General features: G+C 39.2%; 2 protein-coding genes and 1 pseudogene across 4 annotated transcripts; 1 reads left to right on the top strand and 2 right to left on the bottom strand.

Annotated features, from left to right (window-relative positions):
- Positions 1-15,176: 15,176 nt before the first annotated feature.
- MRPS22 (mitochondrial ribosomal protein S22) lies at positions 15,177-29,747 on the top strand. Of its 2 annotated transcripts, none has more exons than XM_081302574.1 (8): positions 15,177-15,382; positions 17,833-17,999; positions 19,086-19,250; positions 21,086-21,229; positions 23,253-23,336; positions 24,638-24,783; positions 28,399-28,507; positions 29,615-29,747. In XM_081302574.1, exons 1-8 carry the CDS (start codon positions 15,211-15,213, stop codon positions 29,711-29,713), a joined length of 1,086 nt encoding a protein of 361 aa, XP_081158700.1. In that variant the 5' UTR covers positions 15,177-15,210; the 3' UTR covers positions 29,714-29,747. The 2 variants fall into 2 exon arrangements, with proteins under 2 accessions (XP_081158700.1, XP_081158701.1); XM_081302575.1 differs by having other exon boundaries at positions 17,836-17,999.
- Positions 21,252-22,940, bottom strand: LOC308653840 (poly(rC)-binding protein 2-like; annotated as a pseudogene). Its single transcript has one exon. The product of its transcript is annotated as a poly(rC)-binding protein 2-like (transcript).
- Positions 29,748-30,377: 630 nt separating the features above from the next.
- On the bottom strand, positions 30,378-56,566 carry COPB2 (COPI coat complex subunit beta 2). The gene is made up of 22 exons (XM_081302573.1): positions 56,451-56,566; positions 51,441-51,578; positions 48,192-48,278; positions 47,862-47,988; positions 46,875-47,023; positions 45,432-45,578; positions 44,181-44,280; positions 43,142-43,284; positions 42,692-42,891; positions 41,199-41,309; positions 39,792-39,880; positions 39,446-39,552; positions 38,300-38,443; positions 36,681-36,811; positions 36,216-36,423; positions 34,453-34,563; positions 33,303-33,517; positions 31,665-31,757; positions 31,394-31,574; positions 31,130-31,198; positions 30,899-30,973; positions 30,378-30,696 (listed from the first exon to the last, which is right to left on the bottom strand). Exons 1-22 carry the CDS (start codon positions 56,451-56,453, stop codon positions 30,601-30,603), a joined length of 2,724 nt encoding a protein of 907 aa, XP_081158699.1. The 5' UTR covers positions 56,454-56,566; the 3' UTR covers positions 30,378-30,600.
- Between the last annotated feature and the right edge of the window lie 15,523 nt (positions 56,567-72,089).

The raw sequence follows: 72,089 nt of genomic DNA on the forward strand, positions 1-72,089 counted from the left end.
GCACTAAGCAACTCAGTTGAGACCCCGCCTCTAAATAAGATACAAAATAGGGCTGGTGATGTGGCTCAGTGGTCAAGTGCCCCTGAGTTCAATCCCCAGTACAAAAACAAAAATAAAGGCAAAAAAGAATTTATCTCAGATAAACAAAAGCTGAAAAGAAATTCCACATGAGCGCGCGCGGGCGCGCGGGCGCACACACACACACACACAAATGTCAAAGTTTTTCAGGCAGAAGGAAAATGATACTAGATGAAAAAATCTGTTGAAGAGCACCTGGAAATAATATCTACATGGGAAAGTATATAATTTTTATTACTTAAATCTCTTTAATAACAGAAATAAATTTTTTTTTGAGAATGAAAAAGTGGAGCAGGATATAGCTCAGTGGTAGAGCACTTGCCTAGTAGGCAAAGGTCATAAGTTCAATCCCCAGAACCACCCAAACCAAAACAAAAACAGAATGAAAAGAATGGTGTAGCCATTCTAACAGCTTCTTACAAAGTTAAACAGCTTTATATGACTCAACAATTGTGCTCCTGAGTATTTACTCAAATGAATTGAAAACATATGTCCCCACAAAAATCTGTACATGAATGTTTATAGCAAATTTATTTATAATTGCAAAAAATTGGAAGCAATGAAGATGTCCTTCAGTAGGTGAATGGATAAACAAACTAGTGCATTCAGACAAGAATAGAATTTTTTGATTGACAGGAGCGAGCTGTATGACTTGAATTGCATGATAATGTGGAAAGGGCAAAGCCAAAGAGATATTAATAAGTTCAGAAGTTGCCTGGAGTTCAAGGGAAGGAGGAAGGAACCAATAGGTGAAACACAGGAACTTTGGGGGCATTAAGAATACTTCTGTGACATTATGCATTTCTTTTTTTATTTGTTTTAATTAGTTACACCTGACAGTACAATGATCTTGACATATCATACATTTGAATCAAATGGGGTATAATTTCTCATTGACATTATGCATTTCTTAAGACCCACAGAACTATATAACACAAAATGTAAACATTAACATAAACTGTGGACATTAATAAAACTAACACATTAACATTAGTTCTTCAATGTAACAAATGGACCACAGCAACACAAGATGTTAATAATAGGGGAAACAATGTGTTGTGTTGGGGTGAGAGGAGGTAAAGGGGAATTCTTTGTACCTTCTGCTCAGTTTTCCTATAAATCTAAGCCTGCTCTAAAAAACAAGTGAAAAAGATAATTTACTTTTTCGGTATTGGGGATTGAACTCAGGGGCACTCAGCCACTGAGCCACATCCCCAGCCCTATTTTGTATTTTATTTAGAGACAGGGTCTCACTGAGTTGCTAAGCACCTTGCTTTTGCTGAGGCTGGCTTTGAACTCTAGATCCTCCTGTCTCAGCCTCCTGAGCCACTGGGATTACAGGCATGTGCCACCACACATGACTTTTTAAAAATTATAAAACAAAAAGGATAATTTTAAAAATATAACAACTCATTGTTGGAGATATCTATCTCTGAGATATATGTGAGCTAAAATGGCATAAAGGCTAAGAACAGAAAAATGGAAGTAGACTATTATGTGGTGTTTCATGAAAAGTGGTATAATATCATTTGGATGTAGACTATGTTATAGATGCATAGTATAAATTCTTAAGCAATTGCCAAAATAAAAATAGAACAAATCAACAAAGGATATAAAAAATAATCAAAAAAATACTTAACTAATTTGGGAAAAAACAGGCAAAGAGGAAAAATAAAACAATAACACATTGGAAAAAGAAAAACCAAAGAGCTAGATGATAGTTTATTTGTTTTTAATTATCTCACAAAGAGAGCTCCAGGCCAAGGTCCATTGTAGATATTTAAGAAGGAAATGATACCAATTCTACACAAACACAACCTAGAAAATTGAAGAGGTTGAAAGACTTTCCAATTTATTCTGAGGCCAGCATTATCCAGATTTCAAAACCAAAAAACATCATAAGAAAAGATAGCCATAGATCAATATCTTTCATGAATATAGAGTAAAAATTCTAGGAAAAAATGTCAAAGCAATTTGACAATTAATGAAAAATTATAATACATCCTTATTATGTGGGGTTTCCCCCAAGAGTATAGAGTTGGTTTAATAAGCAAAAAATGATAAATTTAATTCATCATATTAACAAACTATAAAAGTAAAACCTAGCTCCATAGTTGCTGAAAAAGCATTTGATAAAATTTAACATCTCTTTCCAATTTAAAAAAAAAATCCTCAGCAGACTAGGAGTAAAAGACAATTTCTGCAAACTGGCAACGGCATCTATGAAAAATCTACAGAGGATATGCTTCATGTGAAAGACTGGTGCTTTCTATGCTCAGAGACGAGGATGTGTGTTCCCACCACTGCTACTAACCCTGGATTAGAGGTTCTACCAGTGCAACCAGCTTCCCTCCTGCCAGAAAACAAAAAGAAGAGCGCTTAGAATGAAGATTCAAGTTGACTTTATTCACAGACATGATTGTCTACATAAAACATCTGATGGATTCTATAAAGAAACTACTAGATTTGTCCAGAGGTGGTGGCACAGGCCTATAATCCCAGCAGTTTAGGGGAGGCTGAGACAGGAGAATCACAAGTTCAAAGCCAGCCTCAGCAACGGTGAGGCACTAAGCAACTCAGTGAGACCCTGTCTCTAAATAAAATACAAAATAGGGCTAGGGATGTGGCTCAGTGGTCAAGTGCTCCTGAATTCAATCTCTGGTACCAAAAAAAAAAAAAAAAAAAAAAAATCCAAGAAACAACAACAAGAAGAAACTACTAGATCTGAAAAATGAGTTAGCAAATATGAAAGATAGAGGCTCACTTCACAGAAAGCAATTGCATCTCGATAGATTGACAACAATCATAAATTGAAATTAAAATAACAATAACAATTACAACTGCACCAAAATCATGAAACAATTTGGGGATAAATCTGTACATTGAAGGCTACAAAACACTGTTGAAAACCGAATAAATGGAGTGAAAAGCTTTGTTCATAAGCTGGAGAGCCAAATATTGTTGATATATCAACTTTCCCCAAATCTATACATTTGCTATATGAACAATAAAAATTTTGAAGGATTTTTTTAGAAATTGAAAACTTGATTCTAAAATTCGCAATCAAGTGTAAAGGACATAAATAGCTGAAACAGTTTTGGGGGGAAAGGGATTGAACTCAGGAATGATACCATCTGAGTTCAAGAATTGTTTTAAAGCTGCAGTAATCAGTGGTACAGAACAGAGACTCCAGAAAGATCCATACAGGTAGGACTTTTGAATAAGGTGCAACGGTAAATTAACAGAGAGGATAGTCCTTTCAACAAATCATTCTAGAAAAATCAGTATTCCTATGTCTATTTCAATCCATACTTCACATGTAAATGTAAAATAGGCCTAAATGTAAAACTGTGAGCCTCTAGAAGAAAACATAGGAAAAGGTCTTTGTGACTTTAAGTTAAACAAAGCATGACCCATGAAAGAACACATTGATAGATTGAAACCCATCAAAAAGTTCACTTCAAAAGATGCTCTCCTAAGAGTACAAAGAGAAACTAGAAACTGGGAGAAAATATTGGGGAAACCTTTTCAATATAAGACGTATGTCCTGAAGATGTAACAATTCCCCAGATCCAATAGTAGGAAAACAACCAACTCAAATTTTAAAATAGGCAAAAGATTTAAATAGACAAACTGCTGGAAAAGGTAAGTGTCAAACAAGCACTTGAGAAGATGCTCGACATCATTGGTCATCAGGTGAATGCAAATTAAATAAAATACCATACCATATTTATCAGAAGAGCTACAATTAAAAAACATGACTGGAAGCCAGGTGCAGCGGTGCATGCCTGCAATCCTAGTGGCCCTGGAGGTTAAGACAGGAGGATCAGGAGTTCAAAGCCAGCCTCAGCAATTGCAAGGCCCTAAGCAACTCAGTGATACCTGTCTCTAAATAAAATACAAGAAAGGACTGGGGATGTGGTTCAATGGTTAAGTGCCTCTGAGTTCAATTCCTGGTACCCCACCCCCCCAAAAAGAATGACTGTGTCAAGTGTTGGTGGGGATATTGAGAAAACAAAATGCATTACACTGGAGGTATAAAATGGGATAACTATTTCAGAGGGTAGAAGTTAAGCATCATTAACCACATACTCCTATAAATTTATTCCAAAGAAACGCAAACATATGTCCAGAGATTTGTACACAAATGTTCATGGGAGCTTTATTTGTAATTGCCAAAGACGGGAAATAACCCCAAAGTCCCTCAATAAAGGTAACAATTGGTGGAATATCCACAGAATGAAATATTACTCAGCAATAAAAAGGGGGAAAGACGGTTAATACATGTGACAACCGGGAAAATCTTAAAATAACTATGTTGTGTGAAAGAAGCCAAACAAAAAAAATGAATGCAAGTTTGTGATGCCTTTTTTGGGGGGGGGGGGAGTGCTGGGGATTGAACTCAGGGGCCTTCAACCACTGAGCCACATCTCCAGCCCTATTTTGTATTTATTTAGAGACAGGGTCTCATTAAGTGGCTTAGCACCTCAGTTTTGCTGAGGCTGGCTTTGAACTCATGATCCTCCTGTCTTAGCCTCCAGAGCCACTGAGATTACAGGCATGTGCCTCTGTGCCTGTATATATAAAACATTTGTCAAAGGATTTGTACACAAATTTGTGATGCCTTTTATATAAAAATCTAAACAATGCAAAGTGATCCAGAGTAAAAGAAAGCAGTGGGTGCTGGGGGAGAGAGGAGTTAAGTGGAGAGAGCAAGAGGAAGAGAGTCCCAAGAGGCCTATGCTTGCATGGTGTGTATAAGGTAAAAACTTACCCAATTATGTGCTGTAAGTGTGTGTAGTTTATTGTGTGTCAATCATCCCTGAATATGTCTCTCTGCTTGTTTGTGTTGGATTTACAAAGAATCAATTCCACTGGGAAACCATCGAGGTCAGGGATCTGTGTTCCCATATTACCCACAAAGCTTATCTCAGGGCTGAGCATGCTGAGAGGATCCAAAGAGGTTAGAGTACTTTCAATTCTACAGACTGTCCAGAAAGAAGCTCACTGAGCAAAGATGTTCTCTGGTGCCATTTAACTGATAGGGAATTGTGATTGACTGAAGCAGCCAGAGACACAGTGGGTGAGGGGACTAGGTCTGCACACTTATTTCTCTGGACTGTTCAGATTAATTCATTTTAATCTGAAATGTTTGTAGACAGACAGTTTCTAAAGGAGGCAGCATTAATGCCACCCAGCTAGGGAATGAGGTAAAATGGGACAAGGACAGTGACAGCTATGGTGATACTCTGGACTGTGTGCCAGAGTACAGAGAATGCTTTTTTTTTTTTTTCAGTACTGTGAACTGAATTCAGAATGCTCTATCTCTGAGTTCCATCTCCAGCCCTTTTAATTTTATTTTAAGATGGGGTCTTGCTAAGTTGCCTAGGCTGGACTTGAACTTGAAATCCTCCTGCCTCAGCCTCCCAAGTTGCTGAGTTTGCAGGTGTGTGCCACTGTGCCTGGCTTGTTTTATCTTTAATCCTCACCCCAGTCTGTATTGAAGCTGTTATCACCCCATCTTAGAGAAGAAGAACCAGGAAGTAGTGACTAATATGGCTTCACACAGCTGATGAATTGTGGAGTTACAGTTTGAATCCATGTTCATCTGATTCTAAAACCTGTGCTCCTACCATTAAACTGCCTTCATTCCCAGGCAATCATGCATGTGTAGATGCATGCATGTCCTCTTGGATACACATGCAAGAACCCACAAACATACATGCATACATCATGTACTCAACTAAACATACACAAGTATGTGTGCACACACGTGAGTACACATATATGCACACACTCATTGGAGGAATGCAGATTTACATGCATGCAAAAATGCTCCACATGCATACAAAAATGTATGCTTACAAATGTCTCCTGAACATGCGCACACATGCAATACACATTTACACAAAGTATACAGCCCAATACCCACACATATGCGCACAGACTTTTACACAAAGCCTACAGCCAAACAGCCTCGTGTGTGTGTGTGTGTGTGTGTGTGTGTGTGTGTGTGTGTACATGCACTGGCACACATTTGGGGCACCTAAGAACATAATTCGGCCCTTCTTGTTCTGGATTCCCACAAGCAATAACCAAGGCAGTCTCCTGCCACCTTCTCCCAGTCTTGACCCCAGAAATCTTCAGAGCACTGAAGTCTTAAATCTAAAGTGAAATTATGCTCAGGCTCTTGATCTGGGGTGGGAGTCTTTATGCAAGTCTGGCCAATCAGATGCATCACATTTTCCCATGAAAGAAATTTTTGATGGGCTTATTAACCTTTGAAAATACCAGCTCTCAGTCCGAAGGACTTCCTGAGTCCAGATTGAATTGAAAAATAACCTCCTGACAGGCCACCCGGTTCTGAAATGAGGGAATTACTTTCAACCCAGGCCAACGTGTCTCTCAGACAAAATGTTCCACATACCAAACCTGACAGCAGCCAGCTATTGGGAGCTGGGAGCCAAGTGCCATCTATTACAAATTATATCCACAATGGCCATAGCATGGGGGCAGTTACTTTGGGCTCAAGTCACTGTGGGGGCTGCTGGGGTGGCAGCAAAGAGCCAGCCTCAGTGGCTTTGACATTTATGTCCCTGTGCTATAGGATGGAAGGTCAATCTGTCATCCCAGACCCATGTGGCCTTGGCTTCTGGCAATGATTTTTCATTTTGAGTGTTCACTTTGGGGTAGAGCTGTAGTTCAGTGGCTACTCTCAGAAGAAAAGAGATAGTGTCGTGTGGAAAATTGGAGATAGACAGATAACTCCGGGAGTGGAAGAACTGACTCATCTATCCCCACACTCCTTCCCTCTTTTGGGTCACATTCTAGCCCAGAAGACCATCTATATGATTTCTGGAAGTTTCAGTGTTTTTCTCTACCCCATATGACACATGCAAAACAGATTTTTCTATCATAACAGTTGCTGGGGACCCCAGAGTTTTGCCTCATCTCTGTATTGAATAAATCGGATGGTCCTAGGCAAAGTCCTTAAGCTAAGAGCCTTGGCTCAGGCACACAGAGGATGGTGACTGCTTTGTCTGTCTCATCAATTTGCCATGAAGACCCACAAGGCTAATGAGAAGATGGTGTGCTCTGAGAGGGAAGGGTGTGTGGTTTGTCATGTCTTTTTCCCTCCCCGTCCAAATTTTATCTGTCAGACACAGCCTTGCAGTCTTCCAAGCACATCTTCAGATGGTCTCCCTCTTTCTCTAGAGTTATCAGAAATAATTTCTTGGCCATTAGATCCTAGCTCCACATCTGCACAGCTGCAACCTGTCCCACCTCTTGGTGGGCTGCATCTCAGCTATGTGCCCAGCTCCCAGCGGATACTCCAGGCTTCTTAGCTTCCAACACAACCCTACTTCTTCTCAACCAATGACCTTTTGTTTTCCATGGCTCAGAAAAACAGAGGCAGAGAAGTAAGAAGTCCCTCTGATTCCCTCTTCAAAACCTATCTGCATTCTGGCCACCTTAAACTCCTTGCTTCTTAGCACAAAGCCCCCTTCCCATCAACTAACACTTAGTTTCCAGAAGCTTCTTATATCAACTCTGTTTCTTATCACAACTGGATATTTACTTTTCCATCGCCCTTTTGCAGAACAGTGAACCTCACTTGGGAACGTCCCTCACCCCCAATAAAACTCCTTTTGGTGCCTTATTCTTGTTCCGTGGTTCCTGGCCTTGGGTGCCCTTTTCTACTTTGCATTTGATGCCGAAACCCCAGAGGAGTTCCAGCCTCTCTGCCCCTGCCCCCTACTCTTAGGGGCTGAGTCTGCTTCTCTCTGCTGAAGGAACAAGCCAAAGGAACCAGTCTGGGGATCTCTAGACCACCCACCCTCATCTGATCTGATCCAGCAGACATGGGGTAAGTCCCTTTCTCTGATCTTTCAACTCCCTCCCATTTGTGGGGACTCTGTCCATAAATCACGGCCGTGTGGACTCTCCCCTCCGACCGGTACGGCCCCCCAGTGGACTGTAGAGACGTCTCTCTCAGTCCCTGGCCAGGCCACTCCATTCTCCAGTGAGCAGAGTAGGTAATTGGGATGCCTTTTTCCTCCCTGCTCATCCCCGGGTTTCAAAAGATCATGGGAAACACAGAGTCCACTCTGGACCCCAAAACTCCCGTGGGGTGTCTATACATGATTTTTTCCAAATTGGGACTCGCTCAGGACTTATGCCATAAATGGCTCCTTTTCTATTCCACCGTGGCCTGGCCACAATACACTTTAGATAATGACTCTAAATGGCCTCCTGAGGGGACTTTTGATTTTAAAATCCTCACTGATTTGGACAATTTCTGCCAACGGATGGAAAAGTGGTTAGAGGTTCCTTATGTTCAGGCCTTTTGGGATTTACACTCCTATCCCTCATTCTGCTCCACTTGTTCCACTTTCCAAGTCCTTCTTGCTAAAGAAACTCCTCCTTCCAAGTCCCCCTCTGCTCCTGACCCTGACCCCTCTCCGCTTACTGAACCTCCTGAGACACTCTCCTCACCGCCCCCCAGACCCTCCCATCCTGATCCTCCTCCTTATCTGGAATCGGCTCCACCCTCCCTCCCCTGTCTCTTCCCCAGTCAGTGCCCATACCAGGTCTCACCAAATGACCCAAGACCCTAAACTTCTCTGTCGTCTCTGTGAGGTGGCAGGATCTCAGGGCATCGTTCAAGTTCATGTCCCTTTTTCTTTACAAGACCTCTCCCAAATCGAAAAACGCTTAGGCTCCTTTTCTGCTGACCCCACTACCTACATCAAATAATTTAAATACCTTTCTCAAGCCCATGACCTTACTTGGCATGATGTCCATGTCATCCTTACCTCCACTCTTACTCCAGATGAACACACTTAAGTCCAGGTAGCTGCACGGAACCATGCAGACCAGGTTTGTTTGACCAATGACACCATGCCTACAGGAGCTGCCACAGTCCCCGACACTAATCCTGATTGGGATTCTCAAAATGGACAGGGCCGATGCCACTGTGCCCAGATTGATACAGTGTCTGCTGGCAGGCACGCAGGCAGTTTCTAATAAGGTTGTTAAACCTTAAACTGAGAGAAGTCCCTCAGGGGCCTGATGAGAATCCTGCAATGTTCTTTAATGGCTTAACGGAGGCCCTTGCTCTCTATAATAGAATAGACCCTGAATCTCCCTCTGGGGTGACTGTTCTGGCCACTATTTTATCACTCAGCCAGCCTTCAATATTAGAAAAAAGTTAAAGCAGGCTGAGGATGGTCCCCAAGCCCCCATCAGAAATCTGGTGAAAATGGCCTTTAAAGTTTACAGTGCCTTTGAGGAAATAGCTGAACTCAGCTGGCAGGCCCGCTCACAGAAAAAGGTGGCGCTCCAGACACAAGTCCTGGTAGCAACTCTGCGGCCAGCCCCAGCCCCTGCTGGGGCTCCCAGGGGTGCTCAGGAGTCTTCCTCACCTGGGGCCTGCTTCAAATGAGGACAAGAAGGCCACTAGGCCTGCCAGTGCCCAATCCATGGTCCCCCTTTTGGCTGGGCCCCAGCTGCAAGCAGCTGGGACATTGGAAGAGCGACTGTCCCCTGGCTGGTCCCTCCCTGGTGCCTCATCATGGGGGTATGGCCAGGCAGGTAGTTCCTTCTCTTGAGCTTCTGGGACTGGCTGAATACTGAAGAAGCCGTGACTCAGGACCCCCATAATCCTCGCCAAGCCCAGGGTAACACACTAGGTAGTGGGTAACTCCATTACACTCCTTGTGGACATGGGGACTACCAATTCTGTCTTGCCTGCCCACTCTGGGCCTTTATATCCCTCCCAGATCTCGGTCATGGGGATAGATGGAACACCCTCCTTCCCAAAGAAAATGGCCAGTCTGATCTGCTCCTTAGAGGGACATCCCTTTACCACTCCTTTTTAGTTATCCCTTCCTGTTCAGTTACCCTCCTAGGATGAGATGTCTCTAGCTCTTGGGGGTTACCCTCCAGCTCTCACCCCATCCCCCTACTACGGAACTCCTCCTCCCCTTGATTCAATCCATTATAGACACCCTCGCCCACCAGCACTCATCTCCTCCCACCAGGCCTCCTAATCCCCCAAGTCTGGGACACCTCCAAACCAGTAATAGCAACACACCATCAACCTGTGCAGATTCAGCTAAAGCCTGACTCTAAGTTCCCCTCTAGACCTCAATTTCCCATTTCTCTCCCTCACCTCAAGGGACTCAAACCCATCATCAAGGGACTTCTAGATCAACCTATTCCCATTGACTCTCCCTGCAACACTCTGATCCTACCTGACTGCAAACCATCAGGAGCTCCTGACCAAGAGTGGTCCGTAACCCTTATGCCCTCCTCTCACATACCACCCTCAACCTCTCATTTCACAGTTCTAGATCTCAAAGACGCCCTCTTAACAGTCCCGCTTCATCCAGATTCTTACTTCCTCTTTGCTTTCACCTGGGAGGACCCTGACACCCTCACCTCACATCAACTAACCTGGACTGTCCTCCCTCGAGGCTTCTGGGATAGTCCCCACCTGTTTGGACAGGCGCTGGCCCAGGATTTAGCTTCCTGTGATCTCAGAGTCAGTACCCTCCTACAATATGTAGATGACCTCCTCTTATGCAGCCCATCTTTAGAGACTTCTTGGGAACACTCTGCCCTCCTACTCACCTTTTTAGGTTCCCAAGGATACCAAGTTTCCCCAGCTAAAGCGCGACTCTCAGTTCCCTTGGCTACCTACCTGGGCATTCTTCTAACCCCTATCTCCAAAAGCCTCCCTGTAGACAGAATCCAAGCTCTTAGGAGACTGCAGCCTCCTGAGTCAGCAGACCAGATCCTCTCACTTTTGGGGCTCGCTGGATTCTTCCAACTGGGTTTCCAATTTTGCTCTTCTTGCCAAGCGCCTATTCCAGGCAGCTAAAGACACTCCATTTGGACCATTGATATCACCGGCCCAGGTCTCTTGATCTTTCCTCAAACTCAGAGATGCTTCGATCTCCTCACCTCCACTCTCTCTACCCAATCCCAATCATCCCTTCCACCTCTTACAGATGAAAAACAAGAGATTGCCGCTGGTCTTCTGGCCCAGCCCCTTGGACCCTCCTGCACCATATCTCTCTAAACATCTCGACTCTACAGTACAGGGATGGCTGCTCTGATTGGGATGCCCTCACAGTGGCAGCTGAACTTACCAAAGAATCTCTAAAGTTGACCCTCTTTCAACCTTTGACTGTCTTTTCTACCCATAGGCTCCAGGACCTCCTCAGATATAAATCTCTCTCCCACCTGGGCCCCTCCCGGATTCAGGAGTTTCATTTACTTTTCATTGAAAACCCCACTATTTCCCTCTGTGCCTCTCTACCCCCTTAACCCAGCTTCTCTTCTCCCAGTATCTGGCTCTAGGCACCCACCTATCCACTCTGGTCCTCAAGTACTTGAGGCCCTATGCATGCCCTCAGGAAGGCCTCTTCGACCACCCCTCACTGGTACAAGACCTGACAATTTTTGTAGATGGAAGCTCAACTGTTGGGCCAATCGCCACAGAGCAGCCTATAAGTGGCCCCCTTCAAACTGCTCTATGGCTGCTCCTCCTTGATTGATCACAACCTTCCCATCCAACCCCAACTTCTGGCCTCATATCTATCTTATCTCACCTTGCTCTGCAACCTCCTCCAGGAACAAGCAGACCACCACCTTCCTGCTCCAGCAGGAGTAGTGCTTTCTGATGGTCGACTTCAACCAGGAGACTCTGTCCTTTTAAAGGAACTTCATCCTCGATCACTCCAACTGTGCTGGATATAACCCCATATGATGATTCTCACCACCCCTACATCAGTCAAACTGTTAGGCCACCCCTCTTGGTATCATGTTTCTCGGCTCAAGCTTGCCCCAGAACCTAAGTCCCCGTCATCCCAACTGGTGGGACCCACTCAACTCCAGATCATCTGTGGGCCTCCTGCTTCTTTTCCTCTTGAGTCTGTTCCTATAGGTGCCCTGACCCGAACAGTGATGCCTAATCTGACGCTGCCTAATCCCTACCACTGGCATTTCCAGGCACAGGGGACCTGGGATGGTAAGACCTGGATATTAGGAACCGGTGATTGCCAACCTTCTGATTGCCAAACAACTGTTTCTATTCTATTAACCGGCCTCAGTCTTTCTGGCCATTCCCCTCCTTTAAACCAAGCGGTATTGCAAGTCCCAACCAGATATATATGGAGGATGCTCTCACACCTCCTGCAACATGCACAAGCTCAGAGAGAACACCCAAACCCAATTCCTATATACCTATTCTGGAGGTAGGACTTACCCGAACATCAGAGATCCCTGGGACAATCGCTGGGCAGCAGGAGTCGAGGGAAAGTTGTACATCTGGCCCTGGGACAGTTCTTCCTCTGGAACTGTTAAGATTTTCCACACCTACACCTGAGTATTTCCTTAGCTCCACTAAGAAATCCTCCAGAAAGAAACTGCCCTCTGTCACCAGCCAGGGGCACATGAGGCAGAGAAGGGGGACCCATTTTCATGGCTGGCCCTTGTACATCAGGGGTTACAACTCCTGAACTACTCTAGGGTCAATAATATTTCTGATTGTTTTCTGTGTGCTTCTCTGGATAGCCCCCCCCCCCACTTAACGGCAGTCCCTCTGACCTTTCCCCTTAACATCTCCGAAGGGGGTGATGCCTCTCTGCCTCTGATGGGGATCCCCCCTTTGACAATCCCCTGCAGCAGCAGCAAAATTTTTCCATCTGCTATGTCTCCCAAACCATCTCCAGATAAACGTGTCCTCCCAATAATAAGAGGTTGACGAAAGTCATCCACTCCTCTGCTGCCACTCCTTTCTGCACCCCTGTCACCCTAGTTCCTCAACTAACACTCTATGGACAGTCTAGTTTCCCTCTTTGAGCCTTCACCCACTAGATCTAAATGGGCTGCCTTTCTTCCAGTGATCATAGGCATTTCCCTTGCCTTGTCCCTGGCCGCCTCAGGCATTGGGGGCTGGGCATCAGGCTATAATTTAACCACAACTAAAGAGCTTGAAGAAAAATTACAGCTAGCGGTTGAAGCCTCTGCCAACTCCCTGGCATCTCTCCAAAGACAAATAACATCACTTGCACAGGTCACTCTCCAAAACAGGCGGTCCCTAGACCTACTCAACACTGACAATAGTGGTACCTGTTTATTCCTTAGGGAAGAATGTTGTATTACATCAACGAGACTGGCCATCGATGTGCTACATTGGCTGAGTGAAGAACTGAAGCGAAGGCAGCAGCAGTCCACCTCACTCCTCCCAGGATGATGGAACTCAGCCCTTGCTGCTTGGTTGGGTTCAATTGTTGGTCTCATCCTCATGATCTGTGTCTTGCTAATGGTTGCTCCTTGACTCCTCAGCTTTATCCGAAACTGCATCAGCAAAGTCTCACGGTGGTGGTAAATCAGATGCTCCTCCACCCCTATAGCCATCTTCCCAATGAGCCTCCAACATGTCTGTTTCCCTAGACAACCACCCCCTCCCCAGCAGGAAGTAGCCAGATGAAACCAGTGCCCTGCAACATCAAAGAGGTGGGGATGTCCGCCCACAGCTTTCCCTTCTTCTCCCCCTCCCCATCCCTTGGTGGCCATGGGTGGGGACTTTTCACCTGGCTGAAGACACCAGGCCCTTAAACTCAGCCCCTAAATTCCACTCGGCCAACCCACTAAGGTTGTAACCCACTAAGGGTAGTAACAATTTAGTTGGCCTGGGCCTTCCTACCTCTAGTGACCTATAAAGGTATTGTTCTCGCCTGGAGCATGTGTGACTTCCCTGGCCCTTGTGAACCTTGCCCGGGAGCGCCCCCCCCCCCTTCCCAGTAAAACTCCTTTTGGTGCCTTATTCTTGTTCCATAGTTCCTGGTCTTGCGTGCCCTTTTCTGCTTTACACTAAGCACAGACTATAACCTAGGGAAGGATAAGACCTGCACAGCCTGACAGTTGGGAAGGAACATTACAGATTCATTAATTCATTCAACAAACATTTGCTGTGCACATAGATGGCCTAGGTTAGGGGATATTACAATAAAATATGTACAGTCACTGTCTTCATGGCCATACTGCTGGTTATCGGTGAGGAGTTCTATTTGTGTTGAACTAGTGTTGAAGTTTGAAGTTTGAACATTAGAGAAGCATACCAAGGCAAGCATTTAAAGCAGGGTTTATTTTTAAAAGGGTAATGTAGATTTCTTCCAGGAGGGAGAAGGTGGCCATAGCTGGTATTCTGGTATCCCAGAAGTGAGATGTTCTGCCCTTTTCTTATGTCCTAGGCTTCCTATTGTTCTTCTGCTCTCTTCCCCTTATCTTTCTCCTTCCTGCATAGGTGAGTAGGCCCAGGAATGCTGGGTGGGATGTCCAAAAGCTGGGAAACAGGTAGGCCAAAGGGTAAAGGGCAGGATGGAGCATCCCAGGACACATTAATTAACAACCTATAGCTCCCTTTAGAGAGGGGCAACCTGGGACAGGTCACCTTAGCAATAGGTTGGAGCAGGGGCAGATTCTTGATAAGGATGGAGGAAGGGCTCTGAAGGAATTAACCTTTCAATCACTCAGAGGACAATCTTCAGCTTCCCAGACTCACTCAAAATTGGCCTCCTTGATTCGGCCTGATTGGATTTACCTATCTATACTGACTGCCTATCTAATTCTAGGTTAACTGGGATGAGAAAAATAACCAAGCAGATAAATGAGTAAAATAATCAAGAATTGTGAAAAAGACTCTGAAGGAAAGGAGTAGTTATGGGATAGGAGTAAAGTGTATGAACAGGTTGTTTTTGTAGTAGCTGGTAGTGATAATCAAGGCTCAGGATCGGGTGTTTGCAGAGAGTTCCAATGGAGAAGTCCATCTGGAAGGCAGCTAAAGATGGGAGAAAAGGTTTGGGCAGAAAGCGTAAATTTGTTATTTAGAACCATGGAAATAAATAAAGCACCCAGGAAATCGAGCACATAGCGAAAAAAGTGTAAGTCTGAACTTTGGCTACACGCGTAGGGAGAGTCATAAAATAATCTATAAATGCCCAGAAAGCTTCTGATGCTCTCCGCTTCTAACTAGACTACATTTCCCAGAATGCCTCACCCACTGAGCGCGAACCGGAAGTTTATCACAGTTGCTTCCGGCGCAGGCAGCCTCCAATAATCATGGCGACCTTCAGAACCTCTGTTCCTTTCTGGAGGCTTCTGACAGGTTCTCGGGGAGCCGAACGGGTCTGTTTCCGAGCCCGAACCCAGCCCCAGCCCGATACTCCGCTCCAGCCGCTGCCTCAGCCTTCCGCGGTGAGGCTGTTGTGCCGCCGGCTCAGCTCCGAGGCCGGTAAGTGACCCGCCAGACGTCTGCTAGGGCTTCTCCTGGGAGGCCTAGAACGGCGGCCCCTGCGAGTCTTCCCTCAGTGCATTCTCAGCCGTAGTCGGCTTTCGTAGTTCTTTGCCGGGTTTGTCATCAGCCTCCCAGGCTTATTTACGCAGCCCGCCGTGCCTGAGCCCGGCTCCGTGCAAAGAGCGCTGCTAAGCTTATGGCATAGAGTAAGCTAAGGCTGTCAAGGATGCTCCCCTGAGGATCCCATCCCAGCGGGGAATTGGCAGTGAGTGCTCTGTGACCCGGGCTGTGATAAGGACGCCCACAGTGAGGCATTCAAACTAGATGAGAGGGCAGGGATGGGTCCCTGGAGAGCACTACCAAAGCCGACACCTGGCCGGCCAGCCATGCTAAGGAGGAGACAAGCCTTCCCAGCAGAGGGACAGCATAAGCAAAGTCTAGAGAAGGGATTGAACATGTATTTTGGGAACTCACTTTGGAGGTAGGGTTGATAAGACTTGGTTGTGGCTTTAGGATCTAGGTTTAAAATGAAAAGTTGTTTCTCAAGTTTCTGGCTTGAGCAGTTAAATTTATACCAAGATGGGCTGGAGCTGGAGCTCAGTGGCGAAGAACGCTTGCCTAGCATGTGTGAGGCACTGGGTTCGATTCTCAGCACTGCATACAAGTAAGTAAAGTAAAAGTCCATCAACAACTAAAAAAAAAAAGTTTTGAAAAAAAATTTATACCAAGATGGAGAATATTAATTAATTGTAGGATGTTTCTGTTTTGGGCGGGGGGGGGGGCAATGCAGGTATAAATGAGTTGAGGAAATGGGAAGGAAGGTGGGATTAAATTTGTTTTAGACGTATTAAATTTGAGATGCCTTAGAGATTCAAGGGTTAAGTATATAGCTGGGAACATCAAAGTAAAATGGTAACTAAAGTTGGATGAGTGGGTAAGATTGAGGAGAGAGTAGTGCTGAGCGTCTATGTGTGTTAGACATTCTTAAGGGACTGTGCCTGCCAGAGGTGAGCAAAAGACAGCTTTGTTCTTCAGAAAGCTCATCATCTAGAGGGGCACACAGTGAAATAAGCAAACCACCTTAACTTTTTTCCTGAGTGATATTGGAAGCCACAGGTGAATTTTAAACTCGACAGTCATCTTGATTACATTTTTAAGAGATTTCTCTTAAGTAATCTCTGGAGAGAATGTTTTTCAGTGAGGCCAGAAAGGAGGCAGCATATGATAGGGGGAAATGGAGGATTACAGAAAGATTTTGGGATATAGCAGGTCATGTTTGTATCAATGTTCTTTTTTTGTAAAACAAAGATAATTATAATATTTACCTCATAGGATTGTTGTGAGGATTAAATGTGCTAAATATGTAAAATACTTAGCTCAGTAAGTACTGGTACATAGTGAATATTTAATAAATGTTAGTGGTTATTATTACTGTTATTTTTACTGCTGCTCTTGGCTGAATGTGGTACATAAGGGAGAATCCGGGAGTGATTTAGGTTTCTGGCTTGCATGATTTCATGAATGGTGCTGAGACAGGAAAAAGTAGGAAAATCAGGTTTGGAACAAGGAAGTTGCTGAGTTCTGATTTGGCAGTATTGAAGTGCATGTGAGATGTCCATTGAGTAGGTGGGTGGAGATTTCAGATTTTAGAGTGTAAGTGTGATTAAAGTCACAGGAATGTAGGAGATCATTCAGTGAGAATGTGAGAAAGAAGAGGACAGTTCAGAGTTCAGGAAACCAACCCTACTAGGAGTAGCAGAGGAAGAAGTAACTGGGAACAAATGGCTTTCTTTCCTTTTTCTTGTGGAAATGGAAAAAGAAGTGAGGCAAAGGGAAAGGTGAACTGCATGAGGCAGAGTTGAATTTAAATGGGAAGTTACTGGACTCTGGTATCAGACAGATGTTGGTAAATCCTGGTCATGTCACTTAATAGCTAGTTGTCTTTGGGTTAGCATTAGGATACTCATTTATTTTAAAAAAAAAGGATATCAATACCTATTTTGTGGGTTGTAAGCATTCCTAAAAATGTATGTTGTGCCTGGCTTTTAGGAGACAAATTTGAGGGCCAGGAATATAACTCAGCAGTAGAGTCCTTGCCCAGTGTGCATGAGGCCCTAGGTTCCATTCATTGACAAGGAAAAAAGCCCTCGAAAAAGACAAATCTGGATATGGTAGCAACCATTACTACTATTAATATAACATTAATTTTTTTCCTGTTGTTCCCAATATTAGAATGTCTTTTTGGCAGATTTTGTCTATATTTACATCCTTATCATAGTAAATGTTCAGTAAATTTTGAATTAATGAAAGAATCTCAGAGGTATTATGCACTGCTGGGATAGATATTGTACTAATGGGTTTTTTTTTGTTGTTGTTAACTTTTCTATTGAGAGGTCTTGTTGGCCTGTCATTTTTGCTGGCTTCTTATGTACTGAAATCCATTTTAGCAGAATCTCGTAGCTCAGAGATGAAGAAACCTACATTTATGGATGAGGAAGTCCAAAGTATCCTCATCAAGATGACGGGCTTGAATTTGGAGAAGATTTTTAAGCCAGCTGTACAGGAGCTGAAACCACCAACTTATAAGCTAATGACCCAGGCACAGTTGGAAGAGGTATGTGAACATAGGAATGTTAGTAGGATATCTTTCATAAAGGGATTAAACAAGATTTCCAGAGGCCCCCACAAACTCTTATAACTGTTCTTCTTCAGGCACCAGTGAGCGGGTACCAGGCACAAAACTGGGAAAAGAACTATGAGTAGGCAGGTAGAGAGGAGGTGGGAGTGTGGCCAAAAGTGAACAGACTGGGGCATATGGGCCAGGTCTGGGTTTCCAAGCAGAGGCTCCTCTCTGCTCCAAACCAGCCTGAGTATCCTTCCTTTTTCCTGCCTGCTCCAGCTTCCTTCCTGGAGAAACATCTGCTGTGAGCTGCCTTGGGGCTGAAGCTTTGGTGAAATTATGAGATCCTGCTGAGCAGCATCCTACTCCAGGCACCAGTGTCCTCCTGGAGCCATGGGTACTGAGACCTTTGTGAAATACACTTTGATGTATGACTATGTGAAGCAGTAAAGCTTTTCTTTCTCATTTAAAAGTAGCTTATAGTCGCAAGAAATTAAAATATCCAGTAGTAGTATATTTTGTGTACGGTGAAAGTCCCCTGTTTTTCTCTCTGAGGTATCCACTTTAATAATGTGGCAAAAAGCGGTGTTGTCAGGGGTTAAGAGTGTGGGCTCTGAAGTTGAATTTCCTGGGTTCAAATCCCAGTGCCACAACTTTTTAACAGTTTACTTAACATCTGTTTTCTTTTCCATGAAATGGAGATAACAGTAGCACTTAGATAACAGGAAAGTGTGGGCATTAAGTGAGCCAAATATATTAAGCCTGTTTGAACAATCTGACACATAGTAAGCACCCGGTAAATGCCTCCTCTGAATCAAGAAGGTTTTATAGCCTGGTGTTGTCTCACCACTCTTTTGCTGGTGTGATAATGGCTAAGCCTATGGACGCGCCTGTCTGGTCACACCACAGGAAAAGGCAGGGCCCATGAATCCAAGTTTGGCTTTTTACTCACTATGTCATTGCTATAGCTTTTTTTCTTTGCAGTCTTTAGTCTTTTTCTTTATTAGTTTCTACTTTTGTCAGATCATCCTTTGGTCTGTAATCTTGTGTCTTTCCTTAAGAAATATTTTATTTCATTAGGCTACCAGAAAGGCAGTTGAAGCAGCCAAAGTGCGATTAAAAATGCCACCAGTTTTGGAAGAACGAACACCAATAAATGACGTGTTAGCTGAAGATAAGATCTTGGAAGGAATAGAAACAGCCAAATATGTGTTTACTGATATATCATATAACATACCACACCGGGTGAGTATATGTCTAATTGCAAATTGATCTTTGAAATACTATGTGGTGATGGGTTTGAGGAATGATGTGACCTGGTTCTGTCTGATGCTTTAAAACTAGAATTCTTGTGACTAGGTGAGACCTTTTGGAAGAAATAACATAAGGAGGAAAGAAATGCAGACCAACCCATGTTACCATTTCCCTACCAATTATGGGCTGAGTATATTTCAGATTGACTGCAAAGAATCAGGTATGCTGAGACAGAACAAGTTGTAAATAGACAGAAACCCACCACACACCACAAGTGGGCAAAACCTACAGGACAGTGAGAAAAGGAAGTGCATTTGGCCTAAGATGTATTGCTCTCCTTTGCTGAAGCCTTTTAAGAGAAGGCCTTTTTCCACCCTGCGTATTCCATGGTGCCAAGAAACTCAGACTTCCCAGTGGATTTTTACTTTACAGCATTTTCAGTAAGGGCGACAGATGTTTCTTAGGTAATTTTCAGACATCACTGCTTCTGTTTTTATTTTCTGGTTTCTCTTCCCTTGATTGCCAATTTAAAAGAACACTCTGATTTTTAAAAAATATATCAATTTTGTATCTGGGCCTTATAAGTAAAGAACTAAAAAAAAAAAAAAAAAAACCTTTCAGTTCAGCCCACAAAATACACTAGAGTACTTCAGAATGCTGAGTTTGAAAGATGACCTCATATTACTCATTCTTTGATCATATATGATTATGGCTTGAAGACAAGATTTCAGCTGTGTGCATGTCTCTTCACCAGCCATCTGCAACTGACATGAATGGGAATCACAGAATTTCATTTGAATTAATGTCCTTGTGTTGTGGTGTTTTAATTTATGTTTGCAATTTAATTTTGCTGGTTGTGGGAACATTTTAATAACTTGAAAAAAAGAAACTTAATTCTGATTACTCAAATTACCAAAATTCTTTTGAGGAAAAATTATTATATTGACATCTGCTATTTTTTTTTTCTATTTGCAGTATTTGATGAAAGTTTTAATTATTTTATCCTCAGAGATTCTTATACCCCTGGAATTGTAAGAGTCAGTACTATCTGGTTAATTTATACATTGATTGGGTGTGTATCAGTTACCAGCAATGTGCAAAGTTCTGTGTATGTCTTTGTAACTCATCACACATCTTCCTGCCCTTGTCCAGTTATGTAATATCTGAGAAGTGCCAAGAATCTTGTACACATAAATTGCTAGTTGAATGGTACAAACAATGGGTGGAATTCAGAGGAAGTGATCCCGTGGCTTGGGATTTGGCTCTTGGCAGAGTAAAGAGACCAGAAGCAGATGGACCAGTCAGTCTTTCTGATATATATATACATCTAATGCCAATATGAGGAGTCACAGAAGTGTAGAATTAACAATTAACATTCTTGGGTTTGTTCCTTTTACCTCAGAGACTTTTAACATAGATCATAAAGTGTTAAAATCTATTTAGATGAAACTTTGGAATGGGGAAATGAAATAATTTGAAAAGGTTTTTTAGCATTTTTTTATCTCTAAAATTGATTTAGATGAATCTTGAATCAGTTTTAGTTTGAACCATTTTATATATTGAATCCATGTTACCACTGTAGTTGGTATTCATAAATTTTAAATTTCTAATAGACGCACAGCAATGATTAGCAAAGGAAGTATCAAACCTTGCCAAAGTCTTTGCAATTTAAATGATCATGAACTCCTATGTACCTATTGTGTTTTATGTTTCCAACTTGCATTTTATATTGCTGATTGCAAACTGTTTTTATAATGGACTTAGTGGGACACAGGAACTAAATATAAGCCTAAACAATTCATCCTTGATCATGTTTTCTAATTCAGGAGCGTTTTATTGTTGTCAGAGAACCAAGTGGCACACTACGAAAAGCCTCTTGGGAAGAACGGGACCGGATGATACAAGTTTATTTTCCAAAAGAAGGTCGCAGAATTTTGCCACCAGTAATTTTCAAGGAAGAAAACCTTAAGGTAAGGTAAATTGTGTTTTATATTGTAGACTCAGTGGTGATGATTTGTTGAACCAGTTGGCTCTAGTTCTATTTGGTATCTTAGTGTTGATAAACAAAGGTAAATGTCTAATGATAACTTGACTAGGGTTTTTTTCTCTCTTTCTCTTATAATTGGTGCAGCTGGGATTTGAATCTAGGTGTGTGACAATTAGCCCCATTATTTTTTTATGACTCTTTTTTTTTCCAGTCCATCTTTTAATTTTTTGAAAAATTCCTGACATTACAGAACTAAACTGAAATGTATTAATAGTCCACTCTTACATTTCCATGACAAACAGAAAAAATTATGAGCCAAAAACAAACAAACAAACAAACAAAAAACAACAAAAAAAGGAGAAGCTTATAAAACTAAATATGGATCTCAGCATTAACAGCTGAATAGAGAAAGGAATTAAAACACTTTAAAAAATCATGAGTGGATGATAAAGTGTGTAGAAACTGAAAATTTACAAACTGTTTAAAACCTGGAATTGCTGACTGTTCAGAAACTACCCAGATGGATCATGGGTGGTGGTGAACAGCAGAAAGGGATTATGGATGAATCTGTTCTAGCTGCTCCCCATGCCACCCGTCTCCGAGGAAAGCCTGATGTTGATTAGATACTGAGCCAGGCTAATGCTGGCAGCAGATCCAGTGATGGTAACCTGCCTATCAGTAGATCCTTCCACTGGGTTCGAAATTTTGAACTGCACCCCAGATATCTGACGGATCTCATTGATTTTGGCTCCTTGATGCCCAGTTATGCAGCCAATCAAATCATTTGGAATGGTGAGTTCATGAGAAGTAGTCTGAGCAGATGCATCCAAACCTGCACTGAATCCGGCGTTGCCATGTGTCATAGGAAAATGAAACTGTTGCATTGCCAACTGGTGCAGCTTGGTCACATCTGGCTGTGAATGGCATACTATCCTTGAATAGTATAGGCCTCTAGAGGTGGTCCCTCCAGGTCAGGGTTGAGAAACATTGACGGGGTGGTTTGGGGAAAACTCGCACTGTCGCTGCCTGTGCTGTACCTGTCCTGACCACCTGCAAAGATGACTGGAGAACTTGACGGCTTGGGCCAGTACGGGATGGTCACGTCCTTCCAGGGGAACTGGGAGAGTCTCCAACATGACCAAGCAGATCTGTTTGACACACTCAATGATGGATTGTGTTGGCCCACTCAGTTGAATTGGGGAGCATATCCCCTGCCACCTGGACTTGAGCCTCTGCTTTCTCGTATTTCCTTAATCTTGCAACTACCTTTTCCAATGAGAGAGCCACACTGACTAGCAGGGACCACCAGCCTCAGAGTGACCAGGGGTCTACTGGCAGCTGTGCTATTGGTCATAGAGCTGCTGATGTCCTCTTCCAGTTTGTCAATGATCATAGCAAAGGCTTTGAAGATGGCATTAGTAAAGTGATAATTCTCTCAGGACAATTCCCTTCTGAGATATTGATACGTGCACTACTCTCCTCGAACATCTTCTTAACCGATTCTCCTTTCTTTCCAATGATACTGCCAACTTCCTTTCCATGCATAAGTAGCTGAATGGTGAGAGTGACATTTAATCCACCTTCAATCACACCGGTGTCCATGTCGAGCAGTGTTATGGGGAGCTGGACTTTGGTCAAGTCTTTGGTCACTGGTGGGGGTGAAGCCAAAAACTGCAGGCGCAAAACGAGGGGAAAAGGGGAGCGGGCAGGAAGGGGGGGAGGCTGGAAAGGCAAGGCGCCCCCCCTCCCCCGCCCCATGGTGGAGGAGGAAGGGGGGAGTAGAGGAGGAGGAGGAGGAAGGGGGAAAGAGACCCCAGGGTGGGTGGAGGGCGGGAGAGGGCGCAGATTGCTGCTGCATCTGGCTGCTGCCGCTGCTGGTCTGGGCTCTTTATGACTCTTAATGGCACATTTTGTGTTATCTTGGATGGGCAGGCCTGTGATGGCACCAGGACAAGTGCTCAACTTTGGTGTTCACATCTAATTCCAATTCTGCTGTGTGGTTTTAGACAATGTACAGCAGGGACCGGCATGTTGATGTCCTCAATCTCTGTGTTGCCCAGTTTGAGCCAGATTCTACTGAGTATATCAAAGTGAGTATATTTAATAGCTTCTGAAATACAGGTGTAAGTATGGTTATGAACAAGATTTTTAATCTAGCACAGTGAGTTTTGTATTTGATACAGGTGAATGAGAAAGTAAATACCTGAAGATCTATTATGAACAGATGTGTGCCAGATCCATATTTTATTCATAGAACCATCCTTGATTAAAGATGAGGGAATTTCACCTTGGGGAGTAAAGTAGCTTGCTGAAAGTTGCATTGCAAGTAAGAGATAGGATTAGAACCCCAAAAATAACAAAGCCTATTTTCTTTTTAATTTATTGTACAGAAGTAAAGTTACTTACTAAAATTTTCCCAAGTGTGTCTTATAACTCAGTATGTGACCATTAGTACCTTTTGTGTGTGAGGTATTATTGTGGGTAGTTTATGTGATGCCATGAGCTAGGAGAGAGTTTGCTATGGCAAAGCCTATAGCCCAGTACTGGTTGTATGGAAGGCTGCTAGGTAAGTATGCAGGTACTTATCACTGGAGTCTACAGAGTATGCTCAGGAAAGCTTCATAGGGGTCTTAAAGAGTGTTCTAGGAGGGCATGGAACTCTGTGGCAGGGGGAGGTGGGTGAGAAGAGGGGCTTCAGGTGGAGAGAAAAGGATGAGCAACAGCTAGAAAATAACCAAGTATACTTGAGAATCGCAGTCATCTGGTGCTTGAACATGCAATGCATATATATATGAATGAGTGGTTCAAGATCAAGCTGGAAAGGTACTTGGGTCCACAGCACAGGTACCCTTGATTCTAGGCTAGACTTCAGTCAGCAGGCTCTGAAAGCCTTTTGAATAGAAGAAGCCCTCACCAGAGGAACCTTAGTAAGAAGGAATGGGCGAGCTGAATGGAAGGTGAACTGATCAGCTTAGGGAGAAAAGGAGGAGTGAAAAAAATATTCTTGATTTATGTTTTTCCCAGTGACAAGAGAGAGTGCTCAATTATTTGCAGCAGTCTGTGTATCTGAGATCCGTGCTTGGCTGCTGGACGGAACTAAACAGGGTGTAAAGGTCTGGTGTTACTTGTTCTAGGCTGCCATACACTCCTGTAGTGGAAAAGACACAGATTTGCTGTTTTCTAGGCAAACTCTTATTAATAAAACCCTGAGTTGGGTTCTAGCAGGAATGTCCAAATTATACAAATTGGCTAATGAGAGTGGAGGCAGTAAGTAGACCTGGATTTACTGGTGCTCTCCTAGCAGCACTCAAGCTGGTCAGTGTAAACTGAGTAATGCTGCTTAGATCTTTTTATTTTCCTGTTTCTGAAGAGTTGCATTTTATGTGGATAGGTTCACCACCAGACCTATGAAGATATAGATAAACATGGAAAGTATGACCTTTTACGTTCAACAAGACACTTTGGTGGAATGGCTTGGTATTTTGTAAATAAGAAGAAGATTGACGGTTTGCTGATTGACCAGATTCAGAGAGATTTGTAAGTATGATCTTAGAAGACTCATTCTTATTGCCCTAACAGTGTATCTGTGTTAAAGCTGTGTATTTTCCCATTGATCACAGTAGCTTGTGCAGTGATAAACAGAAGATTTCACTTACCTCAGCTTGTGTGGGTTTATTCTAGCATGACTTAGTTTTTCCAGTCCTTGCTTTTGTGTTGCATAACAAGACAGGATTCTTTTGAGAGGAAGTGACTTTGGATCTGCATGGTAGGCTGTGAGCATTGACTTATCCTGGGCTCACCAGTGCTTCTGGGTATCAGTGAACTTTCCAGATACTCAAAGGATGATGAAATAGCAAATGTAAAGAAGTAGACTTGACCCTTTATGGGTGCTTGTTTTCTTTAAGAACTATTTCTAGGGCTCTTAAGTAAGTCATCATTTAACTTAAAAATACTTTTGCTTTTCCTAAAAAGCTTGCTTTCTCAGGATTTAAAAACATCAAAAAGGTTAGTTTTTTCAAAACAATGTAGAACAAAGACTTGAATTTTAGCTTCAAACTGGTTTCCTTCCAGGTTCTAGCTGAAAATAATATAAGCATGCATTATTTTGTTGTGCTTTACAGATATTGTGTTTTATTATAAATTGAAGATTGATGACAAACTTGCATTAAGCAAATTCATTAGCACCAGTTTTTAGATAATTATTAGCATTTTGTAGCGATAAAGTGTTTTTTAAGCAAATGTATGCATATTGCCTTTTTAGATATAATGTATTGTACACTTAAGTAGACCACAAAATTGTGTAAACTATATGCACCAGGGAACCAAAAATTTTATGTGACTTACTTTGTCATGGCATTTGCTTTATTGTGTGGAGCTGAAGCTACGGTATCTCCAAGATATGGCTTTAGTGTACTTTACAACTAGTGATAAAACCAGAAAGAATTGTTTTTTTTCCCATTTTTCCCCCCATTTCCCATTCTCAATGCAGGGGACATTGAGCTGACTGCATATTTTTTTATTGGTTGGGTCAGGAAGGCCCAAAATGACAAGGAAAAGAAGCGAGCATGGCTGTCAGAAAGTCAGCTTTCTATAAAAAGCCTTTTCTGGGTTCTAAAGTCTGAAGAAGATGATTTACTGATCATTGGCATCTTCAGGCTGTTGGAGTTTGACTCAGAGTAGCCTATGTGCAATTTGAACCATGCACACAAAGTAAGGCATTTGGAACTGGAAGGTGCCCATGTTTGGAAATAGTATCATTTCTCCTAGAAATAGCAGTCCTAAGGGTGATGATTCCCAGGCCAGCCTGAGTCTGTAGCAAGTATAGTGTGATTCAGTACAGAAGGCAGAAATATGCCTTCATCCTCCATAACAAGGGCTGGAGTGATTGGGATGTGCAAAGAGTGTGCCTTGATGAACTTCAACAGTGACATTTATGAATGAATTTTTTGCTTAAAAGTTCCTCCAACGCAGTCATTCTTAACTTATTAAAATATATTTTTATAAGAAATAAGATCAACAGAGATGTTTAATAAGTTTTAAAATGAAAAGTTCTTTACTGAGGTATACTAACCTGTGATATTGTAGAATTTCTCATGTAAGCTTCACATCTGAAATGTCTCATGCGAGGGACGTCTTAGTACTTAACCCCTCTGTGGTATGCTGCAGGGGACATTGAGCTGACTGCACATCCCCAGATGGGCAGGAGAGGGTGCGCATCCTTAGTGAGTGGAGACCAGGTCAGAATTATGATTCTGTACAAACTTAATGAATATTCAATCCCACTGATGGTTCTGTAGAGATCCTTTAAAAATATTTTTGAAAATAGTAATTTATTTGCTCTTAATATTAAGAATAGGCTAGGGATTAGGCTACATTTAAATATAGAAATCCCATTTTAGCAGAAACTTAATGAGACATGATTATAATATGTAGAAGCCCAGTTAAGCTCTTCATATTTTTATTTTTAATTTTGTTTAAAGAGATATTTTGTTGCTACATTTAATGGATTTTGTTAGGTTCCAGCTAGCAAAATAGATGTGTAATTAATTTTTGTGTTATTCTTTTTTTTTTTGCCCCCAGGAAGATTCAGTGTACCAAGCAGCTTTGACTTCTCAGTTTTTCCAATAGATTGTGTTTAAGGGTTTTTTAGGGTAGGTGGGGCTTGGGATAGCCCAGGACATTTCTCTGAGGTCACCATGGTTTGAGGAATTCTGCACCTATTCCCATGTTCACCCTGTGCTGTATCCCCTAGTTCAAGTGATGGGAAAGTGAGGAAGGTCAGAGTGATGCCCAGGGGGTGGGGTGGGGAATAGCAGTGAAGTAAGGTGTCTTCACCTCTCCAACCCACCTAGGGTCCAGTAGCTCATCGAGTATATACAGCAGATCCTCAAAACTTGAACATATTTTGGTGGAAAAGACAGAAGATTGATGTGGGTGGAACAAGTTAACAAGCAGGGAAGGAAGTGATATGCTCTTGGGCCAGGTGACACAGGGCTAGCAGGCCATGGGTTTTACTGTGAGAGCAATGGGAAGTCACTGGAGAGACTGAAAGTGTTCTGGATCTGTGGTATGTGGGATTTTATATATACAAAGTTGTATGCAGCCATGCACTTAAGGTTTGTGCAATTTATATTTTTTATTGAAATAATATTTTAAAATAAAAAAGTAAACATGAGCACTTGATTATTTTTACTCCTCTCACTTTTGATGTGGTGAATGGTAGGACTATATGAGAAGATATTGGTTTGGGGAAGGCTAGGAAAGTTGTTTTACCAGGAATTGAACCCAGGGGCGCTTATCCACTGAGCCACATCCCCAGCCCTTTTTATTTTTTAGAAATGGTCTCGCTAAGTTGCTTAGGGCCTAAATTGCTGAGGCTGGCTTTGAACTTGTGATCCTCCTGCCTCAGCCTCCCCAGCTGCTGGAATTACAGACATGTGTCACCATTCCCTGTGGGAAGTTTTTGTGTTTATAAAATGTGTGAATTGAATTCTTGTTCTGGTTTCATCATAGGTAGTAGTGACACTAAAATTAGGCAAATTTTTAAATTTCCACTTTAAAAAAATTGCTGGTATAGAACCTTTCCTTTTGTCTATTGTGCATAATTTCATATATGCTTTACAAAGATACTAATTTTTAACTAATAGGTTTCCATGGATATTCATATGGATTGGTAGTCAGGTTCCTCTTATAGAGGCATTTGTCTACTAATTCAGTCTCAGTGAAAATTGGTTGGCAAAAGCTACTAAAGGCGAGTGGCTTTGAGAACCACCAAGCTGTTTATAGGATGAACTGGATGCTGGTGGAGTGGGCTAACCTGGAAGGCATCTACCACTAGGAGTGCAGTTTCTGTGAGACATGATGTTCCATTTCTAAAAAGAATGTAGCCACATTTGAAATATATTCACTTTTAAATTGGGTATTTTCTGTGACTCCTGCCCTACCTGCCTCACAGAGTTGCTCTGAAGACTAAATCAGTCAATTTTCCTAAAAGTGCTTTTGGAATTCTACAACTAAGGGTACACCCTGCCCCCCTACCAGCCTGAGGAATGTCTGAAATATCATGTAGTTTGATGTTGGCACATGCGTGTATAGGCCTGTGAAGTCAATGAACAAAGCCCATCTGTATCATTAAGCTGTTTTTACTCTCAGACTTGATGATGCCACCAGCTTGGTCCAACTGTATCACATGCTCCATCCAGATGGCCAGTCTGCTCAAGAGGCCAAAGAGCAGGCTGCTGAGGGAGTCAATTTAATTAAGGTAAAGGGTCTTTTTTTCACATTGGCTGTTTTGTGATGCTGATTGAGTTGGGAAAAATTTAGAAGTGGGTCATATTTAGCAGTAACTAAACAAATCTGTGAATATGAAACATTTGTGATCTTGAAAACATCAGTGTGATTACAGCTCTCTTGTAGAAGCAGATGGAATGGGGGGGGCTGGGGGGGAGTAGTCAGGTAGGTGGGTGTGCTGACAGCTGGAGTCTAGAGAAGTTCAGATAGTTGGGGGCAGCAAGTCCCTGGTTCTTTGAAATACTGCAAAGGCAAGCTGCATCTGAGGTGCTAAGTCACCAGCAGGACCAGGTGAAGGACTAGAATATGTCCCTAGAGCAGTGTGGTATTAAGTTAAGAATATGTCCTATTCTTCAGTATGGTGACATGCTCACTGGGGAAAACCCATAGGTGTTGAGGGGAGAGGGTGGTGGTGCTTGGCTGGATACTGCCAAGCCTATACACTTCTCACACCATGGGCTACATAGATTTATGTGTAAATGCTGAGAGTTCAGATACTTTTCAGGAAGGGAAAGGGAGGTCACTGTGTAATTTAACTTCTAAATGGACATGGTTTTGTGGAACTGGCTTCTGTGCCAATAACATTGTTTGCATACCGAAAAGCAGTTAGGTTACTAAGGATAAAAATGACCACTCTAAGTGGAATAGAGAGAAACTACAGAACAAATCCTGATTTTTCTGTGATTAGCCAGATAAAGCAAAATGCTTTTGGAGAAAACATTCTTTGAAGTGAAAAATGAGTTTGCTAACTCTCTCATCTCATCTCTTGAACCCAATTGGTTTTCATTTTAATTGTAGCATAAAGTACAATATCAGGTCCTTTTTTCCTGAAAACAAGCTAAAAGAGGTAATAGCCATTCTGGTATTTAGAATCAGTATTGCTTTTTCGGATCTTGTGTATATATTGCTTTCAAGAGAAGTAAAAATCAAGGGGAAAAGCTGTAACACTTGGAAGACAACTGGGACTCTTCTTGACATGTTAATAATGTCTTTAAATTGGGAAATTTTACAAATAGTATACGTTCTATTGTTTTAAATTGTATGTCCTATTGTTTTAAAACCATTTTTTTTTAAACAGGTCTTTGCAAAAACTGAAGCCCAGAAGGGAGCATATATAGAATTAACACTGCAAACTTATCAAGAAGCATTCATGAGTAGTCATTCTGCAGCTTCCTGAAAATATTTTAAAAATACATTTCAATTTACTAAAACCTTCCTTTGTTAATGTTTATCTTAATGTTTAAAAACATCAGGATCAAAAGGTCCTGATACATAGTTTGTTATATATTTTTTTGTTTTTTAAATTCCACATAGTGCATTGACAGAAGTACAAAGAAAAACTTTTTACCTTATTTATTTTTCTAGGCTTCAATCTGATAAATGAAGAATATATTTGACTGCCTGATTATGAATTTCTCTAATTATGGTAGATGAGTACACAGTATTTTAAAAGAGTACCAGGCCTTTGACACCAAATAAGCCAACAGTTAATGCAGGTAGAGCCCAGCTTACTGAGGCCAGAGGAACAGGGATTTTAGACCAATTCCAGAAATGGGTATTACTCGACAAAATCAGGAAGAGCTCGTCAGCCATGTTACACGACATAAGACAGTGTTATAAGGACATCGAGAAAAGTACATAGATGTCCAGTTCTAGAAAACTATGATGATATTTGCAAAATGCAGATTTAGTTATACAAAGAAAAAAGAATGCAGGGCTGACCCTTGGGTGAAGTGTGATTTTGGCTCAGCCTTCTACAACTAGAAGTCTCTTTTTATTATTCAGAAAGGAAATGGAAGTATTCTCATTAATTCAAAGGATTTTAATGACAATGAGAAAAATCAAAGCCCAAGTCTGTTTTAATCAATGAAGAAAACACTGATTTAAACTGCACATGAACTCCTCCTAAGAAAAGGAGGCCATGTGCTCCTGTTGGTCCACAGCATTTACATATAAAAACCTAAGAAATTTTTCATATTTCCTTCCAAGCACTGTGGTCAGGGTGATGATCAATACCTATACATAATAATGATTTGTTTAGTCAAATAAATGGAAAACTATAATTCAGTCGTCCAGGATATCTTCATCCAGATTAATATCCGTAGTGTCAATATCTTCTAATTCCAGATTGTCCAAATCTACTTCTAGTTCGAGTAAGCTCTGAAAACAAAAGGAAGATGATGGAGTTCCAAAGCACTGTGTTAAAGAACTTAATATGTTCCTCCTTAACTGTCCCAAATAACATCTTCCCACTTCAAAGTCCCTACTCTGAAACTTGGGTACATCACCTGCCACAGAGGCCCAGGCAGCCTGCACACAAGGGAGGAAGGGACAGGGGAGGTTTGGATGGTGTTTGACCCACCTTTTCTTTTTCTTTGTTGGCTATTAGGGAGGCCACGATAACTGGAGTCGGAGATGGGGGTTTCTCATCAAGGTCCTGAAAGCCCAAGTAGAAATATATATATATAGAAATAAAGGCATTTTTCCACAAATTTTAAACTTATCCTCTGAGGGAAGAGAGATGAGAATTAGGAAGTGGAAGATGGTACTTAAAATCAACAGTCTCAACGAAGTTATCACAAGTAGTACTCACCTGCTGAGCTACAGATCTTGAGGGGTGAAAGCCTTTTGCCTCTTCCATGACATTTCTTTCTTCATTTGGCTATTAGAGAATAAAGCAATGATGAAATGAAAAATCCTGAAATTATATAACTGCTCTAGAAATTCGCCTAAATCCCAGATATTAGCTCTTATCCAGCAATAATGTATCCAGCACTGTTCACACCCTGAAGTTAATGTGCTCGCACCCTATAGTCACACTAAATCAAGCCTAGCACCTGATCACTCACCCACTCACCGTGACTAGGGGGTACTGTTTGGCTGGCCACAGATCAGCATGTGTTTCCTTCACCCACTCTTCAACAACAAAGGCTTCTTTTAATCCTGGGAAAAGGTTTTCATACTCTGTTGGGTCAGCAAGGGATTCCGCTGCTTTCTGATTGACTTTTGAGAGATTCTCTCTCCAGAGTTTCACTACCCTATTACAGACATGAAATCAAAGAGAAATTACATAAGCATGCCCTGTTTTTATCTGAAATATTTCTTCCTAAAATTAAAAAAGTCTGTACCTTGAAACCTGACTGGGTAGGTAAGTTCGGGCCAGGAAGGCAGCTTCTGGCAGTCGTCCGGTTCTGATCAAGAGCTCAAGGCAAGCATCGAGCCTGAAGATTAAGGAGGAGAATAAACACTACAACAACAGCACTTAACATTTGGAAGAAATGTGGGTTTAATGTTGCAAGGTCAAAATCTTCCCCAGTCCCCTCACACATTCATCTCATTTCTGTTCCTGGCCACTTACTCATCTTAACAGTATATTACAGATTTGGTGGACTTCAAGAGTGTGAGGGATATGACAGCTTTTATGACTACTTAAAGGCCTTTTCAAGAAGAGACAAAGCAGTTTGGATGAGCAAATTTTGAAGGCTTCAGGATATAGGCAAGTAGAAATTCAATTTCAGCATCTCCAATGTGGGCTGGACCAGATTATCCAGAGGTGCCCAGTAGAAAAGAAGGTTACCATTATTAAGGATACCATGTCTATTAGCTTCAGTCCCCCCGCCCCCCCCAGGCAAGTTTTACAAAGCATTTCAGAATTCCGATTTTTTTAGTTTTAGGTAAGAAATGGAGTAATAGAAGCACCTAACAAAAACCCCAAACAATATTTTTGTAATAATATGACTATTAAATGCAATAAAAACATACTGAGTAGCATAAAAACAACTCAGTAGTAGAGTTTAGTCAGATTTTGCCTTCAAATGAGTTCTAAAAAAACTTCATAATTTTTGGATTTTTGAATTATGCATAAAAGATAGTGGACCTATTTTTGCAGAAATATAAATTCACATATATATGTGTATATATGTCATGGTGCACAAAGTTTTAAAATGGGGTGTAGCTCAGGAGAAGAGTGCTTATCTAGTATTTGCATGGCCCTGAGGTTTGTTCCACAGCATCAAAAAAAGAAAGTTTATTTTTTGTTTGTTTTTTTGTGGGACTGGGGACTGAACCCAGGAGCCCTTCACTACTGAACTACACTTTCAGTCCTTTTCTATTTAGAGACAAGTCTCACTAGGTTGACAAGGCTGGCCTTGAACTTGTGATCCTCTTATCAGCCCTTCAAGTAGCTTGGATTAGAGGCATGGACCATCATGCCTCGCCAAAAAATAATTTTTATGACGAAGTATGCAGGGCAAATTTAAAGAACACTTTTGTGTTTTATTTCATAACAGGGCGAACTAATTTCTAAATGATTTGGCACCAAACTTACAAATGTGGTATTTTTATGCTTTTCTGTTGAACTCAAATCTGAAAGTAATTGGCATTTTCATCCTCCTTCCTCCATGCCACAAACAGATCAAAATTGTCCAATTTGGGTAAAGGCACCTGCCACTCAGATACCAACTGGAGCAACACAATAGCCTCCTCCTGTCAAACAACGAAATGCCTCGGCCACTAACTGGCAGGCTGTGGGGAAGGGGTTTAACTTTTATCCCACCCTGAGCACCTCCTTCAGCTCACATTTATATCAAGGTCATGGAGTATCCCTTGCTGAAGCTGAGTGCCACCAAGGTAACACTGTCATCCTATTGCCCACACTGTTCAACACCACCTGGCCAGCCATCAGTTCTCTCCAGCCTCACAATTAATGTGGAAAATTTTAATTACTGTGCTTCCCAAGGTCTTTTAGACCTTAGATTAATACTTACTTTCCCTGTAAAAAGTAGCTCATGAATGCCACATTATTTTTGCCATCTCTCTCTGCACCCTCTGCAAGCTTGTTCACCATACTAGCATTTCCAGAAGCAGTGGCTAAAAGCAGCAGACCTCCGTAATCCTGGGCATGGTGCAGACACTCCTGGGCGAGGCCGAACTGACATTTACTGATGGCAAGTTCAGCAAGTTGTTTCCACTTCTGTTCTGACTAAAAGAAAGAATTTCCAAATTAAAATACCTTTGAAAATAAACATTTCAATCTCCATTATCAACATTATTCTGTTCTCTTGAGCATTCCTGTATAACAATGGAAAATACTTTACACACACACATACAAAGACATACACGGAGCTGTACTTATTAAGTTGGCACTTTCAATCAAAATTAGAATAGCAGGGTAAAATGTACAATAAGGAAATTATTCACATATACAAAATTAATTCAAATAATTTTAATGATGCATGAATAAAACAAGCTAAATTGGAGTTTTAAGGAATTAGATTGCAATTATTCTAACAAGTGAATTTAATACCACTTTTTTGAAAAATTATTCTTAAATATTTAACAATAAATATCTGTCATTTGTAGCTTTTCAGAAACCAAAATGCTACACACATAGATGATCTTAACATAGCTAAAATTTATTTTGCACATCTGAAATTAATTTACCAATAAATGCTAGAGTGAAACCACAATTAGGATATACAATATACAAAGATCTATAAAAATATCATCAACCTGTCTTTCAAAAGACATGCCTCTAATCTAGGTTAGAATCCTGCTTTAAAGTTCAGATCTTTCTTACTAGCTTGGGATATTGGCAAATTATTGATGTCTATATTATTTTAGAATTCCCAGAGTGGTTTATCTACTATCTTAAAATTTTTTCTTCTCTTGCAAAACAGATTTCACTCAAAATAGAAAAAACTTAAGTTATAGTGCTAAGACTGTCTCAAATAAAATGTGTTTGATCTATGCAAATTAACAATGCATCTTTGAAAAAGATCAAAAAGAGAATAATCTCACCAAAATGAGTCACTAATTTTCATCTGGAAACTTTAATAACAGTACTTTATACCAAAGACATAGAAGTACCTGCTGACCTTTCCATCAGTTATAAAAAAATCATGAACTTGAACATACCTCTGCCTCCACTGCTAACTGGTATGCAATTTTCAACTCTCCAAGTTGAAGAGCAAGCTCAAAACGATGTTCAGGATCTGTGGATACTGTAAGAGCTTGCTGTTTGAAGCCCTAAACAAAATTAAAAGCAGAAAACAATATATATGTGTGTGTGATATCTACAAGTACAAAATGTGTTCATGATACAATGTACACACAGAAAAATCATCCATTTCCCTCTTAAACTAAAACTACTTTGCTGACACAGAAACCCCACAACTTAAACAAAAGTAACATAACAAAATAATGAAAAGCAATAACTAAGAAGTCATTGAATTAACTGGTAAGCACAAGCCTGACGGAGTATTCAGACACATACTACCTATGTTTTTTTAAGACAATGGTGGCTGACTAATTCTAGATGAACTCAAGTAAACAATAATTAACAAAATTAGAAATGTGAATATAAATAAATATCAAAAAGAAAGGGATTTTGGAAAATTGGTCAAATAAGAGTCACTTCCAAAAAGAAACCAGGTGCACTGGTATATACATAGTGGTAAATCACTGAACAAATCCAGGTCATCTAGTCCAGGCCTTGTTTTAGAGTGGAAGTTATTGCCAGTAAATGGGCAAAGGAAAGGGAGTCAAAACATAAACCTTTCCAATTTTCCATCATCTGTAAGTCACTTAGCAGACATTTTGTATGCAGGTCCAGATGATAATCAGGTGTCACTACCTATGCCTACAGTGTTGGTCTTGCGTTATTCATCAGCAAGTATCCCAATGGTCAGAAAGCCTATGAATTCCCTTCTATGTTCCAGTTTGCCAACAGAAAAGGGCATTTAAACTAATTTAACCACTAAATTAGCTTCTAACTACTAAATTAGCAGAACAGATGGGATCTGCCCTACAAGCAAGGTTTTTAGCTCTAGGGGTGTGGTGCTAGTTGGATGAAAAGCTCAGAGGTGGTTTGTTCTTCAAAAATTGAGGGAGACTGCTCAGTATGGGTGTTTTTAACTTTTCAGATTATAAGTTCTAACAAGTAAATTTAATACCACTCCCCAAATTCATCCATGAATATAAACGGATATTCTAAATAGTCTTGAGTTACAGGCCAAGGATGTAGCTTGGTGGTAAAGTGCTTGCCTACATCCTCATTTTCCATAGAACAGAAGTCACAAGAAATGCTTAAAGCTGAATGAAGAAAAAATATAGGTTATGCTGTGTTGCATGTTCTTTAGACATGTGAAAATAAATATGAAGGGAATCAGATAGAAGAATTAAAAGTAATTATCTCCAGAGAGTAAGAAGGAGACAGGAAAAAGGGAAGTCACCTTTTTTTTTTAAAGAACTTAATTCATGTGGTGTGCACATATTACTTTGCACAAATACTACAGTAAGAAAAAGACATGTTGGTAATGGAAAATTTTGTTATGTGTATTTTACCAAAATTAAAAAAAAAAAGAAAAAAGATGAGATAGAAAAATGCAATGCAGAAATAAAAATATTAATAAAATGGAAAAGATATATATAGAAGGGGAGGAAAGATAAATCCTTACTGATATTTAAAGACGGAATTAAGGGCACTGAGAGAGAAGAAAGAAGAATGTAGGTTTACCATAGACTGCAATAAACTGACAGGAGAAATCCCACTGGCACAAGCAAATCACACTAACATTCTTTTAAATGGCTGGTTTGAAAAAACACACAAAAAAAGTAAAAAAGGATGAAGAAGAAAGGAAAAGTGGAAGGAAGGAGACAGAAAAGAAGAAAACTCTTACCTGTTTTTCCAAAAAGTGTGCTACTCTGGTCCGCTGTTCTTTTGGAATGGTAGGAAGGACCTTATCCGCCATGCCAAAATCCCTCCTCATGACAGCGGTCTGGTATTCCAGGACTGAAACCAGCAGGGAGTAGCTAACAATATTCAACTCTTTGTCACCCAGATAAAGCCTATTGTCTTTAGGAATATAGCCCAGGAGATACATTGTCCTACCAAAGAAACAGAAACTAAATTAGAAGCCCAACACTACAGTTACACACACACACACATGACCCGCCCCCCTTGATTCTTGCTCAATATCTTTCCATTTGATTAATGCAGTTTTGTTTGATAAGAGGCAATCTACCAAAACCATAACACAGGGAGGTCAGCCTATAATTGCTATAAGCCAGTAATAGGCTCTGTTGAAAGAGCACACTTTTCAATTTAGGATGCTTAAGACAGAAGCAAAACTATACTCCACTACCTGTCCAAGTGGGCAATGGTGACTATTTCTCCTCCAACATAATAATTTAATCTGTTCACAGAACTTGTGTAAATGAAGCAGTCGCCTACCCACAGGCCTGTTTTCACAATTTCCTGAATTTCACCAAGAACCTGTAGAAAGAAAATACTATGATTATATTATTTAACATTGAAAAATGTCAATAACAAAAGGCTGAATATAGTTGAGTTTGATAAGGTAAAAAAGAAGGAATGTGGAATAAAACTCTATTTCAAGAAAGTAAGTCTTTCCTTGAAATTTCTATCATCTTTTTTTAAGAACAAATTTCTACTGTTAATATTTGTCATATTAAATCTCACTGTTAGTTCAAAATAATGATCTAAAAGAGAATTAACTTAACCCCCAATACACATTAAACTGGAAAATGAGAGATTTTGCAACATCTTTTAGGACATCTACATCAAGGATGATTTATCTTTACCACCTGGGAGCTCATTTAAATCACTCTGGCTAAACAGTTTGGGAACAAAACAACTTCAAATTTCCTTAGTGAAAAATATCAGTCTAAACGTTCCCTAAAATCGAAGCATGAATTTCTTTTAACATATTTACTTTCAGATTCTGTTTTATGAGGCAAGATTTTAATTTTCACATTTCACCAGAACCCTTTAAATACTTAGTTTCCTCAATCCAAACTTTAATGAAATGCTAGAATTAGTGCAGTCTTTTAAAAAATGTTTTTTGCTTTTTAAAATCTGTTCTTTTTAGTTATACATTACAGTAGAATGTAGTTTGACATATTATACATACATGGAGTATAACTTCCCATTCTGTGGTTGTACATGATGTTGAGTTACACTGGTTGTGTATTCATATATGAACACAGAAAAGTTATGCCAGATTCATTCTAATATCTTTCCCATTCCCATCCCTTCTCCCATTCCCCCCTGTCCAATCTAGTGAACTTCACTCCTCCCATCCTTGAACAGTTATTTTTCTACTCATGTTCATAGTATGACAAATCTTTCCATCTTCTAAGGTCTTCTTCAATTTCTTTCTTTAGTGTTCTATAGTTTTCATTGTAGAGGTCTTTCACACCTCTTTTGCTAGATTCCAATTTTCTTTGAGGCTATTATTAATGGGACAGTTTTCCTAATTTCTCTTTCAGTTGATTCATCACTGATGTATAGGAATGCAACTAACTTTATACTCTGTTACTTTTCTGAATTCATTAATGAGTTCTAAAAGTTTTCTAGTCTTCTAAATATAGAATCAGAATTAGGGATAGTTTGAATTCTTCTTTTCCTGTTTGTAACCCTTTAATTTATTTCTTCTGTCTAACTGCTCTGGCTAGTTTCCAGGACTATGTTGAGTAGAAGTGGTAAAAAGAGGGCATCACTGTTTTGTTCCAGTTTTTAGACAGAATGCTTCCAATTCTTCTCCATTTAGAATGATATTGGCCTTGGGTTTAGCATATATAGCATCTACAATGCTGAGGTATGTTCCTTCTGTCCCTATATTTTCTAGTGTTTTTGACATGAATGGATATTATATTTTGTCAAATGCTTTTTTTAGTACAGTCTCTTTTTAAGTCTATAAATCATTTAAAAACAAAGCTAAAGTCATACTGATGCAATTACCTCAAAGGCATCTTCAATGCCATCTTCAGTAACTCCCTCATGCGTTTCCTGTGCAGCCAAGACTTTTTCTGACAGATATTTAAGGATAAAAAATGATTCCTCAGTGGCAATACAGACGAGCTCTCCTGAATCAGACCAGAAAATCTATAACACAACAAACACAAACAACTGATTTGGATTTCTGAGTTGGTATGACAAACTGCTTATACCTTGTTTCTTATAAGACTAATCTTATAGTAATAAATAAGCCCTTGATTTTTGCAGTATATTTACATGTGTATGGAGGGTGGACAGGGCAGAGCTATTCTATTTAGCCTAGCAGTGGAAAGAACGATGGGAAAGAGGAAGGAGAGCTATTGGTAAGACTGGAAGTGCTGGAATTTAGAGGAGTGTCAGCCTAGTCTCTATTGCTCTAGAATACTATTTCTTACCCTTAATTTTTAATAATAAAAATCTCACCCCCATGAGCCTTTTTAGACATTTTCCCTAAAATGTCCCCTTAAAATATTTTAATACCATAATTATTCTGTATATTTGTTTACACATATACATAATGAAAATACATATGATACATAGATACATATCTGTTTATACAAAAAAAGGGCAAAGTCCCCCTCCCACCACACCCATTTTCCCACTTGGGGAATCACCATGCTTTAGAAGACAGGGTCAGGACCACAAGGAGGCTATTTTGTCTCCAAAGATACTTTCTGACAATGAAAGTTGTCAGGGTAGTAGGCAGTTAGTTCTAAAAGTACAACATGTTGTCACTAGAGACAGTCACCTGAACCTTAAGCAGCCATCATCAGATAAACCTCAGAAAGCTTTCTGACTGGATGGGGGCTTCTCAGGACCTTCCAAGTCAAGAACTCCCTGACTTCTTGTCTTCAAAGCACTCTTTTCCACAATGTCTAAAGCCATTTGAAATATGAATTGCACTTGGAATTTGCATAACTTTAAAAAATATTTTTCAAAATATCCAATGTTTACTGTTTCATTTAAGTACCACAATTCTGAGGTAAACAGCACTGTGTGTAGCACTACGAGACAAGGATAGCAGGGTACAAGGACACTTCCTGGCATCAGGGACCCAGACCTCATCACAAAGATGAACATTCCCAAAACAGCAATGGAGTGACAACTCACGTGTTTGGGCTGAATTTCAATTCTGCGGATGAGTTCCGTGTTGTCCCAGTCATAGAAAGCCAAGCCATTTACAGACCTGACTCCCAATAAGAAGCCTCCGTAGATACCTTAAGAGAACATAAAAAGATCTGGCTTAGATTTTTTTTTTAATATTTTTTTAGTTGTAGTTGGACAAAATACATTTATTTTATTTATTAATTTTTATGTGGTGCTGAGGATCGAACCCAGCGCCATGCACATGCTAGGCAAGCGTTCCACTGCTGAGCCACAACCCCAGCACCCGGCTTAGATGTTTTTGAGCCATTACAAAGCTTTTAAAATTGTATCATAAGTAAATGGCACTCACTTTCAGCTCCAAAATCTGGTTTAAATGATTTTTTTTCCTTAAAGTTCTTAAATATCTTCACAACACTGTTGCTCTCTCTTATTGCATATCTGGGGTGGGGGTGGGAGAATAGGGAAGACAAAATACAAAATTATAAGCTAAACCATAATTCCATTATACATTAGAAATATCTTCAACTACTGAGTAATTAATTATGCAGATACAAAATGAATATTTGAAGATTCATTGATGTATTTTTTTCCCTAAGAGATCAGTGAACTCTTTATAGTTGGATAAATAAGGAATGGGTTTTATATGATGTATGACACAGATTAGCAGGACTTATAAACCATTTTAGAAACTGGAAATGACTAGGTGTTTATCAACAGGTGAATGACTAGACAAACTACAATATATGTATACAATACTACTCTGCACAAAAGGAACCAATTACTGATACAGGCAATGATGTGGATGAATCTCAAAATATGCTGAGCAAAAGAAGCCAGTACAAGCATGTATACCATATGATCCCATCTATATGAAACTCTAAAGACAATCTACTGTATACAATAACAAAAACATATCAGTATTTGCCTGGGGCTGGGGAATGGGTGGGTAGATGGGGATGAATGGACAGTTAAGGGAAATAAGGGGATTTTGTGGGGATATAAAAATGTTCTATAATTTGTGTTAGTGGTTATGGATTATATACATTTTTCCAAATCCATGAAATATTTATATACTTAAAATGGTGCATTAAACAATATATAATATATAAATTATCTCATTAAAAGTGATTTTAAAAATCTAAGAAAAACTGTGATAAATGGCTCATCAGTCAGCCATGTGTGTTATCAAAAGGAAATACTTACATTTAGGTCTCTGCCTTAAAAACAGAGACCAGGAGGCCGGGTATGATAGTGCATGCCTGTAATCCAGCAACTAGAGAGGCTGTGGCAGGAGAATCACAGGTTTGAGGCCAGCCTTAGCAACTTAGCAAGGCCCTAAGTAACTTAGTGAGACTCTGTCTCAAAGTAAGAAGGGCCTCACCCAGTTAGGTCATGAAAAGGCAGCTGCACCTTAGGACAAATGCCTTCAGGAGGGCCTGCAAGGACTTGAAGTTCTGCCTTAAGTCCATAAGCACCAGGTCCTGCCACAGGCTTCATCAAGGAAATGGTGTTGGGTCCCTAGTTTAATGGCATTATTAAATTAGGTTGACTGAGAGAGCTCAATACCAACTACAGAAAGGACAAAGGGTTTATACTTCCCAGTTGCCACTGACTAATTTTATAACGGGCTGTGCTGGTGGAATGCAACTTTAACAGGGAGCAGTACAGAACACACCAAACCTCAAGAACCCAGAGTGGCACATGACACCTATCAGTAATTACAGCATGCTGACTTAATCATACAGACCAAACTTACTCAGAAGAATCATGAGCCCATGCAAACTCCTGGGCAGAACCAAAGCTCTTGTTTCTCAAGGCCATTGCTGTGTAGATGATATACTCTCCATCACCACACACCACAACAAACCTAGAAATTACAGAAGTCAGGGAGGGATGTACAGAGGGCAAAGAAGTTAAGAAACAGAAATTATATTTATGGCAAAATAATTCTAATAACATGTTATTTCAGCAAATTATTATAACTTAATGTTTTTAAAAGTCATATATTTCTTTGAATATAGAGCTACACAAAAATATTCTAGTCAACAAATCCAAAAGCAAATGATGAAGTTATTGCTGAATATGTTATTGCAACAGCCTTTTCTTATAAACCCAGAAAAATATGGACAAGAAGTTGAGAATGGAGGATTTCAATTATTCAACTAGAATTTGTTGCACACCAAGATGCCTAGCACGTTGTTCATGACACTTACACAATAAGAAGGTACTGTCTTATTATAAGATTATCTCCATTCTAACACCAATCATTCAAATGAAGAAAAATATATTCTAATTTTTAGTGACTTCATAAAATTCTAAATCCTAAATTTATTAAATAAAAATAGATGGTGAAGTAGTCAAGTAAAATTTTCCCAGAAGACACAAAACAACTCCCTTTAAAGTTATCATTTAGAACACTGTAAAATTCCTGCTATCAAAAGATTTATCAAAGGTAAAATGCCAACCTCATGGCAAAGAATGTTTTATGATATCAAGGTAAATATATATAATGCATCATAACCTTCATAAGTCAATTAATTAGGTTACAAATAACTTGATATCATTTACTGACCTTTGGCTGCATACTTTGCCTTTTTTAATATTCAAGACACATACTATAATCTTTTTTAAATGATGAATTGTTAATTTCTTGAATTTTCTTTCTCTCTCTTTTTTCTTTTTTGCACTGTACTGGGGATTGATCCAGGGCTTTATGAATGTTAGGCAAGCACTCTACCAGTGAGCTACATTCCAGACTTATAAAATAATTTGTAAAGCTCTACAGGTTTAAGCTCATTGTTCTTCGAACTTCTCTCTCACAAGATTCAAAAGATGTTTGGTGCTTTATAGCTCTTAAGGAATAACAATCTGATGGTTCAAATTATGAATAAGGGGCAGAATTACCAATTCCAAAACTTTTCAAAAGATACATACCTCAGAATCAGTTTTAAGAAATATGAGGGAGCAAATATTAAGAGCACCTACTAAGTATTAAGGTAAGACACGATTCTTGCCCTCAAAGAAGCACACGGGTACACAAACCCAACATGTGTGAAATAAAAACAAATGCAATTTAATTGCTCCACCTTGCATGCCAACCTGTGTCTGTGTTGGGGATCATGCAGCCAGGGCAAAAGCTCAAAGAAGAATGAGTAGAGATGCCTACCCCAGAGATATGCTGTAGATACGCACACACACCCTGTTCTAACATACACAGAAGCTCAGAAAGAGATTTTGGCCAATACTTACCGCCCATTGGGATTGTGCTGAATAGTCTGAGGGTATATTTCACAACTGCCCATATCCTTTACTGCCAGTGGCAATCTTTCTCCATCTTTAATTTCAGCATCTCCCATTGCTTTTAGATTGGCCTGCTGGACTTCTGAATGCTTGGCCCAAATTATCTTCCCATTGGCATCCATGGACATGGCAGGCTCCTCCCGACCAAGCTGGAAGAATGACAAGTGGCTCTTAGCAATGAAAAGGAAAAAATAAAACCACAACAAAATAGACACTCCTTCCCCTTAACAGAGAGGTCTATTTCCTTTCTTCCACTTTAAAACACTGTTACTTAATCTCTAGTGCAGAAGGAAAGAACTGCCAGTTCAACAAAACTGGTGACTTGGAATGAGACAGTACTGAATTACAAAGGAAAATGACTTTGTCAATGTCCATGTGTTTATTTAGAGAGAGAATTACCTTAACAATGATGCTCCCTTCATCATAGCCCAGAGCCACATTGTTGGACCCTCTCAGACTGGCCACACACCACACCCGCTCCATTCCATAATTCAAAGTGCTCTCAAGCCGATAGGTGCTTGAATGCCAAATTCGGACTGTTCCTAAAGAGAACAATGTGAATATTCCCTTTTGATACAAACATCCAACAATAAACTGTCAGGTGAAGGAGTCACAGGAAAGTCTTTATATCAACAGAAAACACACCTGCCAACTTAATGACCACTTTTTCCCTATCTGTAATTTTTAACTGATTTTATAAAGGAACATAAACATAATAATAGAAAATCCATAAGAAACTAAAACAAGGAAATGCAATTTGAGGTGTGAAACAGTAACAACATTTCCTGGGTAGAGTGCTTACCATGTGCCAGATGCTTTCTACACTAATCTCTTCTCATCCTCGTACACAGTCCTATGGAGTGGATATGTGTTCTCATTTCATCATTTGCCCAAACCACATTCACCAAGTGACAGAGCCTGAATTTGAAACCCAGGGATGACTCTGACATACAGGATCTTTCAGTTTTTCTCTAGAACATTTGGGTGTCCTCTTCTTTAAGTGATAGAATCAAAACACACCAGAATGATGAAGATGATAAAAATATGTCCCTTTTGTTATTTAGTAGCTTAAGTCTAGTATTCTTTTTTTGGGTGGGGTACCAGGGATTAAACTCAGGGGGACTTGACTACTGAGCCACATCCCCAGTCCTATTTTTGTATTTTATTTAGAGACAGAGTCTCACTGAGTTGTTTAGTGCTTTGCTTTTTGCTGAGACTAACTTTGAACTCTTGATCCTCCTGTCTCAGTCTCCCGAGCCTTTGGGACTACAGGTGTGTACCACTGCACCCAGCTTAAAAGTCTAGTGTTCTAATTAAAAAATGTCAGAATCACTGGAAACCTCCTATTACAATACAGCAGTGTGGGTCAAACCACTTGACTGAAACACCTACTGAGTAAATAACAGGAGCTCAGGAATAAACATATACTCCAACTTACCATCTTCTGAACCTGTGATGATGATTGGCAACTCAGGATGAAAACTGGCACAAGACACATTTTGGGCATGTCCCTCCAGTGTCTGCACACATGTTTTATTCTGTAATCAAAACACAGAAACACATTTTATTAGTAAAAAAAGTAAGTAACCATCCTTAATTTTCTCAATGCATAGATGCCTTATAAATGATAAAGGTTAAGACAATCTGAATAAGTCAGATATAGAAATTTTTGAAACAGAATTTTGCATAAATGAATGCTTAATTTCACAGATCAGATAAATGTAAAGGTAATTATCATTTAAAGAAGAAGAAAAAAAGATCTAGATTTTCATTTGAATACTATTTCCCCAAATTCTTAGAATAATGAATTTCCCCTATAATATCCACACCTACCATCTGTGGACTAAGCCAGTCAGTACAGGGCTTTGCTTTTAGGTACTTAGTCTGCTAAGTACTGCTACTTTAGTCTTTTTTTTTTTTTTTTTTAATTTTTTTTTAATATTTATTTTTTAGTTCTCGGCGGACACAACATCTTTGTTGGTATGTGGTGCTGAGGATCGAACCCGGGCCGCACGCATTCCAGGCGAGCGCGCTACCGCTTGAGCCACATCCCCAGCTACTTTAGTCTTTTAACATATTTATTCTGAACTTAGGGACAAATCTGAAAATATTTCAAAGTATAACTGGTTTTCTAAGTCTTACTATATTAACTGCTTTACATGTGAAAAACAAAGCAAAAATTTAAAAATATCTTACAGCTATACAAAGCACGGTACCAGGAACTTATATTTAGGTTTACAAGAGTTCTATGTGGCAAAACGGTTGTACCACAGCTATGTTACGACACTTTTGCTGATCTGTTCTCAAATATAAATGGGAGTCCACCAATGAGGATACTCAAGGATGTATAATTTAAGATTAAAATGTTAAAATTTATAACCTCTATTAAGTAAAAAAAAGAAAAGATGTGAGCATATTTTTGAAATCTTGTGCATTTGTATTGCTTTTTGCAGTGCTAGGGATCAAGGCCAGGACCTTGCACATACTAGGCAAGCACTCTACAAATGAGCTACAACCCCACCCAGTGTTCGTTTCTATGGAGACTTCTGGGACAATGTTGGTGCAAATACTTAGGCCTTACATTATTACATTATGAAAAGAATTCAACAACCCAAGTTTTAACTATATTATAAGAAACAATTTTTAAAAATGTCTAGCATATGGAAATTAGGCCATAAAAAAATTGTACCTGGTAATCCCATATTTTAACAAGACGGTCATCTGCACCTGAGATGAGGTATGGTTTGTCACCACCACTGTAGTAATCAATGCAATTCACGCCTTTCTCATGTCCCTCCAGAGTGAAGTTTGGTGATGAAGAGCCCAGCTGCCACACCTTCAGATAGCAACAACATCTGCCAGTTAGTACAAGGCTTTGCTTTTAGAAGGCAGATCCAGCACAGTTCTGACATACTAAATAAAAGGCCAAAGCCCAGGAGAGAAAAGCTAAGGAACATTCATTTTTTTCACTTATTTTTGTTAAATTTCCAGAGGGCAGAACTGGTATGGTGTTCTCTATAAATGCCAATTTCTAGGCTTTATCCCTATTGAATTCAGTTAAACCACAGTGAAGTCCAGGAATCCAGATGGAACACCTTGAAAGAACACTACTTTAAGATTAGGTAAATAATTTTATGGACTATTTAATACACAGCTAAGGAAAGCGGGTTTAGTTAGATGTATTAAAAGACAAAAACTACTGTTTAATTAAAAAATGTAAAATATAGAAGAGTAATAAAAAATTATAGGATTGAGCTTTATGTTTACAAATATTTACTGGGTGCATAACATGTGGAAGGCCCTATGGGGGGTAAATATGTGTAAAACAAATGTAAACAAATGATTACTATTTACTCTATACCACAGACTTACGCCAAAGGTAATTCTTTTTCTCAAGATAAACCTAATTTAGTGAAGAATTTTAAGACTAATTTCAAAGTTTCCAACGTATGTCAAAGGCAAGCATAATCCAAAGAAGGAAAAAGAAATAAACTCAAAACCCTAAGATAGTCAGACACATAAAAGTTTATTTAAGTTAAAGAAAAACAAATAAAGCATCATGCATATGTAGCAAGTGTGTGCAAGCAAAAATTGATGATTTTAAATCTATGCCTATATGCCTATATTTTAAATATTTTTAAAAAATAATTATTTTTTAGTTGTAGTTGGAAACAATATCTTTAATTAATTAATTTATTTGTATGTGGTGCTGAGGATCGAACCCAGGGCCTCACCCATGCTAGGTGAGTGCTCTACACTGAGCCACAACCCCGGCCCTATATTTTAAATATTATAATGGAAAAAAAGGAATATAAACGCAGTCACTGCAACATGTACTAATCATCGAGTGCACCCTAGGCAGTGTCTGGAGAAAGAAGGAAACAAAGTTCCTGCCCCGATCTTCCAATATATCAGGGGACAAAGATTTCCAAAAATACAATGTGAGAAAGGCCATAATGGAAGCAAAAGCAATGGAAGATATGGGATGATCATAACTGGCTCTGTCCAGAAAGTGGGTGTCTGACAAGAGCTTCTCAGAGTAAAATTTGTACTAAGTCATGAAAGCTGGGTAGTTCTTCAGAGGAAAATAAATCAAAAAAGTGATAACTGACACATACAGCAGACACCCTACCTTGATGGTCCTGTCCAGAGATGCGCTGGCAAACTGATTGTTATCTTTGGGGTTGATCACAATCTGCATAACATAATGTGTGTGTCCTTCAAACACTTGGGAACAAGACCATTTTTTATCCCAGTCCCAGAGCTTAATAAGCATGTCATCTAGGCCAAAAGAAAGTCTCAAATTAGTTGCAAATATTTTTTTTCAATTTAAGAACTAAGACTCTCTGTGTTTTTCAAGGCAACAAACCTAAAATAAATTACACCTTCTGTGATTTTTAAAAATTGAGTCAAAATTGAAGAAGATTTTTCAAAAATCCTTTATTTATCCTCAGGACAAACTTAACTCTTTATAAGAGTGGATATAAAGTAAGTAAAACAGATTACAAACAGAAAATACTAAAAAAATCTTGTGAAAAAAATTTTTTAAGAACTCAGTGGGCTTCAAAGAATGACAAAAGTGCAATACAAGTCTGTCTGAATAATAATAGTAATGACTATTGCAAGAATAAGCATTTGCTCTTATGAGATTGGTTAAAAAAAGTTCTCAATTTTTAATTTAAAAATGTTTCAAAGAGCTATAACCAATTCAGCACTGCTCATTTAATTGCTCTCCCAAAGGTCTGCTGTTTTATACATAATACCAAGGAGTGAAAAAGACTGAATATAAAGATAAAAGTGACTAGGGTCTATGGCAATCTGCCAACTCACTCATCAGTATGTAAACGAGCTTTCTGTTCAGCAGATGTTTAAACATCTAGACCTTCAGGTCTTCCCTGACAGGAATTGGAGCAATTGCTATGCAATCCTAAGTACAGTTGATATTCCATTAAAATACAAAAGCAAGCAGCATCAATAGCACAGTAATAGACTTAAATGGCTTAAAAGATGCTTGAAATTAGAACTCTACTTGTAATAGCATTTAAAGAATAGCATGTCTTACTGAATGAAAATGCATTACCCAAGGAGATACCCATGACCAAAAGAGGTCATCTCTTACCACTGCTAGTCAGAATGAAAGGCTGGGTTGGGTGAACAGCAATACAGCGAATGTAGTCTGAGTGTGCTTCAAACATATGAACTCTCTCCAGAGTATTGTAATTGAACACTCTAATCTGCATGTCATCCTAGCAATGGAAATTTAAAAACCACTGTTACTATTAGGAAGTAAATTGCATGAAAAACTCTATTATAAGCTCAAAGTATGAAGTCCATGCTTCAAAACACTGCACTAATGAACAAAACAAATCAGGAATCAAAATTTTGCAATTAATTTACATGATCATTGGCCAGTTAAGAAAACAGTATTACAAATTATATAATTACTTACTGCTCCCGTCACAACCCAATTCTTTCTTGCAACAAACTTTGCAGCTCGAACGGGAAGATCACACACTTCAAATGTCTTCACCAGTGTCTTTAAAATTTAACAATACACATATTAAGTCATGAGAAAATAACTGAAAAATCTATTCTAATGTATTTAAAACATATGACTATTAAAATGACTTTTAATTAAAAATACTCCCAGACTAAAATATGAATGATCAACATTAAAATTAAAAAAGGACTGATTATCTTTTTAATAGATTTGAAATCAAAGAGTTTTAAAAGACAAGAGAGAACAAGTTTCCAAAAGAAGGTATTTCAGATCTTCTGTGCTCTGGCCCTTCCCGCACTTTCCAGACTTACCTTCACTACTCCCAGCCCCATTTCTGCTCCTGTTCCCTCTGCCTGGAGAATCCATGCATGCTAACTGTACTCTCCTTTCCTAACACAGCACTGCATAATTCATGCTTAATTTCAATATTCCCTATTATGCTCTCTAAGGGCAGGAATCATCTTTACCACTGTATACCCAGAACCCAAAATAGCAGTTGGTACACAACTAGTGGGTAACAAGTATTTGTTGAATAAATTAGATCTTAGTTTCTTCTTTTTAAAACTGAACCCATAGAAGTAACTCAAACAAGATGTTTCTTTTATACACCTTAGTAACATACTTCCATATGAATATTTATATGCTGTCAGTAAGTATCACAACATAGTGATTTAGATGCCCCTTCAAAGTAGGATATATACATAAGACAAAGGTAGAAAACTAGAAGACCTCCTGGAAAGTGCAGAGGCATCCCTCCTTGATACCTGTTCTTTAAGATTCTAAAAAACCAAACTTCATTTTGAAATTACTTTATGTTCCAGAAAGCAAGAATGAAATAAATAAGGAACATAATATAATCTTACTAGTTAAAAACCATGTACATTAAAGAAAAAGTAATAGAAACTGGTTCACTGTTGAGCTTACTCTGGCTTCCCAGGCCAGACTTTGCCTTAGACAAAGCTTGAACAAATTGGGCTTCATAGCTCACCTACACATCTGCTACTATTGACTATGATATACACATTGAGAACAGAGAACATGTAATCTATAAGATAGCAGGAAAATCCATCAATACTCATAAGGAGCCAACAAATCCTGGGATATGAGAAACAGTGAAAATAAATTAGCTGTAGAACAAACTATCACGGTTCAGCATCATGATAGGTACTGTGGCTGGTACAGCTACATGAGAAATGGTCTCCACACTCTGGAGCTAAATGATCCACAGAAGAGGAAAAGCTACACTTAGTACATACAAATGCCCGATGTAAATTAGGAAAGCAATGACTAATATTTACATAGCCCTTTACAGGTCTCAAACAATTTTACCTAATGTTATTTAATTCTATTAACAATTATGTGATATAAGATTTTTAAGAACATCATCTTTAGTATAGATAAAATAAAGTGATACTCAGTGTGGTTAAAGGCTTTTCCATATAATTTAATCAGCAAGTTGGCTTTGAATCCTAAAATACTTTTAAAAAAACACACAACAAAACAAATAAACAAAAAAAAATCCCATTACATCCTCTCAAGAAGTATATAATATCTCCTTTTTTGAAATTCAAGTATATCTGAATTAACTTCTAAAACCCTTTTGGCTCTCTTAAGAATCTTATTCTCAATATACATAAATGGCAATTAACTTCTGTTAGTGATAGAGGGGAAAAGGCAGACAGAACCAAATATAGATCACTCAATAATTACTGAGTCTGATAAATACTGCCACACTGTGCCCCATGCACTGGAGGGACAATGGGAAAGAAGAGAGTGGGATCCCTGTCCTCAGAGAACCCCCAATCTCAGAGAAAAGAAGGAAATTAAACAAGAAATTACCAATGAGATGAATTATAAAGGTGGAAGCAGAGAGCCCAGCAGGAGGACACAGAAGGGAACAACAAAGAAAGCAGAGGCAAAGTGGATGACCTAGGTAAAGCAGAGGTATTTGATAGTAAAGCCTAGAGGAAACATGAAGGAACTATATCTGGCCTATAGAACATATGACAGTGAAATAATAATGCTGGTAGATGGGTAAACTGAGCCAACAGAGGAAATCCCCAGAAAGAATTAGGGAGAGGAGAATCCAACATATCTGTTAAGCATAAAATATAAGGACTTTCAACATTTGGATGGAGAATTAGACCAAAAGGGAGCAGAGTGGGAGAAAGAGAGAAAAGCTGGTCAGTATATTATCTTTATCAAGCAAATTGCAGAGAACAGAAATTATCAACTGGTGATAAAAAAAAACATTCCTTTTATTCTTTAGTTCAGCAAATGGGTATTAATAAGTTACTATGTGTCAGGTAATAATATAGGCACTGGGATATAGCAGAGAACAAAATGTTAATGAGTATAAAACATCATCCTGATGGAGCCTGGTTCAGTGTGTGGTCACTGTTGTTTCACTATAATGAGTGTAAGCATACAAAGGTGTTTTTAGCTTTACTCCTGACCTTGACTTGCTAATCCTATTTTGCCATCTTAAATTCCTCAAATGTAAATTTTATCAGATTTCAAGATGGATATTGAAGATAACTACTATTTGAGCAGTTACATCACTGTATATTATAATGCCAATGACATGTTTTGTACATTGAAAGAAAAATTTTAAAAGACAATCTGAAAGACTGCAGAAAATATGAGAAAAATTTATTTGAAGGATACATTATTTACTTAGGGGAAAGAGAATAATGTAAGCATTAAGGCAGACAATCTAGAATAGGCATACTCTCATAAGTATAACCAAAAGTTGACTATGAATATTTCTGTGTTTGAAAGTTACTTGCATATCATTACATTGAGTATTTGGGTAAACAATTAACATCCACTCTTAAAGATGATCAGAATAGTCACTGAATAGAAAATTAAATATGAACTACTAAATACTTTATAGCAAACCATCTTACTTTAACATCCGTTTCCTCAATTTCAAAGAGTTAATTCTACCTATATTAGTTAATTCTACCTATATTATAACTAGATTTAAATATCACATATAACTTGTCCAGAAGAGTTTCTCTCATAAGCTATACCCTCCCAAAAGTAGTTGCACTTTATTTAAAATACTTTGTATCAAGTTATTTTAGAGAGTAATATACTCATAGCTACTGCTATCTATTATGACAGTTTTCTTCATTATAAAATAAAAGTCCAACACTGCATTTTATTTCTAAAAAATTCCTTTAAAAATCCTACCTGTGTTTCATGATTCCAAACACACACACTGCCATTGTACAGACTTGCCAACATCCATGGCTCTGTAGGATGCAAATCCACACTCTTAACTCGATCGGATCTAGCGGTTAGCTTTCTCTTGATATCAAGTCGGAGAGGCTAAGGAGAAAAAAAACATTAAAACAAAAATCAAATTGTTTAGTCAAATTAAATACGAGACTGCAACTACAAATAGTATGTTAATAGGCCTATAAAACAATTCTGTTTTTATTTTGCTAAATTATAGGCACAGTTTAAAGCACCTACTTCTCCAATCATATGTATAAAATATGAAAATATTTAAAAATATTAAACTTACAGTTTTCAAAATTTTAATTCTCAGTATCCTTGACATCTAAAATTTGTAGGACCCCCCCAAAGACTTTTTAATCATATTTACCAATGTTTAATCATATTTACTATCCATGTCTCTGAAAATTTCAAAAGAAATTTAATGAGAATAGTGGCAATGTTTTAAATTTTTGTAAAAACTCTTTAGATTTTTGACTCAATAGAAGTTTTTTTTTTTTTTTTGTATCTGCTTCTGCCTTCAATATATTGTGATATTGTTTTGGATGATATATGCCAAAAACAACTACCACCACACCTGGCCTCATATAGATAATAGAGTTGGAAAGAATATTTTAATTTTTGAAAAAATAGAATTTTCTTCTTTGATACCACATTAAAACTCAAGTGGTAGTTTCTTAAAAGATACCTGTAATGTGGAATCTGAAACCAAACTAATGAACTGCTTATGCTTTGTTAAATTAAAATCCAATGGTCTATCCTATACTTTGAGTGGCTTATTCATTCATTTTGTAGCATAACACATTGGTTATATGGGTATGTTGGTTCATTAAGTTAGGCATATCTTCCAAATGGGGATGTATTTCATTGTACTGTATCAAAAAGATCATATTCATTAATCTCACCACCTACCTCAACTGATAAGTCTTTAAATATTAGAAATTCATCAAGTTCAGTGATAGAAGTTCCCTAAAATTCTAAATTTCACTTTGAAGTTCTAATTTGTCATTAGCAAATAATACTGTCTGGTACCAGCTAACTTCTTACAGTTTTTAAGAGTACGTTTAACAAATAATCAAGTCTGAATAACTAGTTTCTTCAGCTGTTGTTTCATGTAAATCCCCCCTGACTGTATAAGTGCCTTTCCATGAGACAACCATCACACTTCAGTAGGCAGCAACAGAGGTACTTTATGCACCCTCCTCACTTCATCATACAGAATTAAAAAGATGTGTACTCAAATGTTGGATGCAATGCCATTAATCACTTTTACTGTCTCATCAATGACATCCTTAAGTGAAACTGGCTTTTAAAAAACTGTGTGACAATGGAGATATACTCTCAGTATAATTTGGTGCCGCTGCATGAGCAGGCTTACCTTTCATTACTTTTACACCATTGGTGCAAATATTAACATAGTGAAAGAGGCCAACAGCATCTGACCATTAGGAAAACTTAATCTGTGGTCCCTCCTAGAAGAGTAATGGGGATCTCTAAGGCATTGCAGAACACACTTTGAGCACCTTTGTTTATAAACTACCTACTGAATAAATTCAAAATAGCTGCTAAATCACAGCTCTGTGCCCATGTCATTAGTGTCATGGTAGAAAATATTCTGGGGCTAGGGATGTGGCTCAAGTGGTAGCGCGCCTGCCTGGCATGCGCGGGGTGCTGGGTTCGATCCTCAACACCACATAAAATAAAATATATTGTGTCCACCTAGAACTAAAAAATAAACATTAAAAAAAGAAAATATTCTGGAGAAATGTTATTCATAAAGTCTTAGTAACTCTAAGTCATAATAGTAAAAGAGCTCTTCTGAGAAAAGCATATTTATTTTGGCAGAAAAATATGAAACATGAAATGAATATCTACCAGAGGTAATTTCCTGAGACAAAGCAAATACCTTATGAGGCACTCATTTATCTTGTTTGAATCTCTATCAAATGTGGGTCACAGATTATTCCAGTCTTTGCTCTTACTTTTTCCTATTCATACCTCCTATACTTTTAGCAACAACCTTTACCTTTTACTTAAAGGATGTGAGTTCTCTGACTCTGCAGTTGCCTCAAAAAAAAAAAAAATGTTTCTACTGTCATATCTTCCTTCTCAAACTTTCTACTATGAAACCATTATCTCTGAATTCCTTGCTAGTTTGAGGGAAGCAAAACTTTCTGCTTCATCCATTTCTGAAATTTGTCCCACTAATTACCATCACAAAATTTAACATCTTTTTCTGGTCTTCTTCTGGTCTTCTTACAGTTAGAATAATGGCAATATTTCATTATAAAAATACTTGATACTTAAAAATGAAGTTACGCAAATCTAAGGGATTTTTTTTTTTAAATGTCCATATTGTAAGCACAGGAGACCCAAACCAGCACAAGTTGTTAATAATGATGTCTTTGTGCTAGGAACCTGGGTAGGTACACATCTAACATTGTTCTCCTAGAATTAAGGAAACTGGACTCTAAGCCACTTATTTTACTGTAACAATGTTTTAATTACTGAGTAAAAGTGATGCTTCAGAAAGTGGATCAGGGAACTCTGAACATGAGTTATCTCTACATACTCTGGAAGAGCAAATCCCAGTTTAAAACACACAGGTAAATGTGTGCTCCTGCTCTATTTCTTTGAACATTTCAATGATTACTTTGAATAACGTTCAAGCACATGGGAACAAAGATGATTAAGATGCTCATTCTGTATCCTCCAGCTCCAAAAGTCTCCCTCCATCTTCCAAAAGATGGATGATTCAGGTAAATGCAACTGTCATCAATAAGGCCTTTCTTATTACCCTAGTCTGAAGTATTCTTTCCTAGAGGCTACTGCAGGATTTAATTTTAACTGTTCATGGTAAATTTTGCATATATCTCTTCTTGCTTCTTAGAGTAGACACTTAAGGACAGGGTCACTGCTTACACGTCTTTATTTGCACAGCACTTTATATATTTAGGAATTGGGAGAGAGTTAGGAATAAAGTATAACTCAGTACTACAGAGTCACACTGGATTCAAACTTAAGTTCCAATGTATCAGCTCTACATTTCCTAAGTACAATCCTGGGTAAGTATATTTAACCTCTCTGAGGTTTGACTTGTGTAAAATAGTGATAATACTAATATATACCTTTTGGTGTTATGAGAATTTAATTGAGTCCAGTTGCAACAGTACCTGGCTATATAATAACCACTCCATAAACGTTATTTATAAAATCTCTCTACCAGCTACTGAGAGAACTAAGTGGCAAATGTTAGCAAAGCGCACAGCACAGAATAAACACTATTGTAGTACATAAGCAAACGAATAAATTCACAATTTGTGCTTTCCACAGAAATTGTTCCTAGGTATTGGGAAAGGAATGAGTCCAGTGGCCCCCACTCCACCTCCATGGATATCCACAGATGCTTAAGTCAAATTATGAAAAATGATGTAGTACAGGACTTACAAAGTCCTTCTGTACACTTTAAATCATTTCTAAATTACTTAAAATACCTCATACATTGTAAATGTTGTAAGTAGTTGTAATACTATATTTTTTAGGGATTAAGAACAAGAAAAAAAAAAGCCTGTACATGTTCAGACAATTTTTTTCCAAAAATTTCAAACTGCAGTTTATTTAATCTGTGGATGTATAACCCAAAGAAATGGAGGGGCTGACTGTATATTAAAGAATAATGGCAATATTTCATTATAAAATACTTGATACTTAAAAATGAAGTTAGGAAATCTAAGGGCTTTTTTTTTTTTTTTAAAAAAAAGTCCATACTGCAAGCAGAAGAGACCCAAACCAGCACAAGTTGTTAATAATATAAAGTGTATAATCAAGAGATTTAAGGTCTTTCTCAAGGGCTCTGAAGCTGGGGAAAAGAGAGTCTACAGATAAGTATGGCTTGGCAGGAGCTGTCTGTGAGGGGGCACCTTTACATTGCAAAACGGGGTTTTTCTCTGAGTATTCTTCTGGCACTATCCATAACTTTCATAAGTTTCCCCAAGAGATCAACCTCTGATCCAACTTTACCACAATGAGACTTGTTAAACTTAATTTTTTAACTGCAAGATAAAGGACTTGAAATGAGTATTCCACACAGTCTTCAAGCTCCAAAATATCTGACCGTGTACTCCCATGTTTTAAAAAAGGCAGAAAAATGTTTACAAAAATACTTTCTTTTTTTCAGAAAAGATATTCTCACTATTGTTTTTCTTCATCATTATAATACATTTATGCAAAGGCATTATAGGGAATGTTTGCGAGTAAGTGATAATAAAAATGTGCTGTCCTGATTGCTTGCTATTACTACCATTCACTGCTTTCACTGCATTTGCAATACTGAAAAAGCATATTATCAAGCTTTAAAAACAACTTCCCAATCCTTTTCCCTCTAGAAAACTAAGAGCTGGCTCCCAAAATATTAGAAATTCCATACTGCAAGCACAGGAGACCCAAACCAAGAATTGGGGAGGGTTAGGAATAAAGGGTTAGGAATAAAGTATAACTCAGTTCTACAGAGTCACAACTGGATTCAAACTTAAGTTCCATACACATTTTATTGACTTTCCCCCCCTTCTTCTCTGCTTAAATTCATAGTTTGCAGTCAGCACACTATCCAGGAATAAAGCCCGACAGGAGTGCAAGATGAGCTGTCACAGTCTTCAGCGTAGAATGGAGTAGTTTTGCAAAAACTGCCCAGAGTTCAACGTTTTTCCTAATCCAATGACCCCAATGCAGACCTTAGATGATTTGCAAAGCACCTTAAGGCCCAAGGGGTGTCACGGACCCCTCACTGAACAGACATTGCCTCCAAAACCAGCCCAGTCTGCTGGTCCCCATCACCTCCTCCCTCCCAGGGCTCAAACAGAACCGGGCCAAAGGCGGCGGCCGCAGCCGAAGCACAAACCGCTGCTTATCGCGGCCCTCAGCCGAGGAACCCCAGGAATGGTCCGCAGCCGATAGGACACCTACCATGGCTCCGTCAGTCCGAGCCCGGGAACTCACTTGATCCCGGCGGCAAAGGGCCTGAGAAACCCACCGACCCACAGACCGGCCGACTGACTGACGTGGAACTTCCGGGAAATGATTCTCGCGATAGTCAGAGGCCGGGCCTGAGCGCCTGCGCAAATCCCGCTCGGGGGCTGGGATTTCCCAAGTCCCGCCCCAGTTTCCTAGGCAACGTGGCCCGCCCAGCCACCAGGAAAAGGCGAGGCTTACTTTGGAGGGCGGGGTGTGGCTTGGGAGTGGAGGTGTGGCCTGCGCGGCGGCGGAACGTAACCTGGAGCTGCGAAGCGCCGGCCAGGATTTTAAAACCCGGCGTTGTAAAGGATGAGAAAGGCCAAATGCTGCGTGCCCGCTGGACACTAATGGCAGGGGAAGCGCCCGGATGGTGGAGTTGGTCGGGGAGGCGGGAAATCGCATTGCAACTCTACTCTGGCTTGGAGAGGAGGGGCGGGGAGAGAAATGGCGAAGCAAGTTCTAAAACCTGTGTGGTCTGGTGAATTTGAGTACAAGGTCGAGAGTTCTCTGTGGGCCTTGTAAGGCCCTGATGGAGGAGAAGATAGGGGCCCAACTCCGGGCCTCCGAGGTCAGAGAAGGCTTGGGAGCCTGCAGTTCTCTAACCGAGGGCGATTGCCTTTCATTGAGCATCCCTGAGTGCCAGTGACTCACTTTGCGCACATTTATCAGTCTTGGATTGTGTGCCAGCTTCACATCAAGTCTGAGTTATCGCTCTTTTACTAATGAGGTAGCTAAGGGTCCGGGCAATTTATTGTCCTGGCCAAGACCTCTTAGTAAATATAGTGTCGGGATTTGAACTCGAAATGGACGTGTCCCGAAAGCCTGTGCTGTGTCTACTATATCCAAGTGGTAGTTGAGTTGTAGAAGAGGGGGCCTGTGCCATCGGTCTTGCAAAGTAAAATGCAAGAACATCCCTTACATTCTGCCTTTTTTCCATTTAAGAAACCATCAGGGGGCAAACAACTTGCCCTCTGGCTCCATGGGCTGACAGACATTATCTGGAGACTTTTTATCTCTCCACCTCCTAGGTTTTCAAAAAGGCAATAAGTGTTTTGACAGTAATATTCAAAGGTAGGTATTAAATAATTGCCTTTTAGTAGGATCCTCTAATGTGACTTCTTCGTGGATTCAGTTTTCCTTATGTTAAAAAAAAATCAGGCTACAGAATTTCTAAACACCCTTCCATTTTTACTATTTTGTTTTTCAGTTACATTCAATAGTAGAAGAAAAGTGGCTCTGGAATTAGATTTTAGTGCCAGCAGTATGACCTCATGATTTGTAATTGAGGTTAATAATTGCATAGTTAGTCTATTGAACGACTGAGGATCACAAGAATTTGTTGAAAATTTAACAAATAAAAATTATATCTAATATGCTTGACTAGTGAAGCTTTCATTATTTCTGATTCCTGACTTGGGTTTGAAGCAGAACCAAGATTACAAAATAAAACGCTGGATCATCTCTATTTGAAAGGGGCTCAGTTAGGGATTCTTAAATCTTTATGTACCACTAGACACAAAAGGATTTACCTAGCTGGTGTTGATGAAGGGCTGAGCCCCAAGTGTCATGCTCATCTTGTATCATTTCAAAAAATGCCTCTGTAGTTAACTTACATTGAGTTCTGTAATTGTGGTCTATAAATTAATTATTTCTACCATGACATATTGAAATTGCACTGTAAGAAAATCACTAGGTGCTGCCTTAAGATAATATCCCTAAAATGTTGACATTGAGGTTTGGCTGAAAGAAGTTTCATTTTAAAGAAGTAAAGTTTTCAAGTGTGAACTCATACATACACTACTGTTAAATATATGTATGTATATCCCTATGTGTTCAACTGTGGGCTTAAAATAAAATCTTTTGTTTACTCTTTGGTTTAGAGGAGACTGGAAGGTTAGAAAAATAGCTCCAGGGAAGAAAAAAAATATGGACAAGCTTAGCAAATTGGTGAAGGGTTTCCCAAGAGGTTGACTGCAATTGATCAACAGATCTTAAAGTCTTACCTGGTCAATTTCCAGGATGGCTGTTTCAGCCCTGCCTTTTGTTACTGCTGGGAGAATTCCAAGTGGGAATTCTGCCAGCAGAGCCTCTATCAATACCCTAGATGCACACTTGCCTCCCCATCCTGTCCCTACCTTTTTATAAGAAGTTGAAGAAATGAAAATAATTCCTTAAGGAAATATCTACTTTTGTATGTTTTTACTTTTTAATTTATGTGCACCATCATTTAGCAGAGTGGTGAGTAGGAGAATACATACGAATCTAGTTTCTTCCTTCAAAGTGGTTATGATATATAATCAGGAAGGCTCAGTTATGCCCAAATAATTGAATACCAGACAATGTGAATACCCTGGGAGTATTTGAGTATCAATAAGGTAAAGGTAAAATGAAATACCCAGTTGGAGAGACTACAAGTTTCTTGAAATTAAGACAGAATTTGAAGTGAAGAGTACCTGAAATGTTGAGGACTAGAATATGTTCAGTTTGCTTAGAGAATGGAGTTCATAGAAGAGCAGGGAGGGAGAAGAAAGGTGAGGAAGGTTATGACTAGAATCTGAAGACTTTGAAAAACAACATTGGGCTTTGATTCAGTAAAGCAGTTGAGAACCATTGGGCCAGAGAAGAAACCTGTTTTTATTTGTACTCTAGAAGATTTACCTTTTGTTGGTGTGTATGACACATTGGAAGTAATGAGTCAGAACAGAGAGACTAAAAGTTCAGGAAAAGTGAATGTGGAAAAAATAGTAATAATAACTTTTTATTGAGTGTCTGCTATGTACAAATCCACAGAAATACACTGGGTACTGCAATTCACATAGTAATACTAAAAGATAGGCATTCTTTTGTCAAATTTATAGGTGAGAAACTGAGACTTCCATGTAATATGTTCCATGTCACATTGTTCATGAGTGAAGGACAGATCTGAGGTATGACCCCAAGTCATATCTAATTATCCTAATTCCCTTTTTACTGGACTATAATTGCTCCTTTTTTCTCTTGAGAAGTGAGAGTCAACTGGATACACAAATTGAGTTTGTTAAGTTGAGGAAGTGGGAGACATCTTAATGCTGATGTTTTGAATCTAGTAAACCCAGAGGAATATCTTTAATTAGAGAAAGATGTGGATCTGGTGAATGTTAGTGGAATGAGTGAAGAACAGCAAAGAAAGAGACCCAGGAAAGAAGAAAAAGTGAGAGAAAAGGAATCAGTAAATGAACAGTTGTTATAAGAGCCCCCAGAAAATCATGGTACCCAAGGAAAAGGAAGGGAAAATGGAACAAGGTGACTAGCAGTCTTGGTGGCATTAGAAACTACTTAGCAAAAACTATTTCCAAGGAATGATGTGATTATGAGGACACTAGTAACCTTTAAAAAAGCATTTTCAGTTGAGTAGTGCTAGGGGAAACACGTTTGCAAGGGAATAAGAAATGATTGGATGATAAAAAATTGGAAGTTGTGAATAGAAACCATTTACCAAGAGATTAGTGGTAAAAAAGCAAATGTTGATATGAGAGCTGTAGCACTAAAAGTAGGTTGTCTATTTCTACATTTAGGGTGATGACATCAATTACATTATGATAACACTCTAAACTGATATATGCACCTATGGACCTTTGCAGTATGAGTAGGAAAAAACTAGGCACATATCAAGAGACTCTGTGCAAAAAAAAAAATCAATTTTTCAGCATGCCTGGGCCAGAGAATAAGGGGGGAAGATTGAGAAATGGTACTAGAAAGACAGATGAGGCTCAGCTTCTGAAGGTCCATGATTGTCAGTTTAAGGAACCTGGATTTTATCCTGAAGGCTTTGGGGAACCATGGAAGAATGTTAAGTAGGAATAATCTTCATGCTTCACTACTGATTCATCACTGCCCAACAGTTACTTTCCCTATTAAAGGAAGTGTTAAGATTGTCAGATGAATTTCTGCATAAAGTGAATGAAAGTTTTGACCACATGGTCACATATCAACTACCAGCAGACTAAATTGAGTTGGCAAATCACTGAGCTGTCTTCTGGAAAGAGCAAAGATGTGATTGCTGGACATTTAGAAGCAAAGATTTGGCTGATTGCAGAAGATTTGATTGACCACAGTGTGCTGTGCCCATCATATGACTGATTACCTGATAAGAATTTAAAATTTGTTAAAAACAAATGTACAGCATGGGATTTTGGTATGGGATTTTGGATGGAGAGGATATTCACATTTATTTTTGCCTAAAAGGGTAAAAATCTAGATTGTTGGTCAGGTTTTTGACTTGTGTGCAATTTTACCTTTTAAAACTTTAAATTAACCTCATGTTTCTTTAATAAAATTTTTTTAGAGGAATCAGAGGTTAAAATGAGTTTTGAATGAAGTGAAGGAAGTGATTTCCGAGATGGGAATTGTTTAACATGTAAATATGGTAGGCAGCGTTTTTAGGAGTTCGTCATTTGGTGACCTAAGTATCCTGGACCCTTTTGTTCATACATGGAGTGCCAAGACCAGCCATGGTAAGTCATGACCAGCAGACTGGGCACTTTGACCCAGGGTTGTGTTGTGGTGTGACCTCTCTAGGTCTCAGTTTCATGACCTACAAAATAATGTTGGACAGCATGAGCTCTAAAGTCCCTTCTCAAGAGTCTGTCATTCTCTGCTTTTGTGATGTTAAGTGGATGAGGAGGGTGGTTGAAGGACGTACAAGTGGACATTTGCGTTCACATCATTCACGTGACAAGGCAGAGCTCTTCCCACATATTTCATGGCATGCATTACTCCTTTTCTCTGGAAGCCACCTTTGTCAATGGGTTTTTGTTGGGACTTCATTATGCTTGGAACAATGCCCTATGAACCCCAGGGTCCCAAGCACAGGGCAAGGAGCGTGGCAGGTTCAAGGGCACCAGAGTGGAGGCCCAATGGTGCATAGTATGCGGAGTCCCTGAGGAGCTTTCTCTTAGCCAACCTTTAATTTTCTTTCCAGGGAAAAGATTTCCCAAAGTTTTACATAACCAAGTTGATAAGTTTAGAGCAATTATTTTTCTTTAAGAATTATGTCCTTGCAAATGACAGTGCTGCATAAAAATAAATGAATAATAATGACAAATAGCTCGGCTATCTGGCATGTAGCAGTTACCTTTAAATTAATTGAAAAAAATTTAATGTAAAAGTGAAATATCTGGACTGACAAGGCACTGCACAGTATAATTTCCATCAAATTGCTTTATTCCACTCTCTTCTAAAGAATTTGTCAGCTCAAGTTGATCTAAGGACATTACTGAATTTGAATTCAAATGTAGTTCAAACCCCAAGGTTTAAAAATGAAGTCCTTAGGCTCTGAACTCATGATATATACTTTTGTATCTGAAGATGGTAATCCAAATCATATTGAGCTGCACTAATACAGGCTTTCCATTCCATGTCAAAGCAACTTCACACTGATAGTGCTTGATACATTCACTAAAATCCAAATAAACCTATTGTCCTTAGAAAGAAGAAATTGTTTATTATGCCAAGTGTACCCACAATTTTGGTCATCTGACAGTGACAAGGAATACAGATATATTTGTTCTGAAAAGGTTTATATATGAAATGACTATGACATTTCATTTTATATACATTCATACAGATAGACAGGCATAGGTAAAGCCAGTATCTGGTACGTTAAAAGGGGCCCCTAGGTGATTTTGTTTATTTGTATTTTCGAATTTTTCTATTATATGCTGTATAATAAAGAAGTTATTTTAAGCAAATATAAAATGTTCCCAAAATAGCTTGCAATTTTGAAGAAAGCTTATTTTAAATCTAAGTATAACAAAGAAATACTTATTTTCATTCTATAAAACCCACTTAAGGTGAGCCAAAATGATATAGTCATATCCAAAAATGAACAGTTTGCCAAAAGAGAATATGCAATTGCTGTATGCTACAATGGAACTGTAAATCAGGTATTGAGAAAGGAATGGATTTTATGTTAAGAGGTATTCCTGGCATAACTAGGCAAGGAAGCAACTCTGTTGGAAGGTCTAGAACTGCAAGGGGAAGGGAGGGGTACCCAGGGAGCAGAGGAAAGAAGGGTTGATATGGAGGCTGATGGGAGGGCGTAAGCAAAGCTCCTATTCTGCTAATATGTCCTAGAATTGCCAACACATATGGTGTTAAAATATGGAAGTATTTACCCATTGTTAGATAGTCTCAGCTCTGAATGTCTACAAGGATGCTTGCGTTCCTCCCCTGCGCACATTCACATTCTAGCCATACAGGGGGTAATAGCTCATTCCACAGGAATCCTCCAGAATCCTGCTCCTCTGACAGCCAGCATCTGGACTAATACTGGGAGTCTTTCATGATTGATGAGTGCCACTATGTTAACCATTTTCAAAGTCAATCCTGCCTTAAGGAATGGTATAAAGAAGTGTTCTGTGATACACCAAGAAATGAGGAGTCAATGAGAAGAAAAAGCCAGTGATCCCACCAATGAGATGTGTTCACAGTGGGGCAAGTTTTGAAATAGGTTTGGTAGGCCTTGGCAGCCACCTCCAACCATGTAGGGAAATCAGATACACACGTACGTTGTTGTTGTTGTTGTTGTTTTAATCAATTCCACACCATGGCAGGGCTTTGTTCTATGATGTTCTCAAACGTGGGTTTGGTGAACTTCTCATCTGTCTCATTATTCTTACAGTACAATCAATCAAAGTGGGGTTTTCAAGTCTCTTCTAGAGTGTCCAGAATGTTATAGGCGACCACAGATTAAGAAAAGGGATCAAATTTGTTCTTAAATGATATTTTGTAATTGTTGTGCAGAGAGTTCTAGGTGAACACTAGTTTTCCCTGAGTACATAAAGCTAGATCAGTCTTCTCTTTTTTAACTTATTGTTAAAAAGTCAGCTGGAAGAGAATTCATTATTTCCCCTGGTGGTTGTTAAGATTTATCTCTTTGTCTTAGATTTCTGCAGTTTCATGATGGATTATTTAAGCATGGGTTTCATTTTATTTTTCTTGGAGTTCACAATGTCTCTCAAATCTGTGAATTGGTGTCTGTCATCAATTCTGAAAAATTCCAATCTATATTCTCTCCTTCATTTCTTCCTGCCAGTATTAAAGATTTGTGCTATGTCCTCCACATCTTCTACACTCTTGTGGATTTTTTTTTGTTTGGCCTGTTTTGTTTTTTTTTTTCAGTCAGTACTGCTTTCTATAAGGTCTGCTATCCACCCTTCAGTTAATTATTTCTCCCTTGTTTAGTCAGCTATTTCACAGCTCTGACTAAATGACCAAATCAACACAGCTGTAGAGGAGAAAGAGTTTATTATAAGGCTCATGGTTTATTAGAGGTTTAAGGTGAGGCTGAACATAACAGTGGGGTGTGTGGCAGAGGGAAGTAGCTGATATGAAATTAGGATGCAGAGAGAGAGAGTTTTTATTCTCCAGGTAGAAAATATATACCCCAAAGCTATGCCCCCAAGTCCCACCTCCTCCAGTTACACACTACCACTTTAGTTACCACTCAGTTAGTCCCTATCAGGGGATCAATTCACTGATTGGGTTAAGACTCTCACAACCCAATCATCTCTCCTCTTGCATTATCTCACTCATAAGCTTTTGGGGGACACCTCACATCCAAACCATAATATTTTGTCCTTGGCCCCCAAAAGCTCACAACCATCTCACAAGGCAAATTACATTTTTTTTTCCATTTCCAAGAGTCCCCCCCCCCCAGTCAACAGTTCAGAGATTGCTCAAAGTTCAAGTCCAAAATCTTCTCTAAGGCTCAAGGCAATCTCTCATTGTGAGCTTCTGTAAATTTACAAGTATTCAATATATAATGGTACAGAGAAAACATGTTCACTCTCAAAAGTAGGAACATAGAAAGAAGGATGGGACCAAAGCAAGATTGAAATCAGCTGGGCAGATAAGTCCTGTGGTTCCATATCCAGCATTTTGGGCATCATGATGCTTTCTCTAAACAGCACATGTAGCTCTTCTCCTGTGGCTTTGTTTGTTCTTCCCAAGTGGACTTTATATTGATTTGTCTCTGCTTGATTCCTGCAGCTTTCCTAGGACTATGTGCCTCGTTACTAGCATTTCTTAATCTTGGAGGTCTCCACTGCAGCTTTGGCTGGCTTCCTCACATCTCCACACTTTGACTTCTCCAGGGGTTGTCCACAGGGACTCTCACTCTGCTGCACTTTGCCTGGCCTCCCAGGCCTTCCTTTAAAAATCTTGGTGGAAGCCTCCATGACCCCTGCAGAATTAGCACCATGTGGTTGATGTCAAGGTCTGTGGCCATCTCAAGCAGTAGCCAAGGCTCCAGGGACCTTGGCTGCAGTAGCCTCTGAGTGTCTGGGTGGCTGAGCACGTTGAAAAAATTTCCTAGGTCCCCTTGTGCAAGAAGTGTGTTCTACTTGTCTCTTCTCAAGAGAATTTTCACTTTTGAAAATTGAGCTTGAGATGGGTGTGGTCTTGCCAGCTCCTGAGATGCCCTCAAGCCATCTTTATTATTGTCTCTGGACAAAGTTTTCAGGAGTTCTTTAGTGGCAACGTTGACAGCTGCAACTTCCTTTAGCCCAGTTTTACCCCTGCCTTTCAAGACCAAGTTTTTAAAATATCTCTTATCTGCTTTCTTTTCCTGAATTTCATAATAAACTTGGCTAAAGGCAGCCAGTAATATCCACGCCACTACCTGAATGCTATGCTTTCTAGAAATTTCTTCTGCCAGATTAAAAAGTCCAGGGCTTTTAAAATCAGCTTCACAGAAAGTCTTAGGACACAGGCAAAATTCAGACAACTTCTTGGCCAGTACATAACATGAATGGCCTCTACTCCAAATTCCAATAGAGTCCTCCTTTTCTGAACCCACTTCAGCCTGGTCTTCACTGACCATGGTCCTATTGCTATTCCGGTCTTCTAAGCTCCCACCAGAATCGGCCATTAAATTGTAGCTTACAACAATCTAAAGCATTTCCAGCTTCCACTTCTACACATCTTAAAATTCCTCCCACCAATTCCAAAAAGCTTTAAAAAATTCTGAACCACATGGTCAGGTTAGTCATAGCAACAACCCCACTCCTGACCAATTTCTGTTGTAATCAGCTTTTTTTGCTGCTGTGACTAAAGGGTCTGACCAGAACAATTTTAATGGAGAAAAAGTTTACTTAAGACCTCACGGTTTCAGAGGTCTCAGTCCATGGAAGGCTGGCTCCATTCCTTGGGGCTTGAGGTGAGGCTGAACATCATGGCAGAAGAGTGTGGCAGAGGGAAGCAGCTCCCTGGTAATCAGAAAGCAGACAAAGAGTGTTTCTACTCCCCAAATACAAAATATATACCACAAAGCTACGCTTCCAAGTCCCACCTCCTTCAGCCACACCCTACCACTTCAGTTACCATTCAGTGAATCCCTATCAGGGGATTAATTCACTGATTGGGTTAAGACCCTCACAACCCAATCATTTCTCCTCTGAACTTTCTTGCATTGGCCACACATAAGCTTTTAGGGATACCTCATAACAAAACCATAACACTCTCTTATATTGGTAAAATATTGCAAATATCATCATTGAGTTTTAAATTTTTTTATTTGTTCTTTTTTAGTTATGCATGACAATAGAATGTATTTTGACATATTACACATACGTGGAGTATAACTTTCCATTCTTGTGGCTGTACATGATGTGGAGTCACACTAGTCATGTATTCGTATATGAACCTAGGAAAGTAATGGCTGATTTATTCTACTGTCTTTCCTATTCCCACCCCGCCTCCCTTCCCTTTATTCTTTTTTGTCTAATCTAAAGTACTGATCATTGAATTTTTAATTTCAGTTAGCTTATCTTTTTATATTTGGCTTGATTCCTTTTCAGATATAATATGTGACTTTTTATAATCTTATAGGTCCTTTCAATTTTGTCACTTATTTCTATAAACATGATAAGTATAGTATAGTAGTCTTCTGACCTTGGTCTGATAGCTAAAGTCAGTCTAGGTCAATTCCTTCTCTCTGTTTGGCTGGTTCCCTTGATTCTTCTTATCTTTGCTTGGATGACTGATCATCATCCTGAAATCATGTGTGGGGGAATTCTGAAGTCAGTTTGGATGTTCCCTCCTCCAAAGAAGCTTTATTTTACTTTCTTCCAGGCACCTGAAGACAAGGACACCCAAGATCTCCTCCTATTAATTACATGGCTTAAAAGTCGTGGGGCTTAGCTGAATGACCACATGGCTCCAATCTACACGAGGGAGGTCTGTGTGGCCACAACTTTTCAACTGCTGTTTGTCTTTTTTTCCTGCTTGGCTGAGGGCCTCAGCAGCATTGCCTGCAATCCCCTGAGTCTGAGGGATAGGCCGTTCAGGTTTGGATCTAGTTTAACCTCAGTTTGCAGGAGTATTAATTTGTTGTAACACTCTCCAGTTTCTGTGGCCCAAATCTTGACTTGTGACGTCTATCTCCTAGTTACCACAGCAGTATTGTCAGATGCCTCTAGGGGTTTTGATCATCTGGTAGCGTTCTTTACCCTCTTTGGTAGCATAGATATTGATCTGGAAGCTCTTTATTGTGTTTTCAAATATTTTGGTTATTTTAAGGGAGTGGTGTTTTTTTTTTTTTTACAGAAAATTAGTGATATATTTTTTTTTATTGGTTGTTCACAACATTACAAAGCTCTTGACATATCATACTTCATACATTAGAATCAAGTGGGTTATGAACTCCCATTTTTACCCCAAATGCAGATTGCAGAATCACATCGGTTACACATCACATTTTTACATACTGCCATATTAGTGACTGTTGTATTCTGCTACCTTTCCTATCCTCTACTATCCCCCCTCCCCTCCCCTCCCATCTTCTCTCTCTACCCCATCTACTGTAATTCATTTCCCTCCATGTTTGTTATCCCATTCCCCTCATAACCTCTTATATGTAATTTTGTATAACAATGAGGGGCTCCCTCCATTTCCATGTGATTTCCCTTTTTCTCTCCCTTTCCCTCCCACCTCATGACTCTGTTTAATGTTAATCTTTTCTTCCTGCTCTTCCTCCCTGTTCTGTTCTTGGTTGCTCTCATTATATCAAAGAAGACATTTGGTATTTGTTTTTTAGGGATTGGCTAGCTTCACTAAGCATAATCTGCTCTAGTGCCATCCATTTCCCTGCAAATTCCATGATTTTGTCATTTTTTAGTGCTGCGTAATACACCATGGTGTATAAATGCCACATTTTTTTATCCATTCATCTATTGAAGGGCATCTGGGTTGATTCCACAGTCTAGCAATTGTGAATTGTGCTGCTATGAACATCGATGTGGCAGTATCCCTGTAGTGTGCACTTTTAAGGTCTTCAGGAAATAGTCCGAGAAGGGGAATAGCTGGGTCAAATGGTGGTTCCATTCCCAGGTTTCCCAGAATCTTCATACTGCTTTCCAAAGCACCCGTTTACAGTCCCACCAGCAGTGTACAAGTGTACCCTTTTCCCCACATCCTCGCCAGCACTCATTGTTGTTTGACTTCATCATGGCTGCCACTCTTACTGGGGTGAGGTGGTATCTTAGGGTGGTTTTGATTTGCATTTCCTTGACTGCTAGAGATGGTGAGCATTTTTTCATGTACTTGTTGATTGATTGTATGTCCTCCTCTGTGAAGTGTTTGTTCATGTCCTTGGCCCATTTGTTGATTGGGTTATTTGTTTTCTTATTGTATAATTTTTTGAGTTCTTTGTATACTCTGGATATTAGGGCTCTATCTGAAGTGTGAGGAGTAAAAATTTGTTCCCAGGATGTAGGCTCCCTATTTACCTCTCTTATTGTTTCTCTTGCTGAGAAAAAACTTTTCAGTTTAAGAAAGTCCCATTTGTTGATTCTTGTTATTAACTCTTGTGCTATGGGTGTCCTATTAAGGAATTTTGAGCCCGACCCCACAATCTGTAGATGGGAGCCTACTTTTTCTTCTATCAGACAGAGAGTCTCTGACTTGATATCTAGCTCCTTGATCCACTTTGAGTTGACTATTGTGCATGGCGAGAGGAGGGGATTCAGTTTCATTTTGTTGCATATGGATTTCCAGTTTTCCCAACACCATTTGTTGAAGATGCTATCCTTTCTCCATTGCATGTTTTTAGCTCCTTTATCAAATATAAGATAGTTGTAGCTTTGTGGATTAGTCTCTGTGTCCTCTATTCTGTACCATTGGTCCACCCGCCTGTTCTGGTACCAGTACCATGCTGTTTTTATTACTATTGCTCTGTAATATAGTTTGAAATCTGGTATCGCTATACCACCTGATTCACACTTTCTGCTTAGAATTGTTTTTGCTATTCTGGGTCTTTTATTTTTCCATATGAATTTCACGATTGCTTTATCTATTTCTACAAGAAATGCCATTGGGATTTTGATTGGCATTGCATTAAACCTATAGAGAACTTTTGGTAATATCGCCATTTTGATGATGTTAGTTCTGCCTATCCATGAACAAGGTATATTTTTCCATCTTCTAAGATCCTCTCCTATTTCTCTCTTTAGGGTTCTGTAGTTTTCATTGTATAGGTCTTTCACCTCTTTTGTTAGGTTGATTCCCAAGTATTTTATTTTATTTTTTTTTGAGGATATTGTGAATGGAGTGTTTTTCCTCATTTCCGTTTCAGAAGTTTTGTTGCTGATATACAGAAATGCCTTTGATTTATGCGTGTTGATTTTATATCCTGCCACTTTGCTGAATTCATTTATTAGTTCTAGTAGTTTTTTTGTAGACCCTTTTGGGTCTTCTAGGTATAGAATCATGTCATCCGCAAATAGTGATAATTTAAGTTCTTCTTTTCCTATTTTTATGCCTTTAATTTCTTTCGTCTGTCTAATTGCTCTGGCCAGTGTTTTGAGAACTATATTGAATAGAAGTGGTGATAGGGGGCATCCCTGTCTTGTTCCAGATTTTAGAGGGAATGCCTTCAATTTTTCTCCATTCAGAATGATGCTAGCCTGAGGCTTAGCATAGATAGCTTTTACAATGTCAAGGTAAGTTCCTGTTATCCCTAGTTTTTCTAATGTTTTGAACATAAAGGGATGCTGTACTTTGTCAAATGCTTTTTCTGCGTCTATCGAGATGATCATATGGTTCTTATCTTTAAGTCTATTGATGTGGTGAATAACATTTATTGATTTCCGTATATTGAACCATCCTTGCATCCCAGGGATGAATCCTACTTGATCATGGTGCACAATTTTTTTGATGTGCCTTTGTATCCGATTCACCAGAATTTTATTGAGGATTTTTGCATCTAGGTTCATCAGTGATATTGGTCTGTAGTTTTCTTTCTTTGAGGTGTCTTTGTCTGGTTTCGGAATCAGGGTGATGTTGGCCTCATAGAATGAATTTGGAAGAGCTCCCTCTTTTTCTATTTCCTGAAATAACTTGAAAAGTATTGGTATTAATTCTTCTTTAAAGGTTTTGTAAAACTCCGCTGTATACCCATCCGGTTCTGGGCTTTTCTTGGTTGGAAGTCTTTTGATTGCTTCTTCTATTTCATCTATTGATATTGGTCTGTTTAAGTTGTGAGTATCCTCCTGACTCAGTCTGGGCAAATCATATGACTTAAGGAATTTATCGATGTCTTCACTATCTTCTATTTTATTGGAATGTAGGTTTTCAAAATAATTTCTAATTGTCTTCTGTATTTCTGAAGCGTCTGTTGTAATATTGCCTTTTTCATCCCATATGTTAGTAATTTGAGTTCTCTCTCTTCTTCTCTTTGTTAGCATGGCTAAAGGTCTGTCGATCTTATTTATTTTTTTCGAAGAACCAACTTTTAGTTTTGTTAATTTTTTCAATAGTTTCTTTTGTTTCAATTTCATTGATTTCTGCTCTGTTTTTAATTAATTCTTGCCTTCTGCTACATTTGCTGTTGTTTTGCTCTTCCTTTTCTAGGGTTTTGAGATGAAGTGTGAGCTCATTTATTTGTTGGTTTTTCCTTTTTTTGAGGAATGACCTCCAGGCGATGAATTTCCCTCTTAAAACTGCTTTCATTGTGTCCCATAGATTCCGATATGTTGTGTCTGTATTTTCATTTATCTCTAAGAATTTTTTGATTTCCTCCTTTATGTCTTCTGTAACCCATTGATCATTCAGTAACGTGTTGTTCATTGTCCATGTGATGTAGGATTTTTCCTTCCTTTTTTATCATTGATTTCCAGTTTCATTCCATTATGATCTGATAAAGTGCATGGTATTATCTCTACCCCTTTATATTTACTGAGGGTTGCCCTATGGCATAATATATGATCTATTTTTGAGAAGGTTCCATGTGCTGCTGAGAAAAAAGTATATCCACTTGATGATGGTTGATATATTCTATATATGTCAGTTAAGTCTAGGTTATTGATTGTGATATTGAGGTCAATAGTTTCTTTATTCAACTTTTGTTTGGAGGATCTGTCCAATGGTGAGAGAGGTGTGTTGAAGTCACCCATGATTATTGTGTTGTGGTCTATTTGATTCTTGAACTTCAGTAGAGTTTGTTTTATGAACGTCGCAGCGCCATTATTTGGTGCATAAATATTGATAATTGTTATGTCTTGTTGGTGAATGGTTCCTTTTAACAGTATATAATGTCCTTCCTTATCCCTTTTGATTAACTTAGTCTTGAAGTCGATTTTATTCGATTTGAGAATGGCCACCCCTGCTTGCTTACGAGGACCGTGTGTGTGGTATATTTTTTCCCAACCTTTTACCTTGAGCCTGTGTATGTCTTTTCCAATCAGATGTGTCTCCTGGAGGCAGCATATTGTTGGATTTGTTTTTTTAATCCATGTTACCAGCCTATGTCGCTTTATTGGAGAGTTTAAGCCATTAATGTTTAGAGTTACTATTGATATATGGTTTGTACTTCCTGCCATGTTTGATTATTTATCTCTTTTTTTTTTCTAATTTAGTTTGTTTCTCCATGATTAGCTTTCCCCCCGTCCTCTGTCTTTACCGAGGCACTTTCCGCTGATGGTTTTGGTTATTGTTTTTCATTTCTTCCTCGTGTAGAGTTTTGCTCAAGACGCTTTGCAATGCTGGTTTTCTGGCTACAAATTCTTTTAGCTTTTGTTTATCATGAAAGATTTTTATTTCGTTGTCGTATCTGAAGCTTAATTTTGCTGGATATAGAATTCTTGGTTGGCATCCATTGTCTTTCAGTGTTTGAAATACGTTGTTCCAGGATCTTCTCGCTTTCAGCGTCTGTGATGAAAAATCCGTTGTTAACCTTATTGGTTTACCCCTAAATGTAATCTGCCTCTTTTCTCTTGTAGCTTTTAATATTTTCTCTTTGTTCTGTATATTGGATATCTTCATAACAATGTGTCTTGGCGTTGGTCTACTGTGATTTTGTGTGCTCGGTGTCCTGTATGCATCTACAATTTGTATATCTGTTTCCTTTTTTATTTCTGGAAAGTTTTCTGTAATTATTTCATTCAGCAAGTTACTCATTCCCTTGGCATGAATCTCTGTGCCTTCCTCTATCCCGATGACTCGTAAGTTTGTCTTTTTTAAGTTATCCCAAATCTCTTGGATGTTTTTCTCGTGATTTTTTACCAGCCTATCTGAGTTGGCTAGACTCTTTTCAAGATGATATATTTTGTCTTC

Source organism: Spermophilus citellus (assembly GCF_964194105.1).
Source record: "Spermophilus citellus genome assembly, chromosome: 7".
NCBI classification, from domain to species: domain Eukaryota; kingdom Metazoa; phylum Chordata; class Mammalia; order Rodentia; family Sciuridae; genus Spermophilus; species Spermophilus citellus.

What these genes read in the sequence shown, in the direction of transcription:
- MRPS22 (XM_081302574.1), top strand. Translation starts at nt 15,211, where the DNA reads ATGGCGACCTTCAGAACCTCTGTTCCTTTCTGGAGGCTTCTGACAGGT. An exon ending in CATATAACATACCACACCGG is followed by an intron (nt 19,251 to 21,085) that starts GTGAGTATATGT and finishes TTTCTAATTCAG; the next exon opens with GAGCGTTTTATTGTTGTCAG. An exon ending in ATTCTACTGAGTATATCAAA is followed by an intron (nt 23,337 to 24,637) that starts GTGAGTATATTT and finishes TTATGTGGATAG; the next exon opens with GTTCACCACCAGACCTATGA.
- COPB2 (XM_081302573.1), bottom strand. An exon ending in ACCATTGCCCACTTGGACAG is followed by an intron (nt 36,424 to 36,680) that starts GTAGTGGAGTAT and finishes TTTCTTTGGTAG; the next exon opens with GACAATGTATCTCCTGGGCT. An exon ending in AGCTACTTTTTACAGGGAAA is followed by an intron (nt 31,758 to 33,302) that starts GTAAGTATTAAT and finishes CTTAATCTTCAG; the next exon opens with GCTCGATGCTTGCCTTGAGC.